At 38.1% G+C, this 72089-nt stretch overlaps 1 long non-coding RNA gene across 1 annotated transcript; it reads left to right on the forward strand.

Annotated features, from left to right (window-relative positions):
• The first annotated feature begins 4391 nt into the window (after positions 1 to 4391).
• Positions 4392 to 24506, forward strand: LOC308608708. Its single transcript, XR_014014216.1, has 2 exons — positions 4392 to 4558; positions 21373 to 24506. It is a non-coding gene; the product is annotated as an uncharacterized lncRNA (long non-coding RNA).
• Positions 24507 to 72089: the final 47583 nt, after the last annotated feature.

Consider the following 72089-nt stretch of genomic DNA (forward strand, 5'->3'; position numbering starts at 1 on the left):
ATAGGAAAAAGAGAAGGGAAAGGGAGAAACTAACGTTTATTAAATTTATTTGGGGAGATAAGGCACATATATGAAAAGTTGATTGACAAAACACAATACAGGATATGATGTTGACAAAATGAGTAGAACTATAAAGTTTGTGCTATAGGACCTTAAAGGAAAGTGATTTCTGTAGGCTGGGCTCATCAGGAAAGGCTTTACAGAGAGGGTAGAATTTGAGTGTTAAAGATTAGACAGCATTTGGATTGGTGGCAAGCAATGAAGAGACAGAAGGTACAAGGAAAGTCACAAATAATCAGGAGACCTCAAGCTAAGTGATGAAGAAAGTAACCTGGCTCCATAAAAGAGTTTGAATTGTAAGGGACTGGATAGGAACTCCTTGAAGTTAGGGACTTCATAACCTTTATTTCATTGTTTTCTGCATCCCTAGCAAAGTAAAGTTACATATAGATGATTGTTTGAATCCAAGGGTACAACTAACATTTGTTGAATGACTATTATTATATTCCAGGTGATTTACAAGCACTGTCATATTTAAGAGTCATAATCACTTTGTAAGTTGTAAATATTAAATTACCCCCATTTTACAGGTGAGTAAACTCAAGCACAGAGAATCCCAAAGTCACACAGCCAGTCAGTGACAGAATCTGGCTCCAAAATCCAAACCCTTAACCACTGTACCACCCAGTGTCTCTCCTATGATCCTACTTACTTTTCAATTTGTAGACTTTTTTAAGGTCCATTTAAAAGAAAACTTCTCAGTTCCTGTGCCTCTTTCATCAGAAATAGAATGATGGAAAAACATGGATAATACTCTGGCATGGGGATCATTTCCCAGCTCTGCCACTGGGCTCAATGTACGACTTTTGGAAAGTCCCTTCTCTTCTCTGGAGCTCAGTTTCAATTCCATGATCTCTAAGCTATCTTCAGCTCTAAGGTGTGATGATCACACTTGATACTGAGGAGTCAGAAATCAAGCTGAATAATCACAGCTTTATATCTTTCACCAAATGGCTCGTTTCCTTTTTTGGAAGATATTGATATATTTTAGCATCCACTGTAAGCTTACATTTATTAATACACTTTCCGTATCCTGGAACCAAATTTCTTTCTTCAAGTATCCTCTCTAGGTACACCAGTTGCTCCCTCTTATAACCTCCACCTAGCATTTTGACCACCAAGCTATAAACAACCTATTCTCACACTTGTCATTTGCCTTTACTCAAGAATAAGAATCCTAGGTCTCATCACTGAAAGCATAAAACATAATATACTGAGTCAGGGAGGGGCTACTCTTTTGAGCACCTAAGCATTTTTCAAGAGACTTGTTCCTCCTGTTTCTAGATAAGAAGGGAATGGCCATGCCCTCAGCTCCTGGAAAACTTAACTTATGCAGTAATATCATGGATATTCATTTTACTACTTTACCTGCATTGTACAACCCTGAGCCCTGAATTGGTTCATGTCCCTGAAATATTCCAGGTCTCCAATCAATCAGTTCAATTCAGAAAGTATTTCCTGAAGGTATGCCTCAGGCAAGGTATTGTGGAGGGATATAAAGATAAATAAAACATGGCCTCTGCCCTCAAGGAATTTGCAGTTGTACGGAAGGATAGGAAAAGCACACAAGTCTAACACAAGATTTAGTGTGCTCATTGCTATAAAAGTTATGTTAGCAATTACATACCTAGGTAAGCTTAGCCCTGTGCTAAGTACTGTGTGGTACACATGTTAGTGTGTGATTGTCAGTGATGCTTAAACAATATTGATATCAATATCAGTATATCAATAAAGGAGGTAAGTGTATGGGCTATAGTGGTGAAAGTTTTGAGGAAGAAATAGGACTTCAGCTAGATGTTATTAGGATGGGTAACATCTGGGTAGATGCTAGGAAGAAAGAAATGGCATTCTATGTAAGAAGTGTGACTTGAATGTGGTAAGAACACTAAGGAGGCCATCCATTCCTATGTACTGGGTGGGCATTGTGGGTTGTGAGCAGTAATATTAGAGAAGTAAGATGGCCACATGGTAGAGGGTTTTGTAGTTTTGCTACAGGAGGGAATAGATATTAATTTTATGATCTTCAGTGATATTAATATAATGAAAGATAAATTTTAGAAAAGTTACTCAGGTAGTAGCATGCAGGATATATTGAAATGTGCAGAGACAGGAACGAGAAAAAGCAATAAGTAGTTGAGCATGTGTCACAGTGGCTTCCAGGGGGGTGTGACACTAGAAATGGAGAAGAAGGATTAAAGCCAGGAGACATTTTAAATAACTGGAAACAGTCCCAGTGACTAGAGAGATCTGGGAGTCATTCATATAGAGATGGTGTTTAAACCCATGAATGGTGTAGGAGATAATCAAGAGAGAGAATAAAGCTAGGGAAAGGAGATAAGATATAAAAGTTGGCATCACCTAAGCAACGTTGACATGCATTCATGTGGACAAGGAAATCAATGGAAAAGAGAAATTCAGAGGGTAAAAGATAAAACCTAAAGGACACTCATAATTCAGGAAAGAGCATTACAAAAATACTGTGAGAGAGTATTGCCCTATTTTACAGATGAAAAAGTTGAAGCTGGGGAGGTAAAGTCACTTATGTAAGGCAATAAAGCAGTCACAACTCAACCTAAGTTCTTCAAGATTCCACATTATGTCCATTTCCCTATTCTTTCCAATCTCTGAGAACCAATGGCTACAAAGAAGTGTACATATACTGTTATGGTCACTTCCCATAGTATCAAAGGTTTATGTAGGAATATAGGATTTTAAAGGAAGGGAGGAGAGCTAGGAGGATGAGACAGGAAGAGAAACAGAGCTTAGCCAGCATACACTAAGACTAACATGACATCATTCTTGGTTCAAGTAAACATTTATTGAATAATGGTGAAAATCACTACAGCATAGGCAATAAGAGCAGGTGGGGGTAGTGAAAGCAGTATAGGTGCAGATGGTAGAATGAGAAAGTAAATTGTTTTCCTAAATTCTGCATTTGCCTTCTGTTATGCAGAACCTGATGTTTTTGAAGTACCTGCATTCTTTCAATTTAGTCCTCACCTGACAATGGCTCTACCTTTGCCATCTTAGCTTAATCTCATCTGGGAGTGAAACTATGAAGGAAGTTGATAATCGAGTTTCTCAGCTCAAGTTTCAATGTCTGCAAGACTGATTTTAATTTAAATAATTGCTAAGGGGAAGTGTTCTGTGCCAAATAGAAGTGTGGATTGCAATGGTAAAGAGTAAAAGAAACCCATTCAGCAGAATACTAAAAGCCAATTTCTGAAAAGGTGCACTACCAAACCATACCTACAAAGTTCTGAAACAGCCAACCGTCAGGAGGAAACAAGGCAAATAGTGCATTGAAGTTCCAGAATTGTCTTTTACACTTATCAATTGCTTTCTTGGTAGAAATGTATAGGTAAGATGAGATGTATGCTCAAGCACTTTCTCCCTCTTTTTCTCTTTTGGGGTGTTTGACAAACATAAGTAATTCTCTGTATATCCTTCACTGAAGAGCTGGGCCAATACAACTGCTTTTTGTTCAGACTTAAGGGCAAGAATACCCTAGGCCCAGGATTCCAAAGAAGACAGAATGTTGTGCCCACTATGATTCCAAAGACAGACATTCTAAGAGCCAGTTTTTACTTTTCCACTCTTCCTGGAAGAAAGCAGACTTGTCTCTGGAGTGTGCCTGGTTAACTCAGTGGCATGAGAAGTTGCCAGCCTGCTGTGGCAAGGGTAACCCACCCTGGCTGGCCTCTTTCTTCTGGGATCCAGACCTCACACTTATGGGAGCACTCCGAACAGCACATCAATTTCATAAAGGAGAATGTACTAAGCAGAAGCTATAAGGGACTACCACTGTCAACTTTTTTTTATCTCAAAGTGCTAAGTATATTATAATGCAAGGAATATAAAGAAAGTGATTATCTGTACATTAGGCAAGCTGATTCAGAGTGTACTTTGCTCCTCAAAAGGCTGGGTGTTGAAAACAAGAACATTTGTACCATAAATGATGTTGCTTGTTGATTCCAAAGCCTCTTATTTTCTGGATACTTCATTCCTTTTTAAAAACACAACAACACCTAAAGTACTATAACAGCTATCTCAATTATGTCCAGTGGAATAACAAGACAGGGTAATTCTGTGAGTAGCAAGACCCAAAACATTCTATTAAAGACAAATGATGTTGAACTGTCATCACAGGTACTTAAGTCAAATACCAGCCACTATTATAGATCAGATAATGCTGACAAATAAAATGATCTTAGTTCATAGTACAGCAGGCTGGCAACTCTTGAAATGTAAATGCTTGGACTGGTTACAAATGCTTCAGTATATAGCACATCAGTCTTTAGATATTTGTGGATGTCCGCTGCCTCCAGGAATTGACTGAGAAAGAAACATGCCAATAAATGAATACCCACCCATACAAGAGAAAGGGACATTTGTTTACTTCACTTTTCAACCTTACAGATTATCCAGAAGGATCATCATCTCTTGCTGTGGAAACGGAAACGTAGCAGTTTTCACATTTCCTGCATCTGTCAAACAGGTCAGTATTCTGAGGGAGGCACATAGAGTACCACCTGGACTGCTAAGAGGCAGTCTGGGGAGCAGAACTGGAAAAGGAGTAAGTTATCACCCTGGCAAACAAGATGTTGAATTCTTCCCTCTTGTATTATTCACGTAAGCAGAAGTTCTATACATAATTTCCCTGTGTATTGTACTGAAAAAGACTCCCTTACTCCCTGTAAACTCACAATGTTCACTTTGGCTAAAAGACCCCAGAGTATCCAGGAACAGCCATATTATGTCAGTTAATAACCTACTCTTACCCACTAACAGGCAAAAAGCACCATCCCTACACTCCAACTTTCCCCAAATGCTACTAATTTGTCCATCAGTGGCAGGCAGCCTTACACATGGGATTCTCTTTGGCCTGGTAAAAAGCTATAAACCCTTCTCTTTGAAACATTGACAGGTAAATAAACCCAATGTAATTCAGTATTAAAAGGAAAACTTTAGTAGTAAAAATACCATGGAGCTTGAAGCTCTGATCTGATAAGCCTTCCAATTCTGTTCCCATGAAAAAGCTGCCAATTATTCAGAAGCCTATCAATTTGTGGGCTCTCAGGTCTTCACTTCTTTACCTTACAGAACCCTGCTGTGCACCAGTATAGGTACTATATAAGACCTATACTGGTGCACAGTATATATATGACAGTCACTTTGCTATGTACTTTACATATGTTATCTAATTTAATCCTCACAACAACTCTGTCAGGTGAATGTTACTATTCCCATTTTACTTATGAGAATACTGAAATCCAGAGAAGTTAAACCACATATCTAGCTAGTCAGTGGATAACCTAAGATTGCAACACAGGTCTGTCTGACCTCAGATCATGCCCTGTCCACTATGGCACTACATTTAAAAACCTGACTTGGGATATTTACTTCACCTTCACTTATAATCAAAGGTTTAAAAGAGGGAAGAATTGGGCTTCCGTGGTGGCGTAGTGGTTGAGAGTCCGCCTGCCGATGCAGGGGACACGGGTTCATGCCCCGGTCCGGGAAGATCCCACATGCCGTGGAGCGGCTGGGCCCATGAGCCATGGCCATGGAGCCTGCGCGTCCGGAGCCTGTGGTTCGCAACGGGAGAGGCCACAACAGTGAGAGGCCCGTGTACCGCAAAAAAAAAAAAAAAAAAAAGAGGGAAGAATTAAATCTGTCTTCTTATCCAAAGCCCTGATGAAATGTGTGACACTTGTATGGTATTAGAACCTAGATTTCAGATATCCATGGTGCTTATCTCTCTCATTTTCTTATTTTAGCATTTTACTATGGGTATTCTTTGACATGTCAACAGACGTTAAAGGGGAAAAAGTTACCTGGTGAAATAAATTTAGGAAACCCTGTATCAAAATTAGAGAGTTATCTTTAGCATAGGAATTAAGCAAATAAGTTTTGTGACTCTCCAAGAAGGATGTATAGTAGCCCTCTGAACTTATTTGACTGAACTTATTTTCTTGTGTGCAGATCATGGAACTTTGTCTTTAGTGCAGTACTTCTCAAGACTTAAAATATGCTAAGGAATTTTGTGAATCCCCTAAAGTGGAATAAGTTTTTTCCAAACTTATATGACCATGTAAGCCCTTTTTTTTCAGAATATCTTGGGTAAATATTAAGTCATAAAATATATATATATATATATTTTTTAGATTTCATTTTATTTTTTTAACATCTTTATCGGAGGATAATTGTTTTACCTTGTTGTGTTAGTTTCTGCTGTATAACAAAGTGAATCAGCTATACGTATACATATATCCCCATATCCCCTCCCACTGGCATCTCCCTCCCACCCTCCCTATCCCACCCCTCTAGATGGTCACAAAGCACCGAGCTGATCTCCCTCTGTTATGGGGCTGCTTCCCACTAGCTATCTATTTTACGTTTGATAGTGTATATATGTCCATGCCACTCTCTCACTTCGTCCCAGCTTACCCCTCCCCATCCCCATGTTCTCAAGTCCATTCTCTATGTCTGTATCTTTATTCCTGTCCTGCTGCTAGGTTCTTCAGAACCTTTTTTTTTTTTTTAGATTCCATATATATGTGTTAGCACATGGTATTTGTTTTTTTCTTTCTGACTTACTTCACTCTGTATGACAGACTCTAGGTCCATCCACCCCACTACAAATAACTCAATTTCGTTTCTTTTAATGGCTGAGTAATATTCCATTTTATATATGTGCCACATCTACTTCATCCATTCATCTGTTGATGGACACTTAGGTTGCTTCCATGTCCTGGCTATTGTAAATAGAGCTGCAGTGAACATTGTGGTACATGACTCTTTTTGAATTATGGTTTTCTCAGGGTATATGCCCAATCCAAAAATGGGCAGAAGACCTAAATAGACATTTCTCCAAAGAAGATACACAGATTGCCAACAAACACATGAAAGGATGCTCAACATCACTAATCATTAGAGAAACACAAATCAAAATTACAATGAGGTATCAGCTCCCACCAATTAGAATGGGAATCATCAGAAAATCTACAAACAACAAATGCTGCAGAGGGTGTGGAGAGAAGGGCACCCTCTTGCACTGTTGGGGGGAATGAAAATTGATACAACCACTATGGAGAATAGTATGGAGATTCCATAAAAAACTAAAAATAAAGCTATCATATGACCCAGCATAAAATATATTTTTGATATGATTCCCTAGGTAAGCAAAATTGCCTTTAAGCAATGCTTTTCCCAGGGCACTCTGTTCAAATAAATTAACTGATTAATTTTGTGGGAATAACAGAGTCATGTTCTAATAATAATAGAAAAGTATTTGGGAACACAGGAGGGAAGAATGGGGCAAACATTTCAACGTTTAACAAGATATGAAGAATTTTTTAATGTACATAATTACTACAGTATTGTTTGAAAAGGCCCCAAACAGAAAACAACTTAAATGTCTATCAATATGAGAATGGTTGAATAAGTTATGTATGTCTATAGACAGGCTGAATGGATACAAAAACAAGACCCGTATATATGCCGTATGTGTCTCTAGTTCTGGAGGGACCCACTTCAGACCTAGGGACACGTACAGACTGAAAGTGAGGGGCTTGAAAAGGATATTCCATGCAAATGCAAATCAAAAGAAAGCTGGGGTAGGGCTTCCCTGGTGGCGCAGTGGTTGAGAGTCCACCTGCCAATGCAGGGGACACGGGTTCGTGCCCCGGTCCAGGAAGATCCCACATGTCGCGGAGTGGGTAGGCACATGAGCCATGGCCGCTGAGCCTGCGCTTCCGGAGCCTGTGCTCCACAATGGGTGAGGCCACAACAGTGAGAGGCCCGCGTACCGCAAAAAAAAAAAAAGAAAAAGAAAGCTGGGGTAGCAATTCTCACATCAGACAAAATAGACTTTAAAATAAAGACTATTACAAGAGAAAAAGAAGGACACTACATAATGATCAAGGGATCAATCCAAGAAGAAGATATAAGAATTGTAAATATTTATGCACCCAGCATAGCAGCACCTCAATACATAAGGCAAATGCTAACAACTATAAGATCGGATCATTGCAACAAAAAGAATAAAATACCTAGGAATAAACCTACCTAAGGAGACAAAAGTCCTGCATGCAGAAAACTATAAGACACTGATGAAAGAAATTAAAGGTGATACAAACAGATGGAGAAATATACCATGTACTTGAATTGGCAGAATTAACAGTGTGAAAATGACTCTACTACCCAAAACAATCTACAGATTCAGTGCAATCCCTATCAAACTACCAATGGCATTTTTCACAGAACTAGAACACACAATTTCACAGTTTGTATGGAAACACAAAAGACCCCAAATAGCCAAAGCAATCTTGAAAAAGAAAAACAGAGCTGGAGGAATCAGGCTCCCTGACTTCAGACTATACTACAAAGCTACAAATAATCAATACAGTATGCTACTGGCACAAAAAACAGAAATATAGATCCATGGAACAGGATAGAAAGCCAAGAGATAAACCCACGCACATATGGTCACCTTATTTTGATAAAGGAGGCAAAAATATACAATGTAGAAAAGACAGCCTCTTCAATAAGTGGTGCTGGGAAAACTGGAAATCTACATATAAAAGAATGAAATTAGAACACTCCTTAACACCATACACAAAAATAAACTCAAAATGGATTAAAGACCTAAATATAAGGCCAGACACTATAAAACTCTTAGAGGAAAACATAGGCAGAACACTCTATGACATCCATCACAGCAAGATCCTTTTTGACCCACCTCCTAGAGAAATGGAAATAAAAACAAAAATAAACAAATGGGACCTAATGAAACTTAAAAGCTTTTGCCCTGCAAAGGAAACCATAAACAAGATGAAAAGACAAGCCTCAGAATGGTAGAAAATATTTGCAAACGAAGCAACTGACAAAGGATTAATCTCTAAAATATACAGGCAGCTCATGCAGCTCAATTACAAAAATCAAACAACTGAATCCAAAAATGGGCAGAAGACCTAAATAGACATTTCACCAAAGAAGATATACAGATTTCCAACAAACACATGAAAGGATGCTCAACATCAATAATCATTAGAGAAATGCAAATCAAAACTCCAATGAGGTATTACCTCACACCAGTCAGAATGGCCATCATCAAAAAATCTACAAGCAATAAATGCCAGAGAGGGTGTGGAGAAAAGGGAACTCTCCTATATTGTTGGTGGGAATGTAAGTTGATACAGCCACTATGGAGAACAATATGGAGGTTCCTCAAAAAACTAAAAATACAACTACCATATGATCTAGCAATCCCACTACTGGGCATATACCCTGAGAAAACCATAATTCAAGAGGAGTCATGTACCACAATGTTCGTTGCAGCACTATTTACAATAGCCAGGACATGGAAGCAACCTAAGTGTCCATCAACAGATGAATGGATAAGGAAGATATGACACATATATACAATGGAATATTACTCAGCCATTAAAAGAAACAAAATTGAGTTATTTGTAGTGAGGTGGATGGACCTAGAATCTGTCATGCAGAGTAAAGCAAGTCAGAAAGAGAAAAACAAATACCATATGCTAACACATATATATATGGAATCTTTAAAAAAAATGGTTCTGAAGAACCTAGCAGCAGGACAGGAATAAAGGCGCAGATGTAGATAATGGACTTAAGGACATGGGGAGGGGGAAATGGTAAGCTGGGACAAAGTGAGAGAGTGGCACGGTCATATATACACTACCAAATGTAAAATAGATAGCTAGTGGGAAGCAGCTGCATCACGCGGGGAGATCAGCTCGGTGTTTTGTGACCACCTAGAGAGGTGAGATAGGGAGGATGGGAGGGAGACACAAAAAGGAGGGAATATGGGGATATAAGTATACGTATAGCTGATTCACTTTGTTATACAGCAGAAACTAACACAGCAGTGCAAAACAATTATACTCCAATAAAGATGTTTTAAATAGATAAAAGAAAAAAAGAAGTATGTATGTCTAAATTATTAGATATTTTATACATTTTTGTTCTCTTCTGAAAAGTTTTTAAACTTATTCAACTGCACTAGAAAGAAATGCAAATTAAAATAACCCAAAATATCCATTTTTTACACTAAAGCAGCCAGTTTTTACAATGTTGGCAAGAACACGTTGAAACACATGCTTTTATATGCTGCTGATATAAGGTTAAAATCTCAGATAAATTTTTGAGGGCAAAATATATAACATATATCAAAACCTTAAATGGCCCATGCAATTTTATCTGATAACTCCATTTTAGGAATGTATTTTAATGAAATAATCAGAGAACTGTATGACTATTCACCATTAATTTATTATAATACCAGAAAATTGGAAACAAAACTAAATATCTAACAATAGAGGAATAGTGAAATAAATTATTAAATATTATGATGAACTATTATGTAGTGTTAAAAGTAATTATTTTGAAGAATAATTGATAAGATTATGTGGAAAAGCTGTATGAATGCATTTAATTCTAAAATTTTATTAAGATATAATTCACATACCATGTAATTTGATCACTTACAGTATACAATTCAGTTGTTTTTAGGATATTCACAGTCATACAACCATCACCACAATCAATTTTAGAACATTTTTATTGTCCCCAAAAGAATCCCCATACTCATTAACAGTCACTCCCCATTCGTCCACTCCCACCCCTAGGAAACCACTAATCTACTTTCTGTCTCTATAGATTTGCCTATTCTGGACATTGAATAAAATCCATGATTCCATGGAAACATATGATATGTGATCTTTTGAGAGAAAACATTTGTAAATAAAATATTTGATAGGAGGCTTGTATGCAGAATATATAAAGAACTCTTACAATTCTATAAATGAAAAGATAATACAACCATTTTAATGAGCAAATGATTTGAATAGACATTTCTCCATATACAAATGATCAATTAGCACATGAAAAATGCTTAACATCATTAGCTATTAGGGAATACAAATAAAAACCATGAGATACCATTTAATTTCCACTAGGATGGCTATAATCCAGAAGACAGATAACAAGTGTTAGTGAGGATGTAAAGAAATCGGAATCCTCATACATTTCTGGTGGCAGTGTAGAATGATGCAATCACTTTGGAAACAGTTTGGAAGTCCTTCAATATGTTAAGCATAAAATTACCATATGCCCCAGCAATTCCACTCCTTCGAATATAACCAAGAGAAATGAAAACATATGTCCAAACAAAAACTACTGCATCAATGTTCACAGCAGCATTATTCATAATAGCCAAAAAGTGGAAAGATCACTAATACCCATCTACTGATGAGTAGATAAATAAAATGTGTCATATCCATACAATGGAATGTCATTTGGCAACCAAAAGAATACATGCTACAACATGGGATGGACCTTGAAAACATTATTAAATTATATTTTTAATTTAATTAAAAACATTTAAGTATTAAAGTATTTCTACATATGTAGAAAAACACTGAAAGGAATTATACCAAAAATATAAGTAAATACAAATTTTTTACATGGGTTACTTCCTTCACTATCAAGCCTTAATACTTCAGCCTCTCTCTTGCCAATATTTTTTTCTCCCTAACTCCATTGCTTTAGCCAGCAAAAATCGAAATTCCAGATTTAATCCAGCTGTCTGCCTTCTCCATTTCTATACTCAGGCTGCTGAGAACCACTACAAAAATAACACAACTGATTATAAATACTGTTTGCAGCTGATTAGAAATAACACAACTGAGACTACACATTTGTGGCCTCCAACCTTAACTGGCCTGTTAAGTCTTCACTATTTACCAGTAGTTTTTTCCTTTATTAACCACAACTTCATATAGTCTCTCATATCCCTCCTATCCCATATCATAATGAAAGTCCTAACACATGAAATAGGGCTAAAAAAGGAGATTAAAGTCACTCTAATTGTAAAAGAAGAAGTAAAATTATCTCTGTTTGCAGATGTCATGATTGTCCACATAGATCATCCAAAGAATCTACAAAAACTCCTAGAACTAATGAGTGAGTTTATCAAGTTAACAGCATACAAGATCAATGCACAAACATCTATTATGTTTCTATACACTAGCAATGCACAACTGGGAAACCAAAATCAAAAACCCAATACAATTTACAGTAACTTCAAAAAATTAAATAACTAGATATAAATGTAACAGACCATACACAATATCTGTATGCTGAAACTTGTAAAACACTGATGAAGAAAAGCATGGAAGACCTAAATAAACAGAGATACATACTATGCTTATGGGTCAGAAGACTCACTATAAGTAAGATGTCAATACTCCCTAAATTGTAGACAACTTTAATATAATCCTAATTAAATTTTTTTTATTTTAATCAAATATTTTGTAGAGATAGACAAGCTTACACTAAAATTTAAATGGAAAAATAAAGGAACTAGAATAGCCAAAACAATTCTGAAAAAAATACATAACTGAAGGACTCAAACTGTCCAATTTTAAGACATACTATAATGCTACAGTAGTCAAGACAGTGTGTAGTATTAGCCAAAGGACAGACCCATAAGCCAATGGAACAGAATAAAAAATAAAATACAGAAATAGACCCATCTAAAGATTCTCAACTGATTTTTACACAAAGATACAATGGTAATTCAATGGAGAAAATAGTCTTCAACAAATAGTGATAGACTATTTGGACATACCTATACTATTACACCTCACAACATATGCAAAACTTAACTCAAAATGGATCATAGACCTAAATGTAAAATGTAAAACTATAAAAATATCAGAAGAAAATGTAGGAGAAAATCTTTATCACTTTGAGTTAGGCAAATAGTTCTTAGATATGACATCAAAAGTAATATACATAAAAGAAAAAATTTACAAATTGGACTTCAACAAAATTAAAAATGTATTCTCTGAGAAGAACATTGTTAAGAGAATAAAAAGACAAGCCACTGACTGGGAGAAAATATTTGCAAAACACATATCTGATAAAGGACTTGTATCCAGAATATGTAAAGTGCTCTAAAATCTCCAAAGTAAGGAAACCAACACAATAAAGTAATGGGCAAAAGTTTTCAATGGACACTTCACCAAAGAAGTGGAAATAAACGTAAGAAAACATGCTTGATGGCGTTGCCAAGATAGCAGAGTAGGAAGACCCTGAACTTATCTCCTCTGATAGACACACCAAAATTACAACTACTTACAGAGCAGCTATCTATGAGAAAGATCTGAAGCCTAGCAGAAAAGATTTCCTACAACTAAAGACATAAAGAAGGAACCACAACGAGATGGGTAGGAGGGGCAGAGATGCAGTATAGTCAGAATCCACACCCCCAGGTCAGCGACCACAAATGGGAGGAATATCACAGTCATAGAGATTCTCCCCAAGGAGCAAGGGGTCTGACTCCCATGTCAGGCTCCCCAGCCTGGGCATCCTGCACTGGGAAGACAGGCTCCCAGAACATCTGACATTGAAAACTATCAGGGCTTAGGTTGAGAGAGCTGGAAGGCTGTAAGAAACAGACTCTGCTCTTAAAGGGTACATGCAAAATCCCACATATTCCAAGTCCCAGGGCAGAGGCAGTAGTTTGAAAGGAGCCTGGGTCAGACCCACTTGTTGATCTTGGAGAGACTCCTGGAGAGACAGGGGACAACTGCTACTCACCTGGGGAATGGAGACAGTGGCAGCAGCCATTGGAGACCTCATTTTATCATGATAATACCAACACTGGCAAGCACCATTTTGGAATCCTCCTACCAGCCTGTTAGCACTGGGGACTCAGCCCCACCTACCAGCAGCTCCAAACCCCTCTGGGCCATACAGCCAGTCATGTAGGAAGCCTAGCCCACACTTCAGTGGGCCCACAGCTACTGCACAAGGCATGGCCTCACAGCCAACCAGACTGGGATCAAGACCTACCCACCACCACACCCCCAGTAGTTAGCCCTGACACAACAGAATGGCACATGCAGCCCACATGGGGGCACCCCTAGAGCATATAACACTGGTGACCTGTGGGGAGCATGCTGCTGGGCCCCATAGGACATCTCCTACATAAGGTCACTTCTCCAAGATTGGGAAACATAACCAACCTACCAAATACATAGAAATAAAAACAGCAAATTAGGCAAAATGAAGTGACAGAGGAATATATTCCAAACAAAGGAACAAGATAAAACCCCAGAAGGAGAACTAAATGAAATGAAATGGAGATAAGCAATCTACATGATAAAGAGTTCAAGGTAATCATAATAAAGATGTTTAACAAACTCAAGAGAAGAATGGATGAACACAGTGAAAATTTCAACAAAGGGTTAGAAAATGTAAAGAAGAATCAAATACAGTTGAAGAATACAATAACTGAAATAAAAAACACTAGAAGGAGTCAACAATAGATTAGATGACACAGAGGAATGGATCAGAGATCTTGATGACACAGCATAGTGGAAATCACCCAAGCTGAACAAGAAAAAGAAAAAAATGAGCTTTTAAAAAAATGAGGATCGTTTAAGAGACCTCTGAGACAACGTCAGCATACTACATTCTCATTATAGGGATCACAGAAAGAGAAGAGATACAGATAAAGGGTTAGAGAACTTATTTGAAGAAATAATAGCTGAAAACTTCCCTAACCTGGGAAAGGAAAAAACATCCAGATTCAGGAAGCACAGAGGGTCCCAAACAAGATGAACACAAAGAGGTGCACACCAAGACACATTATATCTAAATGGCAAAATTAAAATAAAATGAGAATCTTAAAAGCAGCAACAGAAAAGCAACATGTTATGTACAAGGGCACTCCCATAAAGCTATCATCTGACTTTTCAGCAGAAACTCTGCAGGCCAAAAGGGATTGGCACAATATACACAATGGCACAATATATGATGAAAGGAAAAAAGTTACAACCAAGACTACTCTACCCTTCAAAGTTCTCATTCAGATTTGAAGAAGTGATAAAAAGTTTTACAAAGCAAAAGCAAGAAGAGTTCAGCACCATTAAACCAGCTTAACAAGAAATGTTAAAGGCACTTCTCTAAGCAAAAAAGGCCATAACTAGAAATATGAAAATTATGAAAAGAAAAATCTCACTGGTAAAGGCAAACATGCAGTAAAGGTAGTAGAATAACCACTTATAAATCTAGTAGGAAGGTTAAAAGACAAAAGCAGTAAAATCATCTATATCCACAATAAGTAGTTATGGGATACACAAAACAAAAAGATGTAAAATATGATGCAAAAAACAATAAACACTGGGGGTGTGGAGGAGTAGAAATGTAAGATGGTTAGAATGCACTTGAACTTAAGAGATCATCAACTTAAAATAATCACATATATAGAGGTTGTTATATATGTACCTCATGACAACTACAAACCAAAACCATATAATAGATACGTACACAAAAAAGAGAAACACTAAAGGTAGTCATTAAATTATAAGGGAAGACAGCAAAAGAACAACGGAACAACAACAAAAATAACTACAAAACCAACCCAAAACAGTTAACAAAATGGCAATAAGTAATACCTATCAATAATTACTTTAAATGTAGATGGAGTAAATGCTCCAATCTAAAGACATAGAGTGACTGAATGGATTAAAAAGCAAGACCCGGGGCTTCCCTGGTGGCTCAGTGGTTGAGAGTCTGCCTGTCCATGCAGGGGACACGGGTTTGTGCCCTGGTCTGGGAAGATCCCACGTACAGTGGAGCAGCTAGGCCCATGAGCCGTGGGCACTGAGCCTGCACGTCCGGAGCCTGCTGCTCCGTGATGGGAGAGGCCACAACAGTGAGGCCACAACAGCATACAGCAAAAAAAAAAAAAAGCAAGACCCATACATGTTCTCCCTACAAGAGACTCAACTTCAGATCTAAAGCCACACACAGACTGAAAGTAAGGAGATGGAAAAATGTATTCCATACAAATGGAAGCTAAAAGAAAGCTGGGGTAGCAGTACCTGCATCAGAGAAAATAGATTTTAAAACAGAAGTGTAAGAGTGTTACAAGAGACAACAAAGGACATCAACATAGTAGCACCTAAATACATAAAGCAAATATTAACAAACATAAAGGAGAACTTGACAGTAATGCAATAATTGTAGGGAAATTTACCACCCCACTTACATCAATAGACAGATCATCCACACAAAATAAACGCTGGCCTTAAATATGAATATGTTCAATAATATTGTAATAACTTTGTATGGAGACAGATGGTTACTAGACTTATCAGGGTGATAATTTCATAATGTATGCAAATGTCAGATCACCATGTAGTACACTTGAAGCTAACATAATGTTGTACATCAACTATATTTCAATTAAAATAAATTAAAATTGATTGTGAATATTCTATGAAATTAGTGCCAATAGTCATTAACATTTGAAAACTGGTAGTATGGCAGTGGAGTTACTTTTAAAAAACAGATATCCATGGGACTTCCCTGGTGGTGCAATGGTTAAGAATCTACCTGCCAATGAAGGGGACATGGGTTTGAGTGCTGGTCCGGGAAGATCCCACATGCTGTGGAGCAACAAAGCCCTTGCACCACAACTACTGAGCCTGCGCTCTAGAGCCCGCAAGCCACAACTACTGAAAGCCCACACACCTGCGTGCCACAACCACTGAAGTTCGTACGTCATAACTACTGAAGCCCACGTGCCTAGAGCCCGTGCTCCACAACAAGAAAAACCACCACAATAAGAAGGTCGTGCACTGCAAAAAACAGTAGCCCCTGCTCGCCACAACTAGAGAAAGCCCACACACAGCAACGAAGACCCAACGCAGCCAAAAAATAAATAATTTCTTTTAAAAAAAAAATAAAAATTGTAATAAATAAATAAAATATAGATATCCATTGAGGAGGCAGGGGGAAGGAAAGCTGCTCAGTATCACTAGCCATTAGGGAAATGCAAATTAAAACCACAAGGAGATTCCTTTATACCCATACTGGAATGGGTAATATTTTTTTTTACATAGGGATAATTCCAAGTGCTGATAAGGATGCAGAACAATTGGAGTTCTCGTACATTTCTTGTGGGAATGCAAAATAGCTCAGGTACTCTGAAAAACAGTTTGACAGTTTCTTATAAAGTTTCTTATAACGTTAAACATACACTTAGCATATGACCCAGTAATCCTACTCCTGCATATTTCCCCTAGAAAATGAAAACCTGTGTTCACACAAAAATTTGTATATGAATGGTTATAGCAGCTTTATTTATACTAGCCCAAACCTGGAAAACAAAAGAAATGTCCTTCAATGGGTAAAAAGTAAACAAAGTATACTACTCAGCAATCAAAAGTAATGAACAATTGATACTCATAGCAACATAGATGAACCTAAAATGCATTATTGTAAGTGAAAAAATCCCAGTTCATAGCACAGGGAATGTAGTCAATAATATTGTAATAACCTTTGTATGGTGCATAATTTATAAAAATATCAAATCACTATATTGTATACCTGAAACTAGTATAATATTGCAAGTCAACTATACTTCAATTAAAAAAACAAAAATAGGGCTTCCCTGGTGGCGCAGTGGTTGAGAGTCTGCCTGCTGATGAAGGGGACACGGGTTCATGCCCCGGACCAGGAAGATCCCACATGCCACGAAGCGGCTGGGCCCGTGAGCCATGGCTGCTGGGCCTGTGCATCTGGAGCCTGTGCTCCGCAACGGGAGAGGCCACAACAGTGAGAGGACTGCGTACTGCAAAAAAAAAAAAAAAAAAAAAAAAAAAAATTTAAGGCTATGTGCTATATGATTCCATTTGTATGAAATTTTGGAAAAGGCAAAAATACATAGAAAACTGATCGGTAGTTGCCTGGCTTAGGGGGCTGAGGAAGTTCTACATTGTATCTGAGATGGTTGTTACAAGATTCTATCCATGTGTAAAAGCTCACAGAACTGTAGACCAAACAAAAGTTAATTTTACTACATTTAAATTTAAAAATTTTTAAAAATCCTTCTCTCATGCTTCTCTGGAACTTCCTACACACTTCTTCGTCCCACCCCTACCATCAGACATCTCCTTCTTAAGACAGTGTCTTCCCAAACTTTGCTAGGTTTTCTCCTGACCATCACATAAATCTACTCATTCCTTAAGGAATCTACCCATTTCTTGGCTAAAGAGCATATGTATGCTGATAACTACTGGATATGTATCTCCAGCCCAGAACTCCTTCCTGAGTTTCAGACCTGAATAACCAAGTGCCTTTCAATCTCACCCACCCCAAAATCCATTTCCTGTTTTGTTCCTTCTCCTTCATCTCCCACTCACATCTAATTATTCACTGAGGTGTGTTGATTGTACTTCCTAAATATCTCTGGAAGCTGTGTACTTTTTCGAGCCTGATTACCATGACCCCAGACCATGTGTCTGTCATCTGTGTTACTGCAATAGCTTTTTAACTGATTTTCCTGATTCCTGTCTTGCCCCTCTTCCAGTCCATCCTCCATATTGCAACTAGAATGATGAAAAACTTAAATCTGTGTAATGGCTCTTTTGTTGGTTTCAGCAGAGTCAGAACTCCTTAACATGGCTTACAAGCCCTTTTATTATCCAGCCCCTGCTCATCTCTCCAGATTCTTAACTCTGAAGCTTCCTCTCCACCAGTTCTATCCCCACATTCTATACTTGAGCCACACCTCAACTTCTTTCAGCCCCTCAAACATGCCACTGATGCTTCCCATGATTGGGATGCTTCCTCAGCAAACTCCCGCCTCCTCCATTCCAGTCTGCTTCAGCTGGCTATATAGTATTTTTTACCCTTTTATTTATTTATTTTTTACATCTTTATTGGAGTACAATTGCTTTACAATGGTGTGTTGGTTTCTGCTTTATAACAAACTGAATCAGTTATACATATATATATGTTCCCGTATCTCTTCCCTCTTGCGTCTCCCTCCCTCCCACCCTCCCTATCCCACCCCTCCAGGCGGTCACAAAGCACCGAGCTGATCTCCCTGTGCTATGCGGCTGCTTCCCACTAGCTATCTACCTTACGTTTGGTAGTGTATATATGTCCATGCCTCTCTCTCGCTTTGTCACAGCTTACCCTTCCCCCTCCCCATATCCTCAAGTCCATTCTCAAGTAGGTCTGTGTCTTTATTCCTGTCTTACCCCTAGGTTCTTCATGACATTTTTTTCTTAAATTCCATATATATATGTGTGTTAGCATACAGTATTTGTCTTTCTCTTTCTGACTTACTTCACTCTGTATGACAGACTCTAGATCTATCCACCTCATTACAAATAGCTCAATTTCGTTTCTTTTTATGGCTGAGTAATATGCCATTGTACATATGTGCCACAAACCCTCAGAATGGGAGAAAATATTTGCAAATGAAGCAACTGACAAAGGATTAATCTCCAAAATTTATAAGCAGCTCATGCAGCTCAATAACAAAAAAACAAACAACCCAATCCAAAAATGGGCAGAAGACATAAGTAGACATTTCTCCAGAGAAGATATACAGACTGCCAACAAACATATGAAAAAATGCTCAACATCATGAATCATTAGAGAAATGCAACTCAAAACTACAATGAGATATCATCTCACACCAGTCAGAATGGCCATCATCAAAAAATCTAGAAACAATAAATGCTGGAGAGGGTGTGGAGAAAAGGGAACAACACTCTTGCACTGCTGGTGGGAATGTGAATTGGTACAGCCACTATGGAGAACAGTATGGAGGTTCCTTAAAAGTCTATAAATAGAACTACCACATGACCCAGCAATCCCACTACTGGGCATATACCCTGAGAAAACGATAATTCAAAAAGAGTCATGTACCACAATGTTCATTGCAGCTCTATTTACAATAGCCTAGAGATGGAAACAACATAAGTGTCCATCATCAGATGAATGGATAAAGAAGATGTGGCACATATATACAATGGAATATTACTCAGCCATAAAAAGAAACGAAATTGAGCTATTTGTAATGAGGTGGATAGACCTAGAGTCTGTCATACAGAGTGAAGTAAGTCAGAAAGGGAAAGACAAATACTGTATGCTAACATATATATGGAATTTAAGAAAAAAAATGTCATGAAGAACCTAGGGGTAAAACAGGAATAAAGACACAGACCTACTTGAGAATGGACTTGAGGATATGGGGAGAGGGAAGGGTAAGCTGTGACGGGGCAAGAGAGTGGCATGGACATGTATGCACTACCAAACCTAGAATAGATAGCTAGTGGGAAACAGCCACATAGCACAGGGAGATCAGCTCGGTGCTTTGTGACCAGCTGGAAGGGTGGGATAGGGAGGGTGGGAGGGAGGGAGACGCAAGAGGGATGGGATATGGGAACAGATATATATGTATAACTGATTCACTTTGTTATAAAGCAGAAACTAATAAAAAAATGTATATTAAACATAAAAGAAAAGAGAAAAAACTATGAAGAAAATTTAAATCACCTGTAATCCCACCACCTGAAGATAACTCATGTTAACATTTTGTTATATTCCATCGATATTTTATATGAATATATTTGTTAAACATTGAGAGCATATTGTGTTCAGTTTTGAATTCTGCTTCTGTCACTAATGCTGAAAATAAATTCCCCTTACATCAAGGTGCTATTGTTTACTTAACCAATTCTCTGCTGTCCAACATTAAGATTTTATTCAGTTTTTCACTATTATGAGTAAGGCTGCCAATAATATCATTGAACTTAAACATTTTTCCTCATTTATAATCATTTTCCTATGATAGGCTCCTAGAAGCAAAACTACTAATATGAACTTTTTAAAAGACCATTAATATATATGGCCAAATTGTTTTCCAGAAAGCTTATACTAATAATAGCTGCTTGAGTACCTACTATATGCCAGATATTGTTTTAGTTAGGTTTTGTTATGCCTGTTTTACAGATGAAGAAACTAATTTTTCCAGAATCACAGAGATAGCAAATAGCAAAGTTAGAATTCAAATTCAGAATTGCCCAATTTCAAAGCTTGTGTTATTTCTTGTGAATTTCAGAAATAAATATTTTTGCATTATCAAATTATTATGTATGTGTACTAGAGTAAATGTGGAAAATACAAGTAGAAAGTAGAGAAAATGAAAATAAATTACCCATGAATCCACCACTTCCAACAACTTAGTGTATTTCATTGGTCTTTGTTCCAGATAATTATTCTGGGTTAAAAATAAGTATAACTTTGTATATATAATTTTGCATCCTGCATTTTTCACTTAATATTTTTCAATGCTGACCCATACTCTTCAAAAATATATAACAGTTGCATATTATTGTCAATGAATGTTACCATGTGGATATTTACAGTAGTTTAGCTCACTTGTGAATTTCTTTTTTTCATTCCCAGGACCCTCTATCTCCAATGAAGCTTACAGAGTTCAGTGTTGGGAACCATTCTAATCGTCAGAATAAGTCACCATGGCAGATTGGAAGCTTCACAATTTGAATGCATCCCATCAAATACTTGCTGTGCAGATAGATGTTTCAGGACTTTACAGGTTATTTAATTTACTAGCTGAACTCATCTATCTGGTAGCAATTAATTCAAGCCAGTCTTCCTCTGCTTCTTTCTTCATTTCCCCTCTCCCCATCTGTGAAAGCCTAAATGTAACATATTTATCTTTCCAGAGGCTCTTTTCATTCCTCTTGTCAGGTAAAGGGGAACTCAAAAGACTTCCGTGGTATCTTTAACTCCCCTAGAAAGACTGTTAATCATAGAGTCTTTGTTTTATTGAGGGGAATCAGACTAGCTTGCTGCTTGTACACATGTGCATTTATAAGCACGCATATGTGCAGCATATTTACACAAAATTCTTCTGTGGTGTTGTGAAAATTGAGGCTTAAAAAAATCTGAAGTTTTTATTCAATCATATTTTTTTAAATAGCAATTTAAATATTTGCTGAGCTGTGAACACCTTCCCTATATCAGGTACCTAAAATTCAAGAGGGAGATTCAACACTGTGATCAAGGTCCTCAAATTGGGAATTGAACAACTATGTAAAACCTGTTCTCTGTCATAGATGTGTGGTATTCCTGAAAACACCACAGCTAAGAGAGAAGATCAGATCAGATTTCCATTTTATTTAGCATAATGATTGGTGTTTTAAAGACTTTTAATGCCACACTGTGGTAAAATTCTCCAATAACGTTTATTCTTTTTTCTGCTACCTAGCTTTATTTTAGCCTTTATGAATTACTCTTATGATGAAAGAAAAACTATAAGCCTAAGTTATGGACCATTGGCTTTAAGGGGTTTAAGGATGATGTTCAGGTTAAATTACAATACTGTTAATAAGGGTGAAGTTTCACAGTTGAAATTAGCCTAAGGATTAGCACTAAAGATAATTTTTTCACAACAGGGATTAGTGTACAGATAGTGAAAAACCTAACAGTAATATGCCAATTCTTTCTCCTTTTTCTTTTCTTTTTTTTCTTTTAGTTCCAGTAGTAGTGCAGCCATTAAGATAGTTTACATCCATTTCCCAATTTATTTATAATAAGCCTTTATTTTAGTCCTAGTGCCTGAATCAATGAGTATGGACATTAATGCTGCTTCTCTATAATAATAATACCTAAGAGTATTGATGGTTTTCATTTCTCAGTCAGTCATAGTGCCCAGCTGCTAACAATAGAAGTCCCAACTCTTACAGAGATCAGTGAGTTAGAGGCATCGTACTGATATCAAGTTGTTGAGCTCCTAGAGGGATGTTAGTTTTGCTAAATTATTCCCCCTAAAACCTTTTTGAGTAAAAAAGAATTGCCTGCCACAAACAATTCAGTGTTCAGATTCCAGTAGAGCTGTGAATGTGAGCAATTCAGCTACTTAAAGCAACAAAAGACATGTTCATTTGAATCCTCTAGGTAATTTTGGTCACGGTAAGACTTTCAGCATAAATTAAATGGATTGTGATTGTGGCCAGCATTTCATTTAAAAGGATACTAGACATGACTAAATCTATTAGGGCCAGGGACTGTTTCTCAAACTCAGATGCCAAGAACCAGCCTAGAGGACTATGCACACTGGGTTTCATGAAGAAATCGTGTATGTTCAGATGGGAAGATACTTTTTCCCCTTCCTCTTTCCCTTTAAAACTCTCTTGTTTGGGTTAATCTTGAAAGCATATTTGATCATCCACATGGTCTTATGTTTGACAAGCCTTGCCTTATATTCATATAGAAATGCACCTTTCCTAAAGGTAGGGCTGTTGCTTACTCCACAGCCAGTAGGCCTCAAAGCAATCTTTCCCATCCATCATCTTCTGCCAAGAGTTTAGGCAGAATAGCCGCTAACTATGATTCAAAGTCAGGAAGGAATCAAGAACTTATTTAATGAATAGAGTGTATCAGCACTCAGCACTCATAGAAATCAGGTCATAAAAGACAGTGTCAGGGAACTACGAAAAGGCACTGGAAGGGTAAAGCTCAGGAAAGCTATAATGCAAAGTTGATTGTTTAATGTCTTACAGACTTACACTGTCTTCAAAAGGCCAAATAAATCAGGGTTTTACCTGGGGGCTTAAGGAAATAAAGAAACCCTATTCCTATCTCTGAACCTTTATTCCAATAGCTTATAGATTCTGATAATTCTCTATAATAATAATACCTAAGAGTATTGATGGTTTTCATTTCTCAGTCAGTCATACTGCCCAGCTGCTAACAATAGAAGTCCCAACTCTTACAGAGGTCAGTGAGTTAGAGGCATCGTACTGATATCAAGTTGTTGAGCCCCTAGAGGGATGTTAGTTTTGCTAAATTATAGGTCATTGAGTATTGACTTCTGTACCTAGACACCACCACCCCCCAATTGGTTGACTATTTATAAGGAAGACAGACAGGTTTGTTTGATAATTAGCATACCCTGATCTGGCTCCTTTGCTTGCTTTTCCTTGGGGCCGCATCCAATAACCTCTATGGGATCTCATTCCCCAATCTTTGGTACCCAGCTTCCCCATTTGCAAAACAAAGACACTCGTTAGGATCATACAGGTGAAAGGTGCTATGTAACTCCCCAGTGCTCTTATATGTCCTTCATTGCAGGAATGGAATGCAAAGTTTAACCAGAACAGTATTTCTAAACAAATCAGTGTGCTCCATTCTTTCTTCCACACTCTCATTGATGATTTGTTCTTGCAGAACTTAGAGTACCTTATTAATGTTATTCCATTCATTCCAACAATGTCCTTGGAAAGAGGTGGAATAGAAGTGATTTTCCCCATGGTACAACCTTAAAAATTAAGGACAAGGGCTTCCCTGGTGGCGCAGTGGTTGGGAGTCTGCCTGCCGATGCAGGGGACGTGGGTTCGTGCCCCAGTCCGGGAAGATCCCATGTGCCACGGAGCGGCTGGGCCTGTGAGCCATGGCCTCTGAGCCTGCGCGTCCGGAGCCTGTGCTCCACAGCAGGAGAGGCCACAATAGTGAGAGGCCGGCGTACCGCAAAAAATATATAAAAAATTTAAAAAGATAAATAAATAAATAAAATTAAGGACAAAAGAAATGAAGCACCCTCCAAAAGCACATAGCTGTCTGGGACAGAACTCACAGTTGCCATGTCCAGTGCACCGTTAGAGTGACTTGGCTTCCCAGTACTCTGGGATAACCATGAAGCAGCTTAGAACACTGAGAGCAATTGGGGCAGGACCACATTTCAGAAGAGTCTCACTTTGTCCAAAATCTGAAAGTATGCAATTTATACAATTCTTATTTTCTATGTGATAGAAATGTAATATGTGCCTCTTTCCCCCTCTGGCCCCATGTGACACATATATTTCACACTGTGTGGCATCATCCAGTGCCATTATGTCCTCTGGCACCCATAGAGCCCACTCTCAGGATTGTCTTTGCCAGAGAAAAGAATGTGCTTCCTCATGTTTATGCCAAGTTGCACAAAGTGTAGACATTGAGATTAATGAAGATTTAAGCACAATCCTAGCAGGTGTAAGAATATTGAATATACATTATTGTAACGTGCATCTGAAATTTAATATGGCCCAAATTCATAGGAATGTAACCGTCATGCAAAGCCTATCCCTTTCACCTATCATCACACATATATATCTATACATGTGTGCACACACACAGTGCTCCCAAAGCAGGCTGCCTCGTCATCAGGAGCAAATACTTTAAAGGAATGAGTCTCTGTCCTCTTAGAAAAACGTCCAACAACAGTCACTGCAAGTTAAGAATATTCCATTCATACATTCTAAAACTTCTGCTCCTAGAGTAGCTAAGGTACTCAGTTGGTGCCAAAGACATGTTCTGTGCCTCTATCAGAGTCACAGAAGGCAAGTGACAAGATTGTTAGACCTTTCCACAAGCCTCATGTTCTTTGAAAATTCATGAGTTCCATCCAATCAGTAGTAAATAGTTTATGAGGTATGGTACATCTGCATTTCTTTAACCAGAGCTATAATGTACCATATTAAATTGTAGTCTTTTGCATGCAGGTATTGTGTAATATAATAATGAATGGATGGCACCTAATAGCATGCAACCCATGACCGTTTACTTTCCCAAAAGGGCTAGGGCTGTGTCCCACACAGTGTTCAAAACTATTAAATGTATTATTTGAAGCAGTCTAGTATATGGCCATCAGCAGATTGAGTTAGACATGAATGTAATATAACAGGAAATAGATTCTTAGTAGGGAATGGTGTTAAAGGGGAAAAAAACAGTAACATAAGATGCATTTAAGGAATAATGGCTGTCATCCTGCTGGCTAAATCAGCAAAGGGATGCAGCAGGAAAGCTTGTACTGGGTCTTGGTAATATATGAAATGCATTGGAGACACAGAAAAAGAAAAGCACTGGAGACCTCAGCAGTTAAGCTCAAGTTGCCAATTTGCTACAAATCCTTTTTTCTACCAATCTGCCCAAAGTAATTGTATATAATATTCTTAAAACCATGTGTCTTGCTACAAAAATACCCACAAATACTGACCAGCTTTATCTTCCTAAGTTCTTAATTAAAAGCATATGCATAAAATTGTCATTTCTTTTCTATATTATGGAGTCGTTAAACAATGTTGGCAAAGGCTAAAATTTCAGACCACCTTGATGGAAGCTTCTATACTTCTCATTTCATGGGTATAATAGTGGAGTTTGTTCACTCCCAGGTTGATTTGTATGGGGTATGTAGACTCCTCTTTAACATCTCATCTTCCAAACACCCCCCATCCCTGTGCTCAGTGTTTCTTATGTTCCTACATGGATATTAGTTGGGAAATTATCATCAATGGCTTTTAGATAGAATGCTGACTAGTCTAATGTCACTTAATCAAGTTCAGTCTGCTCAGCCTCACACATCTTTTGCCTTTCCCTCTGTTATTGTGATAACTAAAAAGAAAAAGAAAACGTATATGTCTAAGGGTGATATGAACTCTGGTTTCCTTTTTCTTACAGTGAAGACTATGTTTATTATTCTCCAGATGCATGTTAACTGAAAAAAAATACAGTGATGCTGAGAAAAGATTACAGTGGTCCACTTGCTCCTAAGTTATATCTTACCCTCAGAGAAACATTTGGAGAGACCCTTATTCATTAAGCCTCAGATAAGCTTCCCCTCAATAGATGCTTCATTTGCACAAAAAAATCATTTTCAGACAGAATTAGCCAACAAGAAGGCAGAAGTCATTGAAAATGCAGAGCACTGAAAGCTGAAGTTTGGAACAAAATTGCTGACCATGACTAAATAATAATGGAGAATCACTTTGGAAAGGCCCAACCTGTAGAGGTCAGACTTAACACAAACCAGAAAGAAGTATTTTATTCCACTTCAGCTTATTTTAAAAGTACTTACTTTGACTAGGTAGACCTCAGAACATCTCAGTTGAAAAATCCCATTTCATTTATTCCAATGCATCAGCTACAAACAGCTTTAATTTGCATAACAAACACAATGTAAAAAATTCAAATACCAGAAACAAAGGTAGCTGATGATTCTAGATTTTTAAAATGCATAAAAGGGCGGAAGAGTAAGGCGCGGAGATCACCTTCCTCCCCACAGATACACCAGAAATTCATCTACACATGGAACAACTCCTACAGAACACCTACTGAACGCTGACAGAAGACCTCAGACCCCCCAAAAGGCAAGAAACTCCCCACGTACCTGGGTAGGGCAAAAGAAAAAAGAATAAACAGAGACAAAAGGATAGGGACGGGACCTGCACCAGTGGGAGGGAGCCGTGAAGGAGGAAAGGTTTCCACACACTAGGAAGCCGCTTCACGGGCGGAGACTGCGGGTGGCGGAGGGGGAAGCTTCGGAGTAGCAGAGGAGAGCGCAGCCACAGGGGTGCGGAGGGCAAAGTGGAGAGATTCCCACACAGAGGATCAGTGCCAACCAGCACTCACCAGCCCGAAAGGCTTGTCTGCTCGGCCGCTGGGGCAGGCGGGGCTGGGGGCTGAGGCTCGGGTTTCGGGTTTCAGTCAGAGCGCAGGGAGAGGACTGAGGTTGGTGGCGTGAACACAGCCTGAAGGGGTTAGTGCACCACGGCTGGCCGGGAGGGAGTCCGGGAAAAAGTCTGGAGCTGCCAGAGGCAAGAGACTTTTTCTTCCCTCTTGGTTTCCTGGTGCATGAGGAGAGGGGATTAAGAGCGCTGCTTAAAGGAGCTCCAGAGACGGGCGCGAGCCGCGGCTAAAAGTGCGGACCCCAGAGACGGGCGTGGGACACTGGGGCTGCTGCTGCCGCTGCCCAGAGGCCTGTGGGTGAGCGCAGGTCACTGTCCACGCCCCCTTTCCGGGGAGCCTGTGCAGCCCGCCACTGCTGGGGTCCCGGGATCCAGGGATGGCTTCCCCGGGAGACCGCACGGCGCACCGCCGGCTGGTGCAACATCCCACCGGCATCTCCTGCCACAGGCTCACCCCACACTCCGTAACCCTCCCTCCCCCCGGGCTGAGTAAGCCAGAGCCCCGAAGCAGCTTCTCCTTTAACCCTGTCCTGTCAGAGCGAAGAACAGACGCCCTCTGGCGACCTACATGCAGAGGTGGGGCCAGATCAAAAGCTGAGACCGAGAGCTGTGAGAATAAAGGAGAGAAAGGGAAATCTCTCCCAGCAGCCTCAGAAGCAGCGGATTAAATCTCCACAATCAACTTGATGTACCCTGCATCTGTGGAATACATGAATAGACAACGAATCATCCCAAATTGAAGAGGTGGACTTTGAGAGCAAGATTTACGATTTTTCCCCCTTGTTCTCTTTTTGTGAATGTGTATGTGTATGCTTCTGTGTGAGACTTTGTCTGTATAGCTTTGCTTCCACCATTTGTCCCAGGGTTCAAACCATCTGTTATTTTTTTTAATTTTTTTTAATAATTACTTTTTTATTTTAATAAAGCTATTATATTTTATCATACTTTATTCTATTTTACTTTATTTTCTCTCTTTCTCTTTTTCCTACCTTCCCTGATTCCTCCCTCCCTCCCTCCTTTCTTTCTTTCTTTCCTCCCTCCCTCCCTCCCTTCTTTCTTTCTTTTTTCTTTCTTTCTTTCTTTCTTTCTTGCTTGCTTGCTTGCTTGCTTGCTTGCTTGCTTTCTTCTACTAATTCTTTCTTTCTACTTTTTCTCCCTTTTATGCTGAGCCGGGTGGATGAAAGGCTCTTGGTGCTGCAGCCAGGAGTCAGTGCTGTGCCTCTGAGGTGGGAGAGCCAAATTCAGGACACTGGTCCACAAGAGAACTCCCAACTCCACATAATATCAAACGGCGAAAATCTCCCAGAGATCTCCATCTCAACACCAGCACCCAGCTTCACTCAACGATGAGCAAGCTATAGTGCTGATCACCCTATGCCAGGCAACTAGCAAGAGAGGAACATAACCCCACCCATTAGCAGAGAGGCTGCCTAAAAACATAATAAGGCCATAGACACCCAAAAACATACCACCAGATGTGGACCCGTCCACCACAAAAACAAGATCGAGCCTCATCCAACAGAACACAGGCACTAGTCCCCTCAAACAGGAAGCCTACAAAACCTACTGAAACAACCTTAGCCACTGGGGACAGACACCAAAAACAACGGGAACTATGAACCTGCAACCTGCAAAAAGGAGACCCCAAACACAGTAAGATAAGCAAAATGAGAAGATAGAAAAACACACAGCAGGTGAAGGAGCAAGATAAAAACCAACCAGACCTAACAAATAAAGAGGAAATAGGCAGTCTACCTGAAAAAGAATTCAGAATAATTATAGTAAAGATGATGCAAAATCTTGGAAATAGAAAGGACAAAATGAAAGAAACAGTTAACAAGGACCTAGAAGAACTAAAGATGAATCAAGCAACGATTACAAACACAACAAATGAAAGTAAAAATACTCTAGATAGGATCAATAGCAGAATAACTGAGGCAGAAGAACGGATAAGTGAGGTGGAAGATAAAATAGTGGAAATGACTGCTGCAGAGCAGAATAAAGAAAAAAGAATGAAAAGAACTGAGGACAGTCTCAGAGACCTCTGGGACAACATTAAATGCACCAACATTCAAATTATAGGGTTTCCAGAAGAAGAAGACGAAAAGGAAGGGACTGAGAAATTATTTGAAGAGATTATAGTTGAAAACTTCCCTAATATGGGGAAGGAAATAGTTAATCCAGTCCAGGAGGCACAGAGATTCTCATACAGGATAAATCCAGGGAGAAACACGCCAAGACACATATTAATCAAACTGTCAAAAATTAAACACAAAGAAAACATATTAAAAGCCACAAGGGAAAAACAACAAATAACACACAAGGGAATCCCCATCAGGATAACAGCTGATCTCTCAGCAGAAACTCTACAAGCCAGAAGGGAGTGGCAGGACATAATTAAAGTGATGAAGGAGAAAAACCAGCAACCAAGATTACTCTACCCAGCAAGGATTTCATTCAGATTTGATGGAGAAATTAAAACATTTACAGACAAGCAAAAGCTGAGAGAGTTCAGCACCACCAAACCAGCTTTACAACAAATGCTAAAGGAACTTCTCTAGGCAAGAAACACAACAGAAGGAAAAGACCTAGAGCTACAATAACAAACCAAAAACAATTAAGGAAATGGGAATAGGAACATACATCTCGAAAATTACCTTAAATGTAAATGGACTAAATGCTCCCAACAAAAGACACAGATTGGCTGAATGGATACAAAAACAAGACCCATATATATGCTGTCTATAAGAGACCCACTTCAGACCTAGAGACACATACAGACTGAAAGTAAGGGGATGGAAAAAGATATTCCATGCAAATGGAAACCAAAAGAAAGCTGGAGTAGCAATTCTCATATCAGAAAAAATAGACTTTAAAATAAAGAATATTAGAAGAGACAAAGAAGGACACTACATAATGATCAAGGGATCGATCCAGGAAGAAGATATAACAATTATAAATATTTACGCACCCAACATAGGAGCACCTCAATACATAAGGCAAATACTAACAGCCATAAAAGGGGAAATCTACAGTAACACACTCATAGTAGGGGATTTCAACAGCCCACTTTCACCAATGGACAGATCATCCAAAATGAAAATAAATAAGGAAACATAAGCTTTAAATGATACATTAAACAAGATGAACTTAATTGATATTTATAGGACATTCCATCCAAAAATAACAAAATACACATTTTTCTCAAGTGCTCATGGAACATTCTCCAGGATAGATCATATCTTGGGTCACAAATCAAGCCTTGGTAAATTAAAGAAAATTAAAATTGTATCAAGTATCTTTTCTAACCACAATGCTATGAGACTAGATATCAATTACAGGAAATGATCATGAAAAATACGAACACATGGAGGGTAAACAATAAACTACTTAATGACGAAGTGATCACTGAAGAAATCAAAGAGGAAATTAAAAAATACCTAGAAAAAAAAGACAATGGAGACACCACAACACAAAACCTATGGGACGCAGCAAAACCAGTTCTAAGGGGGAATTTTATAGCAATACAATCCCACCTTAAGAAACAGGAAACACCTCAAGTAAACAACCTGAACCTGCACGTAAAGCAATTAGAGAAAGAAGAACAAAACATCCCCAAAGTTAGCAGAAAGAAAGATCATAAAGATCTTTCATAATAAAAGATCATAATCATAAAGATCAGGTCAGAAATAAATGAAAAAGAAATGAAGGAAATAATAGCAAAGATCAATAAAATTAAAAGCTTGTTCTTTGAGAAGATAAAAAAAATTGATCAACCATTAGCCAGACTCATGCAGAAAAAAAAGGGAGAAGACTCAAATCAATAGAATTAGAAAAGAAAAAAGAGAAGTATCAACTGACACTGCAGAAATACAAAAGATCATGAGAGATTACTACAAGCAAGTCTATGCCAATAAAATGGAAAACATGGAAGAAATGGACAAATTCTTAGAAATGCAAAACCTGCCAAGACTGAATCAGGAAGAAATAGAAAATATGAATAGGCCAATCGCAAGCACTGAAATTGAAACTGTGATTAAAAATCTTCCAACATACAAAAGCCCAGGACCACATGGCTTCACAGGTGAATTCTATCAAGCATTTAGAGAAGAGCTAACACCTATCCTTCTCAAACTCTTCCAAAATATAGCAGAGGGAGGAACACTCCCAAACTCATTCTACGAGGCCACCATCACCTTGATACCAAAACCAGGCAAGGATGTCACAAAGAAAGAGAACTACAGGCCAATATCACTGATGAACATAGATGCAAAAATCCTCAACAAGATACTACCAAACAGAATCCAACAGCACATTAAAAGGATCATACACCATGATCAAGTGGGGTTTATTCCAGGAATGCAAGGATTCTGCAATATATGCAAATCAATCAACGTGATACACCATATTAACAAATTGAAGGAGAAAAACCATATGATCATCTCAATCGATGCAGAGAAAGCTTTCGACAAAACTCAACACGCATTTATGATAAAAAGCCTGCAGAGAGTAGGAATAGAGCGAACTTTCCTCAACATAATAAAGGCCATATATGACAAACCCACAGCCAACATCGTCCTCAATGGTGAAAAACTGAAACCATTTCCACTAAGATCAGGAGCAAGACAAGGCTGCCCACTCTCACCAATATTATTCAACATAGTTTTGGAAGTTTTAGCCACAGCAATCAGAGAAGAAAAGGAAATAAAAGGAATCCAAATTGTAAAAGAGGAAGTAAAGCTGTCACTCTCTGCAGATTACATGATACTCTAAATAGAGAATCCTAAAGATGCTACCAGAAAACTACTAGAGCTAATCAATGAATTTGGTAAAGTGGCAGGATACAAAATTAATGAACAGAAATCTCTGGCATTCCTGTACACTAATGATGAAAACTCAGAAAGTGAAATCAAGAAAACACTCCCATTTACCATTGCAACAGAAAGAATAAAATATCTAGGAATAAACCTACCTAAGGAGACAAAAGACCTGTATGCAGAAAATTATAAGACACTGATGATAGAAATTAAAGATGATACAAATAGATGGAGAGATATACCATGCTCCTGGATTGGAAGAATCAATATTGTGAAAATGACTCTACTACCCAAAGCAATCTACAGATTCAATGCAATCCCTATCAAACTCCCACTGGCATTTTTCACAGAACTAGAACAAAAAATTTCAAAATTTGTTTGGAAAAACAAAAGACCCAGAATAGCCAAAGCAATCTTGAGAACGAAAAACAGAGCTGGAGGGGTCAGGCTCCCTGACTTCAGACTATACTACAAAGCTACAGTAATCAAGACAGTGTGGTACTGGCACAAAAACAGAAAGATAGATCAATGGAACAGGATAGAAAGCCCAGAGATAAACCCACCCACATATGGTCACCTTATCTTTGATAAAGGAGGCAGGAATATACAGTGGAGAAAGGACAGCCTCTTCAATAAGTGGTGCTGGGAAAACTGGACAGGGACATGTAAAAGTATGAGATTAGATCACTCCCTAACACCATACACAAAAATAAGCTCAATATGGATTAAAGACCTAAATGTAAAGCCAGAAACTATCAAACTCTTAGAGGAAAATATAGGCGGAACACTCTATGACATAAATCATAGCAAGATCCTTTTAGACCCACCTCCTAGAGAAATGGAAATAGAAACAAAAATAAACAAATGGGACCTAATGAAACTTCAAATCTTTTGCACAACAAAGGAAACCATAAACAAGACCAAAAGACAACCCTCAAAATCGGAGAAAATATTTACAAATGAAGCCACTGACAAAGGATTAATCTCCAAAATTTATAAGCAGCTCATGCAGCTCAATAGCAAAAAAACAAACAACCCAATCCAAAAATGGGCAGAAGACCTAAATAGACATTTCTCAAAAGAAGATATACAGACTACCAACAAACACATGAAAGAATGCTCAACATCTTTACTCATTAGAGAAATGCAAATCAAAACTACAATGAGATATCATCTCACACCAGTCAGAATGGCCATCATCAAAAAATCTAGAAACAATAAATACTGGAGAGGGTGTGGAGAAAAGGGAACGCTCTTGCACTGCTGGTGGGTATGTGTATTGGTACAGCCACTATGGAGAACAGTATGGAGGTTCCTTAAAAAACTACAAATAGAACTACCATATGACCCAGCAATCCCACTACTAGGCATATACCCTGAGAAAACCATAATTCAAAAAGAGACATGTACCAAAATGTTCATTGCACCTCTATTCACAATAGCCCAGAGGTGGAAACAACCTAAGTGTCCATCATCGGATGAATGGATAAAGAAGATGTGGCACATATATACAATGGAATATTACTCAGACATAAAAAGAAACAAAACTGAGCTATTTGTAATGAGGTGGATAGACCTAGAGTGTGTCATACAGAGTGAAGTAAGTCAGAAAGAGAAAGACAAATACCATATGCTAATACATATATATATGGAATTTAAGAAGAAAAAAATGTCTTGGAGAACCTAGGTGTAAAACAGGAATAAAGACACAGACCTCCTTGAGAATGGACTTGAGGATATGGGGATGGGGAAGGGTAAGCTCTGACAAAGCGAGAGAGAGGTATGGAAATATATACACTACCAAACGTAAGGTTGATAGATAGTGGGAAGCAGCCGCATAGCACAGGGAGATCAGCTCGGTGCTTTGTGACCGCCTGGAGTGGTGGGATAGGGAGGGTGGGAGGGAGGGAGACGCAAGAAGTATAAGATATGGGAACATATGTATATATATAACTGATTAACTTTGTTATAAAGCAGAAACTAATTTTAAAAATGCATAAAAGAGGAGACCTTTATACAGGAATCTTATTTGTGTAGAGGTTACTAAAGAAATTCAAGGCATAGGTTTTTAAAAGGAAGCTTTAATTTATTGATATACATAAAATGGTTCATACAGGAATGTGTAAATATATAGACATGTATTTTCTTCATGTTATGAACAACAAAAGTTACAAATTAATTTTCTCACCAAATGTAGGGACATTGAAAAATTAGTTTCTTTTTGAATATTAAAATACTCATTCTCACACAGTAACATGTTTCATTGTTTAGACTTTCACAGGGTGGAAAATTTATGATAGTAAAAAGTACATTTTAAGCAAACTTTTATTAAAAGTATTTGAATATGTTTATGGTTTTAAAAGAAATTTTCCTCATAAACCTTAACTGAAATATTTTTATCAACTTTGCAAATTAGCACAATATTAGACCCAGATCCTGACAATGTTGGTGTTGACAAAAAAAAAAAAAAACCCACAGTGTGAGAGCTGTGAGTTCAGTTTTATTTGGGGCTAAGGACTATAGCCCATGAGACAGCCTCTCAGATAGCTCTGAGGAACTACTCTGAAGAGGTTTGGGGGGTTGGGGGAGGTCAGTATATGTGTGATTTTGGTGAAGGGGGTATGTGCAATTAAGCGCACATCTCAGTAGAAGGTTGCTGCTAGTCACGTGGAGTAGTTCTCCATTAATGATTTTAGTGCTTTTCTAGGTATGAGAAGATGCAAGATCTGGGTTCGTAAAACTTCCTACTGAAAATATCTATCTGAAGGCCTGTTCTACCAGCTTTTTCCAGAGTGCATCATTCCTGATCTCCACCCTAAGCTCATTTCAGTATGTGTTAAATGTCAGTCCCTACAGTGTCCAGTGACTTAAGCCTTGTAGAGCCAGATGGCAAGCAACATTCTTTAGTTGGCATTGGCAAACTCTAAAATAAATATGGCTGTAGTATATAAGAATTTCAAGAAAAATAAAATTCAATTCATTGTACAATGAAAGCAAAAGTTTTGCTATTGGAACATTAAAGAATGTGGGCTACCAATTAGTCAGAAATTGTTATTAAGTTATATTTACTAATCCACTGTCATGCCATACATAAATTTCCCTGGACAATTAGAAGGCACTTATTAGAGTAATGTAGTTCAGAGGAAACGAGTACAGATGCAAATCTGAAGCGGCTTCTGAATCAAGTGTGTGTACTGGGTACTGAGGGTTGAGGGTTCTGTGAGTTGTAAAAAATTAAGGGGGAATACTGGGGGAAACAAGCCAAGATGGGAAGCATTAACATTTTAACCTATTTTCCACTTGATTATGATTTCCCCTAAACTTTGAAGCCTTCTATTTTCTACCTACATATTATCAATCTATTAAAACTGTAATTTTGTTGTGGGTAAAATTAACTTACCTCTTCTATGCCTATACTGATCCAGAGACCTTCAGATTTGCATTTCTATCACTGCGTCTGTCTGATTATTGTAACAAAACCACCTGGAGCTCTATATATAAACATTACTTTTAAATACTTTCACTTATCATGAACTTGGGAAGTTTTCTACTTTTTACTCACCTGGTAGTTTTAGACAAGTTCAGTTCACCCAAAGTCGTCAGAAACAACTTTGCCCTTATATGACTGTTTTCAAAGGGTGTAGACACTACAATCCTAGTTGATAAATAAAACAATGTATTTTTATAGAGTCTTTCTAGTGCTACCCAATCCAGCTTTAAATCTACTTCTTTATAATAATTCTCACTGCTATGATCTATTACCTTTGTGAATACTATTGTCAAGAAAGAAAAGAAGGGTAGTAGGAAGAGAGGGAGAGAGGGAAATTGAACTCATTTGAGGTTGCCTTAAACTAGGGTCCCTAAATCTTATTTTGGTCATGCACTCCTTTGAGAATCTAAAGAAAGCTATGGACACGCTCCACAGAAAAGTACATGCACACACAAACACACAGAGAATTTTATAATTTCAGAGGGTTTCCAGATACTCTGAAATATGTTTATATATCCTAGTTAAGAATTCCTACTTTAAATTGTGTCCCATCTTTATAGAATCATCAAATCAAATAAGTGAACCTGTATGTGATACTGTGTTGCATTATCAAACTGGGATACAGGTTACCAATTAATGCAAAGTCTATGGCTGAGTTTATTATATTTTCAGAATTTGCTATTTCCATAATCCTCCTCCCTATTACCCAAGGCTTTGGAGCAGTTGGATGAGCAGCAGAATGGCTGTTGCTAAGGATATCAGAGAGATCGGCTATGTACACAGCAGGTACTATATAAAGTCTTCTCTTCAGACAACAGGGGACCAAATGTTTCTCATCAAATTCAAGGAGTTTTAAGATGACAGCTGTTGGAATATTTAGTTCATGTCAGTGTTATTTTTAGTGACACTGACACTGGTTTTTAAATGTCAGAAATGGGCTTTTAAGGATAATTTTCTATTATAAGCATTATGCCATTTTTTTTTTACTCTCAAACCCCCTGTCATTTATTGGATCTTGAAAATTGCATGCCTAAAGTTTAAATATCTCTTTTAATGTTGTGTGAATTTATGCTACATGGCAGTGGTTCTCAAAGTGGAGACCCTCAAGAACTATCCAAAAGGAACACAGGAAACAATCTCTGAATCTCTGGGCCAGAAACAGTTCATTTTGCCTCCAGCCAGAGTGGAAAAAACTGGTAACTCACGTACCAAGAGCTATAAGTGTTCACAAGAGTATTATGTAGTGAGTAATTGGGAAAATTATGCCTTGACTAAAGGGTGCTCTGGACCTACTGAGCAAAGCTTAAGAACAAGACTTATGAAGATCAAATTGTTCGTAAGTACCTTCACTGTGTCTCAGAACAAAACTCAAGAATTACGGGACTTCCCTGGTGGTGCAGTGGTTAAGACTCTGGGCCCAGGTTCAATCACTGGTCTGGGAACTAGATCCCACATGCATGCCACAACTAAGGAGATGGCAAGCCAAAACTAAGGAGCCCACGTGCTGCAACTAAGGAGCTGGTGAGCCACAACTAGGGAGACCTCGAGCTGCAACTAAGGAGCCTGCCTGCCACAACTAAGACCCGATGCAATGAAATAAATTAAATTAATTAATTAGTTTTTAAAAAGAATTAATAGTAATGAAAATATCTAATGGACTTCCCTGGTGGTCCAGTGGTTAAGACTCCATGCTTCCAATGCAGGGGGCGCGGGTTCGGTCCCTGGTCAAGAAACTAAGATCCCACATGCTTCATGGCCAAAAGATTAAAAAAAGAAACAGAAAAGAACATATCTGGCACCCAACATGAAAAAATTCACAGTATCTGGCAGTGAATAAATAATTACCAGCCATTCAAATGAGCAGTAAAATAAAACAAATAAAGGAAAGAAAAAATAATGGTAAAAACAGACCCAGAAGTGAGATAATAGAAATTGTAGAAAACAAATGTTAAAACAGTTATTATAGTTATATTCCATATGTTCAGAAAGGTAAAAGAAAACATAAGCATGTTAAGAAACATGAAAAAAATATAAAAATTGAACTTCTATAGTTAAAAAAAGACAGAGATTAAAAATATGCTGTATGCTATTAACAGATCATTAGAAACAGAAGAAAAATGATTAGTGAACTTGATTGCATAACAAGTTATTTAGAAATTATCTAAAATTAAACAGAAGAAAAAAGACTGAAATAAAAAGAACATACAATCATTGAGCTGTGGGACAACTCCAAGCTGCTTAATATAAAAGTAATTGTTTGTTCTAAGGGGAAGATGCAGAGAAACACTTTGAAGAAATAATGGCCAAAGGAGAAAAATTCCAGGATAGTGGTGTGAAAACCTCCACAGACACTTTCCCATCAAAAATTATTTTTAAAACAGGCATTTTAAGGGCTTCCCTGGTGGTGCAGTGGTTGAGGGTCCGCCTGCCAATGCAGGGGACATGGGTTCATGCCCCAGTCCGGGAAGATCCCACATGCTGTGGAGCGGCTGGGCCCGTGAGCCATGGCCGCTGGGCCTGCGTGTCTGGAGCCTGTGCTCCACAACAGGAGAGGCCGCAATGGTGAGAGGCCCGTGAACCGCAAAAAAAAAAAAAAAAAAAAGGCATTTTAAGTCTCTGGCAATTCTCCTAAGAGCATATAGCAAATGAAGAAACAGTGATGTAAGAAAAACTACTACATTTCACTACTAACAGCAAGTTTATGTCATTTGAAACACAACTTGCTCCCTGCATTTGCCCCCCTCACTGGCTCAGCATGTTGCAAGCTCTACCCCAAGCAGGTGCAGCCTACCTCTCCCCGCAAGTTATCAGTGAAGGCTACGGAATTTGCCCTGGAGTGGCAGACCATCCTCATCCCACCCTCCAGTTCCATGTGGCAGAAGCTCTATCCTAGGCAAGAGTGGTTGATAACTTTGGGACTCTTCATCCACCAACCCACAATTGTGGGACAGAAGTTTCACCCCAGGCAAGGCAGACTGAGAATACCAGTGTCTGATCATCCTCACACAGGCTTGCTCATGCAGCAAGGAGAGGCAGCCAAGGAGAGAGCTCCAGGAAAGGTAAGCCAAGAAGACCAGAGGTTACTACCCCCAACCAGTGTCCTGCTCATAAATCAGAAGTTTCACTCTGAGAGAAGTGGGCCACTTTTCCTGCCAGCAGTTCTGGGGCAGCAGTGTAGAGATTTTGCCCAAGGATGAGAGGCAGGAAATAAGAACAGATAGCTCAGTGCTCTCCCCAAGAGAACAGAATTTATTTGGAATACAATGTGGGGTAATTCAAGGTTAATGGTGCTCTTAAAAGCAATGGAGATTTTAGTAGTAAGCAATGAAGAGGATGTTATAGCTCCATTAGAGAAATAAGATAAGCCATAGACCAGCTAGATGTTTAACAGGGAGAAGCATGGAAAGAGACAACTGAAGGGGAGCAGATTTTGCCACCCCAAAATATGACTCTGGCATATTGACTATCTTAAGCTGGTTATTAAAAAAAAACAGACATGAGAGAAGCTCTGAAAACTGAGTAGATGTATCCTTTTGTAAGAAACATTTACATTTATAAGAGAAATCTCTATTTGTAAGCATGTCTCCCTTTCTGTACCAGGAAGAGAAGGATGACTCTAAATCTCTAAAAACTCTTATCAGTGGAGAGGCAATGACTTCAATTTGTATAACTACTATGCTTTTCCTGTAAACTTCCCATAAGTGATTCCCCACCCCCAACATCTTTTGTCTTCAGCTGAAGATAGTACTTAAGGTGACAACTTAACCCATTTCAGAGAGTTACTCAGTTTTCCTGGGTATCTCCGATGTATGCAGGAAGTATACATGTTATTAAACTTTTGTTGTTTTTCTCATTAACCTGTCATATCAATTTAATTATTAGACCAGCCAAATAACCTAGAAGGGGGAAAAGAAAAATTTTCCACCCCTACACAGCAAACAAGAGCCCTCCTGTAGTAGGAACAAACTTCAAAAACTGGTTTCAAAGACCTGCTGCAAAAATGCCCAAATTCAATTGTATCAGACTGTACAGCAATTTATGACCCAGGCCACTGTTTTAATAAATAGAGCAATCACCCAGAAATTAGTAGATGCAAATGGCTGAATATTATATTAACAGAGGCAAACAGCTTAACAGATATAAGGGAAAGACACAGTAATAAAGAGGCCTGCTAAAATTGTGTCATCCCATGGGGACTGTATGCATGTCCAAGGCTGCATGATCTGAAGAGTGACATCAGATACTTCACATTGCAGCAGAAATCGACTTCATTTAAATAGTACAGCTAAGTCTCTAAACTAGATAACAAGCCAAAAAAAGCCCCAAAGGCAGAGTGATCACTACCCCTGAGTTACTACAATGTGTTATCAGAAATGTCCAATTTGCAATAACAAATTATGGAACGTGCAAAGGAAAATGAAAGTATGATCAATACATGGGGAAAAAATCAGGTAACACAAACTGCCTTTGAGAGAGACTACATGTTGGACTTAGCAGGCAAAGACTTTGAAGCAGCTATAATAAATATGCTCAAAGAACTAAAGGAAACCATGATCAAAGCAATAAAAGTACAATGATACTTTTTTTCAAATAGAATCAATAGACAAAAATTTACCAAAAAAAACCCAACAATAGGAAATTCTGGAGTTCAAAACTAAAATAATTTAAATGAAAAATTTACTGAGGTGCTCAACAGTAGATTTAAGCTGGAAGATGAAAGAATCAGCAAACTTAAAGACTCATGATGGAAATTATGTAATCCAAAGAATAGAGAGGGAAAAGGATGAAGAAAAGTTAGTAGAGTCAAATAAATGTAGGGCATCTTTAAATAAACCAACATATATGTAATGGAAGTACCACAAGGAGAAAAGAGAGGGAAAGGAGCGCAAAAAGTATCCAAAGAAATAATGGCTGAAAACTTCCCAAATTTAATGAAAAACATTAAGCTATATATCCAAGAGCTCAACAAACTCCAATAGGATAAATACAAAGAGAGCCACACCCAGACACTTTAAAGTAAAAAAAAAAAAGTTGAGTGGGCTTCCCTGGTGGCGCAGTGGTTGAGAGTCTGCCTGCCAATGTAGGGGACACGGGTTCGTACCCTGGTCTGGGAAGATCCCACATGCCGCAGAGCGGCTGGGCCCGTGAGCCATGGCCGCTGAGCCTGCACGTCCGGAGCCTGTGCTCCACAATGGGAGAGGCCACAACAGTGAGAGGCCCGCATACCACAAAAAAAAAAAAAAAAAAAAAAAAAAAAAGTTGAAATCCAAAGACAAATAGAAAATCTAGAAAACAGCAAGAGAAAAATGACTCATCATGTACAAGACAATCTCAATAAGAGTAAAAGTTTATTTCTCACTAGAAACCATGTAGGCCAGAAGATATAAAAGTGATATAAGCAAAAGGCTGAAAGAAAAGAAAACTATCAATGAAGAATTTTACAACCAGCAAAACTATCTTTCAAAATTAAAAGAGTTACATCAACAAAATGGCTGAGCAGGCAACTCTAAGCTCCTGTCCTCTCACAGAAATATTTTCTTTTTTGGCCACACTGCATGACATGTGGAATCCTAGTCCCCCAACCAGGGATCGAACCTGCACCCCCTGCAGTGGAAGCATGGAGTCTTAACCACTGGACCTCCAGGAAGCCCCTCACAGAAATATTAAAAAATAAAAAATAGCAGAAATGAACCAACTTTGTCAGAAATCTGGAAAACAGTCAACTGTTTACAGCAACCAAGTGAACACTGAATCAGGAAAAAGAAAATTTGAAAACGATAGGAAAACTTTCTGGCATTTTTACTTGCCCTTGCCATACCCACTCCTTGATGCAGTGGCAGTCTTCAAGTGGTGGCAGACCATGTTCCCCCCTGTGAGATTTTGCTCTCTAGTTCCAGTTGGAGCATAGCAGAACTTACTCTGATGGGACCTGTGTATGTCTGTGCTAATCTGTCTGGGAGCAACTTGAAGGACTGATGCAAGACACCAATCTTTAGTTTCCAAACTTGGAACTCAGGATGGAATAGTTGTGGGTATTGCTGGAAAATACTGCAAGGAGCAATAAAACACTACAGATGCCTGGGGCAAAAGATATGGCTAAGATAATACACTACATAAAGTTTGAGAGCAAAAGCTGAGGGATATTGTTTGGAAAATTAGGAAGCACCCTAAAGCACCCATGGATGCAGGTGAATTTAGATACCCACGTCCATGTCCAGGGCAAGAGAGAAATTCTCAGCTTTCACCTTGGACTTATCCTTAGGTTCAGTGCAAGCCTGTTAAAGGAGTGCCCCAGCACACAGCTGATCTGTAAAAACTGGAAAAGGTGTTTGGTTGGAGAGGTGGATTTTATTTCTCTTTTATGTTTCTTTTGTTATCCCTTGTTTTGTCTTTATCTCCTGGCATTCAAGAAAATCTCTGTCAAAACATTAGCTGAACATGAGCAAAAGAAACAGTGACTTCAGTGACTACAACCAAAAGGAACATGGTGTACACAAAATAGTTTGTAAAAGTCACTAAACATATAGTGAAAGTTATTTAAAAATTAAAATATTACAGTGTAAAATATCCACTTAAAAATAATCAGGGAATTCCCTGGTAGTCCAGTGGTTAGAACTCCACACTTCCACTGCAGGGGGCATGAGCTTGATCCCTGGTCAGGGAACTAAGATCCTGCAAGCCACGTGGCATGGCCAAAAAAAAAACAAGAATCAGCAAAGGAGGAATAAAGGAAGGAGAAAGAATGAGAAACATAGAAAATAAAAAGTAAAATGGCATCATAAATGCCACTATATCAGGACTTCCCTGGTGGTCCAGTGGTTGAGACTTCACCTTCCAATGCAGGGGTGCAGGTTCAGTCCCTGGTCAGGGAGTTGAGATCCCACATGCCTTGGGGCCAAAACACCAAAACATAAAGCAAAAGCAATATTGTAACAAATTCAATAAAGACTTTAAAAAGGGTCTACATCAAAAAAAAACGAAAGAAAACTTTAAAAAAATGCAACTATATCAATATTTTTAAAAAGTCACTAAACAAACAGACTACAACAGTCTTCCAAAACAAAAAATAAAACCAGCAAACCCTGATGTTATGGATTGAATTATGTCCCCTCAAAATCCATAAGTTCAACCCCTAAATCCCATTGTAATGGTGTTTGGAGATATGGCCTTTAATGAGGTTATTAACATTAAATAAGGACATAATAGTGGGGTCCTAATCTAATAGGACTGCTGTCCTTATTGAGAGGAAAAGACACCAGGCTTGCATGTACATAGAAGAAATGTCATGTGAGACCACAGTAAGGAGTTTGAAAGCCAGGAAGAGAGGTCTCATCAGAAACCAACCCTGCCATCACCCTAATCTTGGAATTCCAGCTTCCAGAGCTATGAGAAAACAAATTTGTTTTTGTTTTGTTTTGTTAATTTATTTATTTTTGGCTGTGTTGGGTCTTTATTGCTGCATGCAGTCTTTCTCTAGTTGCAGCAAGCGGGGGCTACTCTTCATTGCAGTGCACAGGCTTCTCATTGCGGTGGCTTCTCTTGTGGAGCACAGGCTCTAGGTGTGCAGGCTTCAGTAGTTGTGGCACAAGGGTTCAGTAGTTGTGGCTCATGGGCTCTAGAGAGGAGGCTCAGTAGTTGTGGCACACAGGTTTAGTTGCTCCACGGCATGTGGGATCTTCCCGGACCAGGGCTCAAATCCATGTCCCCTGCATTGACAGGCAGATTCTTAATCACTGCACCACCAGGGAAGACCCAAATTTGTTGTTTAAACCACTCAGTCTGTGGTATTTTATTATGGTACCCTAAGCAGATTAATATACATGAGAAAGGGAAGAATCCTATTTTCAGACTTGCCACATGATAATATTGAAATGCCCATTTTTTAAAAGGTATTTTTTAAAAAACAGGACAGTATGGCACAAAGGAAGACATATATTGATAGGAACAGACCCTGAAGAAGCCCAGACATTGAACTTACTAGGTAAAGACTTTAAATCAACTGTCATTAAATATGATAAAAGAGTTAAGGAAGCCATGGACAGATAAGAAAAGGAAACCAAAAAATTAGGTATAAAAAATGAGAATATCAATAAAAATATAGAAATTATTTTAAAAAAAAGAAATTTTGAACCTGAATATTAAAATAACTGAAATTAAAATTCAACAGAGGGATTTAACAGGCAATTTAGCAGGCAGAAGAAAGAAATCAGTGAACTTGAAGACAGAGCAATTTAAATTAAGTCTGAAGAGCAGAAAAGAATGAAGGAAAGTGAACATAGCTTAATGTATTATGGGAGAGAAGAAGAAGAAGAAGAAGAAGAGGAGAAGGAGAAGAAGAAGAAGAAGAGGAAGAAGAAGAAGCAGGAGGAGGAGGGGGAGGGGGAGGGGAGGGAGGAGAAAGAGCAAGAGGGGGAGGAGAAGGAGGGAGAGGGGGAGGAGAAGGAGAAGAAGAAGAAGGGAAAGAGGAAGAGGAGGGGAAAGAGAAGGAGGAAGAGAGAGAAGAGAGAAAGGGACATAAAAATATTTGAAGAAATAATGTCTGAAAACTAACCAAATTTGATGAAAGACATGAACTTACAAATGATTGACAAAAGGTCAATCAACTCCAAGCAGGATAAACTCAAAGAGACACGTGCTGAGACACAGTATAAAGAAACTGTCAAAAGCCAAAGAAAATGAAAGAATCTTGAAATCAGCAAGAGAGAAGTAATTTGTCACATACATGTGATCCTTGATAAGATTAACAACTGTTCTCATCAAAAGCAATGGAGACAAGAAGGCAGTTGGATGACATATTTAAAGTGCTGAAAGAAAAAACTGTCAACCAAGAATTTTATATCCAGCAAAACAGTCGTTCAAAAATGAGGGAGAATAAAGACATTCCCAGATAAACAAAGCTGAGGGAGTTTGTTACCACTGGGACTGCCCTACAAAATATGCTTAAAGGAGTCCTTAGATTTTAAATGAAATGAAGAGCTAGACAATAATTAAAAGCTATTTGAAGAAATTTGGGCTTCCCTGGTGGCGCAGTGGTTGAGAGTCCGCCTGCCAACGCAGGGGACACGGGTTCATGCCCCGGTCCGGTAAGATCCCACACGCTGCAGAGCAGATGGGCCCGTGAACCATGGTCACTGAGCCTGTGCATCCGGAGCCTGTGCTCCACAATGGGAGAGGCCACAGCAGTGAGAGGCCCACGTACCACCAAAAAAACAATTGCTATTTGAAGAAATAAAAATCTGTGGTAAAGGTAAATACATGGGAAAACATAAAAGGCAGTACTATTGTATTTTTATTTATGTATATAATTTTAATTTCCTACATGATTTAACAGATGAGTGCATAAAAATAATTATAAATCTATGTTATTGGGAACACAATGTATAAAGATGTAATTTGTGACAACAGTGATGTAGAGAGGGAATGGAGCTATGGATCTATATAGGAGCATAGTTTTTGTATGCTATTGAAGTTAGGTTGGTATCAATACAAACTAGATGGTTATAAATATCAGATACTAAATAATAGCCCCATTTTAAGCACAATAAAAATAACTAAAGCATATACACAAAAAGAAATGAGAAGGGAATCAAAACGGTTCACTACAAAAAATCATCTAACTACAAAAGAGGGCAGAAATGGAGGAAATGAGGGATTAAAAACGCTATAAGATAGAAAACAAATGGCAGAAGAAAGTCCCTCCTTATCATGAATGTAAATAGATTAAACACTCCAGTCAATATCAGGGATTTGCAGAATGGATAAAAAAAGCATAATCCAAGAATATGCTGTCTACAAGAGACTCATTTTAGAACCAAAGATACAAATAGGTTCAAAGTGAATGAATGGAAAAATATATTCCATTCAAATAGTAACCAAAAGAGAGTTAACATCACTACACTAATATTAGACAAAATAAATTTTAAGTCAAAAATTATTACAAGAGAGGACATTATATATTGATGTGTCTATTCATCAAATATATATTTAGCAATTATAAACATATGTGACCCAAACAACAGAAGCACCAAATACATAAAGCATATATATATATATTCAGTATTATATATTCAGTATTATATATATATATATATATATATATATATATAAGAGAGAGAGAAGCACTTCATCCAACAACAGAAGGATCTGCATTCTTCTTGAGAACACATGGAACATTCTCCAGGATAAACCATATATTAGGCCACAAAAAAGTCTCACTAATTTAAAAGATTGAAATCAACAAAACATCTTCTCAGACCATGATATGGACTGAATTTTGTCTCCCCTGAAATTCATATGTTGAAACCACAATCCCCAATGTAATGATGTTTGGAGATTGGGCCTTTGAGGAGGTAATTAAAGTTAAATTAGGTCATAAGGGTGAGGCCTTAATCTAATAGGACTGGTGTCCTTGTTAGAATAGTGAGTGACACCAGAGATCTATTTCTATTGCAAACAGAGGAAAGGTCATGTGAGGACACAGCAAAAAAGCAGCTATCTGCAAGCCAGAAAAAGAGGACTCACATAAACTGGTCCTGTTGGCCCCTTGATCTTGGACATCCAGCCTCCAGAAATATGAGAAAATAAATATCCATTGTTTAAGCTACCCAGTCTGTGGTATTCTGTTATGGTGGCCCAAGCAGACTAATATAGACCATAAGGGAATGAAGCTAGAAATCTAAAACAGGAGGAAAATGGAAAATTCACAAATATGTAAAAATTAAACAGCATATTCTTAAACAACCAAAGAAGAAATAATGAGAGAAATTAGATAATACTTAGAGATAAAAGAAAAGTAAAACACAGACCAAAATTTACAGGATGCAGCAAAGGCAGTGGTTAGAGGGAAAGTTATAGCTATACATGCTTACATTAAGAAAGAAAGATCTCGAAGCAATAACCTAATTTTATACCTGGAGGAACTAAAAAAAATAGAGCAAACTAAACACAGAACAGAAGAAAATCATAAAGACTGGAGAAGAGAAAGTCAATAGAATCACAGATATCTAAAACTGAGACTTTGAAGACAACAATATTGATAAAACTAGCTAGAATGAGGGAGAAAAAAAGAGAATACACCAACAACTAAAATAAAAAATGAGGAGTGATGTCACCAAGATGGTGATATAGATTATTCGTCACTTCACTCTCTCTCACAAAAAGAACAATTACCATCTATTCATGAATAAGGCACCACTGAGATAATCCTAGAACACACGGGTGAGGCCAAAACAGCTCCCTGCACTACAGAGACCAAGACAGACTGCATTAGAAGGGTAAGGGAAGCAGCTACACACAAAACCACATTGCCCATACCCCAAGCCAGTGCAGCACCACATGGAGGGGTCTCTGCTGAACCTCCAGTTCTTCCAGTGGGAAAAGAGCCCAGGGAGGACAACCAACACCCCCAGCATTGTGGGTCACTTCATGGAAGCCCCTATTCTAGTCTTGCCTCATGGGGACTGCAGGGGAGCCTGCAGGGCTCAACCACTGGGAATCTGACTGTTACAAAGAAGGGGGGAGGGGCTTACAATAACCAGCACACAGGCATTGGCAAACCGAGTTCATACCAGCAGTGCTCGAATGGTAATCTCAACCAGTGGCTTTGCTTATCTGCAGAACCAAGTCAATGGTGCACTCAAGGAACTCGCTGTGGTGCAGATCTGTCTGATTCAGGTTTTCAAATGAGGAATTTCGCCAGCACTAGAGGCTGGTTTGCCCACACCCATACAAGGAGCTGAGTCAGCCCCACCCACTGGGGATTGTGTCTTCCAGCCCTGTCTGGCCAGAGGGGCTGGTGAGAGTACCTGGAAGCTGGGTACCGAGAGGTGGGTAGGCAGAGCTGATTGTCCTCAGAAGAAAGCCAGTACTGGGAGTGGTGGGTTCCTCTGCTATGCCCAGGCAAGGGGATTGATTCATTTATTAGCCAAGGTTGAAGGTAGCTCTCAGACCCTCTTGACAAGAAAACCTGTTTGGGAAAAATTGGGAGAGGTCTGGAGTAGCTCCTCCCCATCCTGCCCAGGCAGGAGAACTGAGACATGGCGCCACCCACTCTAGGGAGTGTCTCCTAGCTCCATCTGATGAGAAGGAATGGTGAGAATATCTGTAATCTGTTTAAGCCAGCAACACTCAAGCCAGGATATCGGCAGGCACAGCCAATAATTTCCAGGGCAAAGCCAGTGGACTTGTTCAGCCAGTGAACTTGGGTCATGGGTTAGCTTAAGGCAAAAAAATAAGTTTACCAAATTTAGAGCTGCTTCTTCCACTGCACCTGGACAGAGAAACTAATTCATAGCCCTAATCAGTGCTGAATGCAGCTTTCAGTCTGCCTGAACAGGGAACCTAGCCAGAGCGCATGCAAGGCTGCATAACCCAACCAATAGCCCTGCTTACAGTGGCACTTGAACAGAGAGCACATCCCTGGTTTTCCCTGTATGCAGAGCAAAACTGGTGACCATACTTAACCAGGGAATTCAGTGTACACTATTGCCTGATTTGGGTTCCTAGTGAGCCATACAGGCCCTGGATCCCATAATGCTGCCCTGCCAAGAGAGAGAACGTAATTCATAGCCCCATCTACTACTGAATATAGTACCCAGTCCTGACCACCTAGTAAGCCTGATCAGAGAATCTAGGCAACTGAGGAGCTTATCCTCACTGGGGTAGGGAAACAAGCCAGAAGTCCTATCCAGCTGTTCTCAGCCAGTAGCACACATCCTCCCCCTCTCTGACAGGAAAATAAGGAAAAATAAGCTTAACTATAATAACCTGTTATTAGTTACACAATATAAAAATATGGAAATTATAACAGTAATAAACTAAAATGTGAATGGGAGGAGAAGTAGAAATGCAAAGTTTGGGAATTCTATTGAAGTAAAGTTGTTATCAGCTTAAAATAAGATGTTGTAATTTTAAGATATTTTTCATAAGCCTCATGGTAACCACAAGGGAAAAACCTGAAGCACTTGCACATAAAAAATATAATAAAGAAGTCAAAGCACACTCATACCAAAAGACATGAAAACAAGAAAAAAGACAGCAGGATAAGAAACAAGGGACAATGGATCTACAAAAGAGCCAGAAAACAATTAGCAAAATGACAGTACTAAGTCCTTATGAATAATTACTTTAAATGTAAATGAATTAAATTCTCCAGTCAAATGACACAGAATGGATGAATGGATAAAATATAAGATCTAACAACAGGCTACCTACAAGAGACTCATTTTGCCCTTAAAAACACAAATAGACTGAGAGTAGAGAAATGGAGAAAGATATGTTCAAGCAAATAGTAACAACAACAAGAGAAACTTGGGGTAGCTATAATACATCAGACAAAATACTTTAAATTAAAACTAGTAATTAAAAAAGACAAAGAAAGTCATTATATAAACATAAAAGTGTCAATACATTAAAATGATATAACAAGTGTAATATCTATGTGCCCAGCATCAGAGCACCTAAATATATTAAGTAAAAACTAACAGAGCTAAAAGGAGAAATAAACAACAATATGAGGAGTTGAGGACTTTGATATCCCACTCTCAACAATGGGTAGATAATCCAGAATGAGAATCAATAAAGAAACAGCAGATCTGAATGACACTGTAGATCAAGTGAACCTAACAGATATATATATATATATATATATATATATATATATATATACACATTCTATCCAACAACAACAGAATACATGTTGTTCTCAAGCACACATGGAACATTTTCTAGGATAGACCACACATTAGGCCACAAAATAAATCTTAGCAAATTCAAGAAGATTGAAATCATACTAAATACATTCTCTGACCACAATAGTATGAAACTAGAAATTAATAACAAGAGGAAAACTGGAAAATTCATAACACCTGGAATTTAAGCAAACTCTCCTTAACAACCAATGAATTGAAGAAAACATTAAAGGGGAAATTTAAAAGTTTCTTGGGAAAAAGGAAAATGGAAACACAACATAGCAAAACCTATTGAATGCAGGAAAAACAGTTCTAAGAGGTAAGTTTATACTGATTAACAACTAAATTAAGAAGTAAGAAAAATCTCAAATAAACAACCAGACCCTACCCCTAGAAAAAGAACAAACTGAGCTCAAAGCTAGTAGAAGGAAGGAAATAACAAAGATTAGAGCATAAATAATAAAATAGAGACTAAAAAGACAATATAAAATATCAGTAAAACTAAGAGTTCATTATTTGAAAAGATAAAGAAAATTGGCAAAACTTTAGTGAGGCTCACCAAGAAAAAAATCAGAGGACTCAAATAAATAAAATAAAAATGAAAGAGAATGTTACAACTGATATCAGAGAAATCAAAGAATCATTACTACGAACAATTATATGTCAACAAATTAGACAATACCGAGGAAATTAATAGATTCCTAGAAACATACAACCTACCAATACTGAATCATAAAGAAACAGAAAATCTGGACTTCCCTGGTGGCACAGTAGTTAAGAATCCATCTGCCAATGCAGGGTACATGGGTTAAATCCCGGGTCCGGGATGATCCCACATGCCATGAAGCAACTAAGCCCATGCACCACAACTACTGAGCCTGTGCTCTAGAGCCTGCAAGCCACAACTACTGAGCCCGCATGCCACAACTACTAAAGCCCACATGCCTAGAGCCCATGCTCCACAACAAGAGAAGCCACCACAATGAAAAGCCTGTGAGCCACAACAAAGAGTAGCCCCTGTTCTCCACAGCTAGAGAAAGCCCAGGTGCAGCAACGAAGACCCAATGCAGCCATAAATAAGTAAGTAAGTAAATTAATTAATTAATTTATTTATTTATTTATTTATTTATTTATTTAAAAAATAAGCAGAAAATCAGAACAGATTGATTACTACTAAGGAGACTGAATCAGTAATCAAAAACATTCCAAGAGTGGCTTCTCTGGTGGCACAGTGGTTGAGAATCTGCCTGCCAATGCAGCTGGCACAGGTTTGATCCTTGCTCTGGGAAGATCCCACATGCCGTGGAGCAACAAAGCCTGCACACCACAACTACTGAGCCTGCACTCTAGAGCCTGCGAGCCACAACTACTGAAGTCCGTGTGTCTACAGCCTGTGCTCTGCAACAATAGAAGCCACCGCAGTGAGAAACCCGCATACAGCAAAGAAGATCCAATGCAGCCAAAAATAAATAAATAAAACAAATAAATTTATTTAAAAATTCCAAGAAACAAAAGTCCAGGACCAGACAGCTTCACTGCTAAATTCTACCAAACATTAAAAAAAAGAATTAATACCAATCTTTCTCAAACACTTGGAAAAACTGAAGACAAGGGACCTCTTCCAAATTCATTTTATAAGTCCAGGACTACTGTAATAAAACCAAGTGACAAAGATACCACAAGAAAAGAAAATTACAAGCCAATATCCCTGATGAACTTAGATGCAAAAATCCTCAATAAAATAGCAGCAAATTGCATTCAACAATACATTAAAAGGATCATACACCATGATCAAGTGGGATTTATTCCAAGGATGCAAGAATGGTTCAACATTCACAAATCAGTCAATGTGATATACTACATTAACAAAATCAAGGATAAATTCATATGATCATCAAGATAGTTGAAAGACGTCAGAGTAGGAAGACTCTGAGCTCACCTCCTCTCATGGGCACACCAAAATTACAACTGCTTATAAAGCAACTATTGAACAGAAAAACAAGAATCTACCAGAAAAGATCTTCTACAATTAAAGGTATAAAAAAGAACCACAAGACAGGTAGGAGGGACAAAGATGCAGTATAGTCAAGACCCACACCTCTGGGTGGGTGAACCACAAATGGGAGGATAATTATAATTGCAGAGGTTCTCCCCACTGAGTGAGGGGAAAAAGCTCCACATTAGGCTTCCCAGCTCAGTGGTCCTGTGCTGGGAAGATGAGCCCCCAGAACATTTGGATTTGAAGGCCAGCACGGCTTTCTTCCAGGAGACTGGGAGGGTTGTGGGAAATAGACTCCACTCTTAAAGGGCACACAAAAATCTCACACACTTGGACCCAGGGCAGAAGCAGTAATTTGAAAGTAATCTGTGTCAGACCCACCTGCTTATCTTGGAGAGTCTCCCAGAGAGGCAAGAAGCAACTGCAGCTAACCCTGGGGACACAGACACTGGTGGCAGCCATTTTGAAGAGCTCATCCTACCACATGGACACAGGTGCTGGCAAGTGCCATTTTGAAAACTTCCTCCCAGTTATGTGTACAGGGACCCAACCCCACCCTCCAGCTTGTTGGCAGCAGTACTGAGATGCCTCAGGTCAAGCAAATATCTGTGCAGGGACACAGCTCCACCTACCAGCAAGCAGGGTGCTTTAATACCCCCTGAGGATACAGACGCCCTGGATACAGTCCTATCTACCAGAGGGCCCAGGACATAACACCATACACCAGTGCACAGATTCTAGAACCAGGACCCCTAGAGACCAGCAGCCAGAGACCACAGGACAAGCTCTACCAACCAGTGGGCAGACACCAGCCACAGGATCTCCTAGGACTTGACCCCATCCACTGGTGAGGCAGTTCTAACCTCAGGACCAGCCTCACCCAGCAGTGGACAGGCACCAGCCCAGCAGCAGATGGACAAAAACCCCATGACAACTGCAGCACCACAGCCTGCCATGGCAGGACCCAGCCCAACTACCAGATCCTACCAACCTAAAAACCAGCCTCACCCACAATGATCTCTTAGACACTGGCCATGCACACCAGCCTGGACATAGGCCCCAGGACGACTGCAGCCCTGCAGCCTGCCTTGTCAGAACACAACTAGCACATAACCAGGCTGGAACCAGCCCTGGGAACCTCTGGACCCTGGCCCCACTCACCAGCAGGCCAGCACCACATATGGGACACCAAAGAACATGCAGCCAGCCATGTCAAGAAATAGTTCCATACACCAGCAGGCCACAATAGGTCCAGGAATGCTGGCCCCATAACCACACATCCTAGAACCCAGCTCTGCCCACCAGTGAGCCAGCACTAGACCCAGGACTCACTGGGATTCTGCAGCCAGCTGCCTTGTGACTCAGCCTCACCAACCAGCAACCAACAGCCTCTGCACAAATCAGGGTCTGGCAAACAACAAGACTAGGGGCCAACCATGCTACCAGACCATGCACAGTAGTCAGCCAGCCACAACAGAAAGACCCACACAGCCCAACGAGGGGGTAAACTAGAGCTTATAGCTTTCGTGACAAGAGGGGAATGAACTATTGGAACACATAGAATGTCTCCTACAAAAGGCAACTTCTCAAGGTCAAGAAATGTAACCAACCTATCATATACATAAAACTAAATGCAGCAAATTAAGAAAAAGGAGATGACAGAGAAACATGTTCCAGTTGAAGAAACAAAATAAAACTCTAGAAGAACTAAGTGAAATGGAGCTAGGCAATCAACAAGATAAAGAATTCAAGGTAATGACTGTAAAGATGATCAAAGAACTGTGGAGAACAGAGGAGAAGTATAACAAAGAGCTAGAATATATAAAGAAGATCCAAACAGAGGTGAAGAACACAATAACTGAAATGAAAAATACAATAGAAGGAATGAACAGTAGATTCAGTGATACAAAAGAACAGATCAGCAAGCCAGAAGACAGAGTAGTGGAAATCACTGAAGCTGAACAAAAAAAAGAAAAAAGAGTAAAAAGAAATGAGGAGAGTTTGAGACCTCAGATACAACATCAAACCTACTAATTTTGGCATTCTGGTGTCCCAGAAGAAGACAGAGAGGAAGAGGCAGAGAACATAATTTAAAACATAATAGTGAAAATTTCCCTAGGCTGAAAATGGAAACAGACATCAAGGCCCAAAAAACACATAAAGTTCCAAACAGGATCAATCCAATGACGACCACACCAAGACCCATTGTAATTAAAATGGCAAAAATTAAAAATAAAGAGAAAATATTAAAAACATCAAGGGAAAAGCAACAAGATGCATACAAGGGAATTCCCATAAAGCTATCAGTTGACTTTTCAGCAGAAACTCTGCAGGCTGGAAAGGAATGGCATGATATATTTAAAGTGATGAAAGAGGAAAACCTACAGCCAAGAATACTCTAGCTGGCAAGGCTTCCATTCAAATTTAATGAAGAGATCAAAAGTTTTACAGACAAGCAAAAGCTAAGAGTTTAGTACCACAAAACCAGCTTTACAAAAAATGTTAATGGGACTTCTCTAAGTGAAAAAGAAAAGGCCACAACAACAAACATGGAGACTATGAGAGAAAAAACATATTAGTAAAGGCACATATGTAATAAGGCAGTAAATCACACTACTAAAATGGACAACCTAGAAGAAATGGACAAATTACTAGAAATATACAATCTCCCAAGACTGAACCAGGAAGAAATTGAAAATATGATAAGATCAATCACCAGAAATAAAATAGAATCAATAATAATAATTTTAAAAACATCCCAACAGACAAATGTCCAGGACTTAATGGGTTAACAGGTGAATTCTACCGAACATTTAGAGAAGAGTTAACACTTATCTTTTTCAAACTATTCCAAAAAATTTCAGAGGAAGAAACCATTGTGAACTCATCGTGTAAGGCTAGCATCACTCTTATACCAAAACCAGACAAAGATATCACAAAAAAATAAAAGTACAGGCCAATATCATTGATGAACATACATGCAAAAATCCTCAACAAAATATTAGGAAACTGAATCCAAAAATAAAACAAAAGGATCGTATACCATGATCAAGTGGGACTTATTGCACACATGCAAGCATGGATCAATATCTACAAATCAATCAATGTTATACAACGCATTAAAAACTTGAAGAATAAAGATCACGTGATCGGGCTTCCCTGGTGGTGCAGTGGTTGAGAGTCCACCTGCCGATGCAGGGGACAGGGGTTCGTGCCCGAGTCCATGAAGATCCCACATACCGTGGAGCGGCTAGGCCCGTGAGCCATGGCCACTGAGCCTGCACATCCGGAGTCTGTGCTCTGCAATGGGAGAGGCCACAACAGTGAGAGGCCCATGTACCAAAAAAAAAAAAAAAATCATGTAAACATCTCAATAGATGAAGAAAAAGCTTTTGACAATTCTCAAATTCCATTTATGATAAAAAAAACCTCTCCACAAAGTAGGTATAGAGGGAACATATCTCAAATTAATACACGTCATATATGATAAACCCAGAGTTAAAATCATACTCAGTGATGAACAAGTGATAGCATTTCCTCTAAGATGAGAAACAAAACAATGATGCCCACTCTCACCATTTTTATTCAATACAGTATTGGAAGTCCTAGCCACAGCAATCAGACAAGAAAAAGAAATAAAATGAATCCAAATTGTAAAGAAAGAAGTAAAACTGTCACTGTTTTCAGATGACACAATACTATACATAGAAAATCTTAAAGAAACCACCAAAAACTACTGGAACTCATAAACGAATTTGGTACAGTTTCAAGATACTTAGTATATAGAAATCTGTTGAATTTCTATAAATTAACAACTAACTATCAGAAAAAGAAATTAAGGAAACAATCCCATTTACCATTGCATCAAAAAGAATAAAATACCTAAGAATAAATCTAACTAAGGCAGTAAAAGGGCTGTACTCAGAAAGCTAAAAGACACAGATGAAAGTAACTGAAGACGAAATGAACAGATGGAAAGGTAAACTGTGTTCATGGCTTAGAAGTATTAATATTGTTAAAATGACCGTAATACCCAAGGCAACCTACAGATTCAATGTAATCCCTATCAAAACACAAATGGCAAAAACTGTGGACCCCAGAGATGGCCGTGGGACACTGGGGCTGCTGCTGCCACCACCAAGAGGCCTGTGTGCGAGCGCAGGTCACTGTCCACAGCCCCCTTCCGGGGAGCCTGTGCAACCGGCCACTGCCGGGGTCCCGGGATCCAGGGATGGCTTCCCCAGAAGACAGCACGGCGTGCCTTGGGCTGGTAAAACATCATTCCAGCCTCTGCCACCGCAGGCTCACCCCAGACTCCGTGCCCCTCCTTCCCCCCGGCCTGAGTGAGCCAGAGTTCCTGAAGCAGCTGCTCCTTTAACCCCATCCTGTTTGACTGAAGAACAGATGCCCTCCGGCGATCTACATGCAGTGGCAGGGCCAAATCAAAAGCTGAGCCCCGGGAGCTGTGAAAACAAAGAAGAGAAAGGGAAATCTCTCCCAGCAGCCTCAAAAGCAGCAGATTAAAGCTCCACAATCAACTTGATGTACCCTGCATCTGTGGAATATATGAATAGACAACGAATCATCCCACACTAAGGAGGTGGATTTTGAGAACAAGATTTATGAATTTTTTCCCCTTTTTCTCTTTTTGTGAGTGTGCATGTGTATGCTTCTGTGAGAGATTTTGTTTGTACACCTTTGCTTCTGCCATTTGTCCTAGGGTTATATCCATCCTTTTTGTTTTAATTTTTTCCTTAATAATAATTTTTTATTTTAATAACTTTATTTTATCTTACTTTATTTTATTTTGCTTTATCTTCCTTCTTTCTTTCTTTCTTTCTTTCTTTCTTTCTTTCTTTCTTTCTTTCTTTCTTTCTTTCTTTCTTTCTTTCTTTCTTTCTTTCTTTCTTTCTTTCCTTCCTTCCTTCCCTCCTTTAGACAATGAATAATCCCAAACAGGAGATGGACACTGAGAGCAAGCTTTATGATTTTTTCCCCTTTTCCTATTTTTGTGAATGTGTATGTGTATGCTTCTGTGTGAGATGTTGTCTGTATAGCTTTGCTTCCACCATTTGTCCCAGGGTTCTATCCGTCCGGTTTTCTTTTTTCTTTAATTTTTATTAATAAATATTTTTATTTTAAGAACTTTATTACATTTTATCATACTTTATTTTACTTTATCTTCTCTCTTTCTTTTTTCCTACCTTGCCTCCATCCTTCCCTCCATCCCTCTTTTCTTTCTTTCTTTCCGTCTTTCTTTCTTTCTTTCTTTCTTTCAAATTCTACTAACATATTCTTTCTACTTTTTCTCCCTTTTATTCTGAGCCGTGTGGATGAAAGTTTCCTGGTGCTGCAGCCAGGAGTCAGTGCTGTGCCTCTAAGGAGGGAGAGCCAACTTGAGGACACTGGTCCACAAGAGACCTCACAGCTCAACATAATATCAAATGGCGAAAATCTCCCAGAGATCTCCATCTAAACACCAGCACTCAGCTTCACTCAACGACCAGCAAGCTACAGTGCTGGACACCCTATGCCAAACAACTAGCAAGACAGGAACACAACCCCAAACATTAGCAGAGAGGATGATTAAAATCATAATAAGTCCACAGAAACCTGAAAACACACAACAAGACATGGACATGGCCACCAGAAAGACAAGATCCAACCTCATCTACCAGAACACAGGCACTAGTGCCCTACACCAGGAAGCCTACACAACCCACTGAACCAAACTTAGCCACTGGGGACACACTCGAAAAACAACAGGAACTACGAAACTGCAGCCTGCAAAAAGGAGACCAAAAACACAGTAAGATAAGCAAAATGAGAAAACAGAAAAACACACAGCAGGAGAAAGAGCAAGATAAAAACCCACCAGGCCTAAAAATGAAGAGGAAATAGGCAGTCTACCTGAAAAAGAATTAAGAATAATGATAGTAAAGATGACACAAAATCTTGGAAATAGAATAGACAAAATGCAAGAAACATTTAACAAGGACATAGAACTAAAGATGAATCAAGCAATGGTGAGCAACAAAATAAATGAAATTAAAAATACTCTAGATGGGATCAATAGCAGAATAACTGAGGAAGAAGAACGGATAAGTGACCTGGAAGATAAAACAGTGGAAATAACAGCTGCAGAGCAGAATAAAGAAAAAAGAATGAAAAGAACTGAGGACAGTCTCAGAGACCTCTGGGACAACATTAAACACACCAACATTCGAATTGTAGGGGTTCCAGAAGAAGAAGAGGAAAAGAAAGGGACTGAGTAAACATTTGAAGAGATTATACTTGAAAACTTCCCTAATATGGGAAAGGAAATAGTTAATCAAGTCCAGGAGGCAGAGAGAGTCCCAAACAGAATAAATCCAAAGAGAAATATGCCAAGACACATAATAATCAAATTGTCAAAAATTAAACACAAAGAAAACATACTAAAAGCAGCAAGAGAAAAACAACAAATAACACACAAGGGAATCCCCATCAGGTTAACAGCTGAACTTTCAGCAGAAATTCTGCAAGCCAGAAGGGACTGGCAGAACATATTTAAAGTGATGAAGGAGAAAAGCCTGCAACCAAGATTACTCCACCCAGCAAGAATCTCATTCAGATTTGATGGAGAAAATAAAATATTTACAGACAAGCAAAAGCTGAGAGAGTTCAGCACCACCAAACCAGCTTTACAACAAATGCTAAAGGAACTTCTCTAGGCAAGAAACACAACAGAAGGAAAATATGTACAATAACGAACCTTAAACAATTAAGAAAATTGGAATAGGAACATACATATCGATAATTACCTTAACTGAAAATGGAATAAACGCTCCTACCAAAAGACACAGACTGGCTGAATGGATACAAAAACAAGACCCATATATATGCTGTCTACAAGAGACCCACTTCAGACCTAGAGACACATACAGACTGAAAGTAAGGGGATGGAAAAAGATAGTCCATGCAAATGGAAATCAAAAGAAAGCTGGAGTAGCAATTCTCATATGAGATAAAATAGAATTTAAAAGAAAGACTACTAGAAGAGACAAAAAAGGACACTACATAATGATCAAGGGATTGATCCAAGAAGAAGATATAACAATTGTAAATATTTATGCACCCAACATAGGAGCACCTCAATACATAAGGCAAATAGTAACAGCCACAAAAGGGGAAATCGACAGTAAAAAAATATTAGTAGGGGACTGTAACACCCCACTTTCACCAATGGACAGATCTTCCAAAATGAAAATAAATAGGGAAACACAAGCTTTAAATGATACATTAAACAAGATGGACTTAATTGATATTTATAGGGCATTCCATCCAAAAACAACAGAATACACATTTTTCTCAAGTGCTCATGAAACATTCTCCAGGATACATCATATCTTGGGTCACAAATCAAGTCTTGGTAAATTTAAGAAAATTGAAATTGTATCAAGTATCTTTCCGACCACAATGCTATGAGACTAGATATCAATTACAGGAAAAGATCTGTAAAAAAATACAAACACATGGAGGGTAAACAATCCACTACTTAATAACGAATTGATCACTGAAGAAATCAAAGAGGAAATGAAAAAATACCTAGAAATAAATGACAATGGATTCACGACGACCCAGAACCTATGGGATGCAGCAAAAGCAGTTCTAAGAGGGAAGTTTATAGCAATACAGTAGCACCTTAAGAAACAGGAAATATCTCGAGTAAACAACCTGACCTTGCACCTACAGCAATTAGAGAAAGAAAAACAAAAAGCGCCCAAAGTTGGCAGAAGGAAAGAAATCATAAAAATCAGATCAGAAATAAATGAAAAAGAAATGAAGGAAACGATAGCAAAGCTCAATAAAACTAAAAGCTGGTTCTTTGAGAAGATAAACAAAATTGATAAACCCTTAGACAGACTCATCAAGAAAAAAAGGGAGAAGACGCAAATCAATAGAATTAGAAATGAAAAATGAGAAGTAACAATTGACACTGCAGAAATACAAAAGATCATGAGAGATTACTACAAGAAACTCTATGCCAATAAACTGGACAACATGGAAGAAATGGACAAATTCTTAGAAATGCACAACCTGCCAATCGTGAATCAGGAAGAAATAGAAAATATGAACAGACCAATCACAAGCACTGAAATTGAAACTGTGATAAAAAATCTTCCAACAAACAAAAGCCCAGGACCAGATGGCTTCACAGGCAAATTCTATCTAACAGATAGAGAAAAGCTAACATCTATCCTTCTCAAATTCTTCCAAAATATAGCAGAGGGAGGAACACTCCCAAACTTATTCTATGAGGCCACCATCACCTTGATACCAAAACCAGACGAGGATGTCACAAAGAAAGAAAACTACAGGCCAATATCACTGATGAACATAGATGCAAAAATTGTCAACAAAATACTAGCAAACAGAATCCAACAGCACATTAAAAGGATCATACACCATGATCAAGGGGGTTTATTCCAGGAATGCAAGGATTCTTCAATATATGCAAATCAATCAACGTGATACACGATATTAACAAATCGAAGGAGAAAAACTATATGATGATCTCAATAGATGCAGAGAAAGCTTTCGACAAAATTCAACACCCATTTATGATAAAAACCCTGCAGAATGTAGGCATAGAGGGAACTTTCCTCAACATAATAAAGGCCATATGTGACAAACCCACAGCCAACATTATCCTCAATGGTGAAAAACTGAAACCATTTCCACTAAGATCAGGAATAAGACAAGGTTGCCCACTCTAACCACTCTTATTCAACACAGTTTTGGAAGTTTTAGCCACAGCAATCAGAGAAGAAAAGGAAATAAAAGGAATACAAATCAGAAAAGAAGAAGTAAGGCTGTCACTGTTTGCAGATGTCAGATACTATACATAGAGTATCTTAAAGATGCTACCAGAAATCTACTAGAGCTAATCAATGAATTTGGTAAAGCAGCAGGATACAAAATTAATGGAAAGAAATCTCTGGCATTACTATACACTAATGATGAAAAATCTGAAAGTGAAATCAAGAAAACATTCCCATTTACCATTGCAACAAAAAGAATAAAATATCTAGGAATAAACCTACCTAAGGAGACAAAAGACCTGTATGCAGAGACCTATAAGATACTGATGAAAGAAATTAAAGATGATACAAACAGATGGAGAGACATACCATGTTCTTGGATTGGAAGAATCAACATTGTGAAAATGACTGTACTACTCAAAGAAATCTACAGACGCAGTGCCATCCCAATCAAAATACCAATGGCATTTTTCACAGAACTAGAACAAAAAATTTCACAATTTGTATGGAAACACAAAAGATCCTGAAAAGCCAAAGCAATCATGAGAACTAAAAACGGAGATGGAGGAATCGGGCTCCCTGACTTCAGACTATACTACAAAGCTACAGTAATCAAGACAGTATGGTACTGGCACAAAAACAGAAAGATAGATAAATGGAACAGGATAGAAAGCCCAGAGATAAACCCAGGCACATATGGTCACCTTATCTTTGATAAATGAGGCAGGAATGTACAGTGGAGAAAGGACAGCCTCTTCAATAAGTGGTGCTGGGACAACTGGACAGGCACATGTAAAAGTATGAGATTAGATCACTCCCTAGTGCCATACACAAAAATAAGCTCAAAATGGATTAAAGACCTAAATGTAAAGCCAGAAACTATCAAATTCTTAGAGGAAAACACAGGCAGAACACTCTATGACATAAATCACAGCAAGATCCTTTTTGACCCACCTCCTAGGGAAATGGAAGTAAAAACAAAAATAAACAAATGGGACCCAATGAAACTTCAAAGCTTTTGCACAGCAAAGGAAACCATAAACAAGACCAAAAGACAACCCTCAGAATGGGAGAAAATATTTGCAAATGAAGCCACTGACAAAGGATTAATCTCCAAAATTAACAAGCAGCTCATGCAGCTCAACAGCAAAAAAACAAACAACCCAATGCAAAAATGGGCAGAAGACCTAAATAGACATTTCTCCAAAGAAGATATACAGACTGCCAACAAACACATGAAAGAATGCTTAACATCATTAATCATTAGAGAAATGCAAATCAAAACTACAATGTGATATCATCTCACACCTTTCAGAAGGGCCATCATCAAAAAATCTAGAAATGATAAATTCTGGAGATGGTGTGGAGAAAACGGAACACTCTTGCACTGCTGGTGGGAATGTGAATTGTCACAGCCACTATGGAGAACTCTATGGAGGTTCCTTAAAAAACTACAAATAGAACTACCATATAACCCAGCAATCCCACTACTAGGCATATACCTTGAGAAAACCATAATTCAAAAAGGGTCATGTACCATAATATTCATTGCAGCTCTATTTACAATAGCCCAGATATGGAAGCAACCTACGTGTCCATCATCAGATGAATGGATAAACAAGATGTGACACATATATACAATGGAATAGTACTCAGCCATACAGGAAATGAAATTGAGCTATTTGTAATGAGGTGGATAGACCTAGAGTCTGTCATACAGAATGAAGTAAGTCAGAAAGAAAAAGACAAATACTGTATGCTAACGCATATATATGGAATTTAAGAAAAAAAATGTCATGAAGAACCTAGGGGTAAAACAGGAATAAAGACAAAGAACTACTTGAGAATGGACTTGAGGATATGGGGAGGGGGATTGGTAAGCTGTGACAAAGTGAGAGAGAGGCATGGACATATATACACTACCAAATGTAAGGTAGATAGCTAGTGGTAAGCAGCCGCATAGCACAAGGAGATCAGCTCAGTGCTTTATGACCCACTGGAGGGGTGGGATAGAGAGGGTGGGAGGGAGGGAGACACAAGATGGAAGGGGTATGGGAATAGATTTATATGTGCAACTGAATCACTTTGTTATAAAGCAGAAACTAATAAAAAACAGAACAAAACAAAAAAAACAAAATGTAAGATATGGCAATAAATTTTAATATAACAGGTTAAAAAAATACAGATGACATTTTCCCCAGAACTAAAACAAATAATGTAAACATTTGTATAAAACACAAAAGACCCTGAATAGTCAAAACAATCTTGAGAAGGAATAACATTGCTGGAGTTATAACCCTCCCAGACTTGAGACTATACTACACATCTACAGTAATCACAACCATATGGTACCTACATGAAAAGAGACATATATGTCAATGAAACACAATAGACAGCCCAGAAATAAATGAAACTTTTATGGTTAATTAATCTAACAAAAGAGGCAAGAATATGTAACAGAGAAAAGACAGTCTCTTCAATAATTGGCACTAGAAAAACTGGAAACCTACATGTAAAAAAATTGAATTAGAATACTCCATCACAACATATACAAAAATAAACTCAAAATGGGATAAAGACCTAAATGTAATCCTGGAAACAATAAAACTCGTAGAAAAAAACATATACAAGGGAATCCTCTTAAGTCTACCTGCTGATTTTTCTACAAAATCTTTGCAGACCAAAAGGGAGTGGCGTGATATATTCAAAGTGCTGAAAGGAAAAACTTGCAACCTAGAATACTAGCTAACAAGATTACCATTTAGAGTAGAAGGAGAGATAAAGAACTTCTCAGACAAGCAAAAACTAAAGAATTAGTCAATAATAAACCTACCCTAAAATAAATGTGGAAGGGTCTTCTCCAAATGGAAAAGAAGAATCTATGGAAAATGGAAAATCCCAATAGGAAAGGCAAATGTATATTAAAGATTAAAGATGACTTAAATAAGCCAGCACATAGACTAAAAGACAAAAAAAAATTGTACAAGCAACTATAACTACAATAAACTATAAAGGTATAAGCATGAAAATATAAAATATGATACCAAAAATACAAAAAGTGGGAGAGGAGAGTAAAAAATGTAGATATTTTAGTATGTGTTTGAACTTAAATGACTATCAGTTTAAGCTAATTAGGTATAATTATGGGTCAACATAGATGAACCCCATGGTAACCACAAGTCAAAAACCTACAACAGAGACACAGAAATCAAAGAGAAATGAATGCATGCACAGTATTTAAAAAGTCATCAAACTACAATAGGAGAAACAAAAAGAAGAAGAAATGAACAGAGGACTACAAAAACAACTGGAAAAAATAATAAAATGGCAATATGTTGAAGTATGTTCACTCTACACCCACTTTCTGGAGAGTTTTCATCATAAGTGGATTTGGAATTTTACCAAAAGCTTTTTCTTCATCCATTGAGATGATCATATGGTTTTTATTCTTCAATTTGTTAATGTAGTATATCACTTTGATTGATTGGCATATATTGAAAAATCCTTGCATTGCTGGCATACATCGCACTTGATCATGGTGTATGATTCTTTTAATGTATTATTGGATTTGGTTTGCTAGTATTTTGTTTCAGGTTGTCAACATCTATTACAAACCCACAGCTAACATCATCAACACTGAAAAGCTGAAAACATTCCCTCTAAGATCAGGAACAAAACAAGGATGCACACTCTCATCACTTTTATTCAACATACTTTTGGAAGTCCTAGTGATAGCAATCAGAGAAGAGAAAGAAAGAAAAGGAATCCAAATTGGAAGAGAAGAAGTAAAGATAACATGATACTACCTTACATGGAAAATCCTAAAGATTCCACAAGAAAACTAGAGCTCATCAATGAATTTGGTTATGTTGCAGGATACAAAATTAATATAAAGAAATCTGCCTCATTTCTACACACTAGCAATGCAATATAAGAGAAATTAAGGGGGAAAATCCTATTTACTGTTGCAACAAAAAGAATAAAATACCTAGGAATAAACCTACCTAAGGAAGCAAAAGACCTGTACGCCAAAAACTATAAGATGCTGATGAAACAAATTGAACATGGCACAAACAGATGAAAAGATCTACCATGTTCTTGGATTGGAAGAATCAGTGTTGTTAAAATGGCCATAATACCTAAGGAAATCTACAGATTCAGTGCAATCTCTATCAAATTACCAATGGCATTTTTCACAGAACTAGAACAAATAATTTTAAAATTTGTATGGAAAAACAAAAGGCCCTGAATAGCAGAACCAATCTTGAGAAAGAAAAACAGCGCTGGAGGAATCATGCTGTCTGACCTCAGACTACACTACAAAGCTACAGTAATCAAAACAGTATGGTACTGGCACAAAAACAGACACATCGATCAATGGAATAGGATAGAAAGTCCAGAAAAAAACCCATGCACTTATGAACAATTAATCTATAAGAAAGGGGGCAAGAATATACAATGGAGAAAAGACATTCTCTTCAATACGTGGTGCTAAGAAAACTGGACACTTACATATAAAAGAATGAAGTTAGAACATTCTCTAATACCATACACAAAAATAAGCTCAAAATGGATTAAAGACCTAAATGTAAGATCAGATACTATAAAACTCCTAGAGGAAAACAAAAGCAGAACACTCTTTGACATAAATCACAGCAATAATTATTTTGGGTCCATCTCCTAGAGTATTAAAATTTTAAGAAATAAACAAATGAGAACTAATTAAACTTAAAAGCTTTTGCACAGCAAAGGAAATCATAAACAAAATGAAAAGACAACCCATAGAATGGGTGAAAATATTTGTGAATGAAGTGACTGACAAGGGATTAATCTATAAAATATAAAAACAGCTCATGGAGCTCAATATCAAAAAAACCCCAAACAACCATATTACTTTTATGGTCAAAAAAACACAAACAACTGAATCAAAAAATGGGCAGAAGATCTAAATAGACATTTCTCCAAAGAAGACATACAGATGGCCAAAAAACACAGGAAAGGATGCTCAACATCACAAATTATTAGAGAAATGCTAATCAAAACTACAATGAGGTATCACCTCACACTGGTCAGAATGGACATCATCAAAAAGTCTACAAGCAGGGAATTCCCTGGTGGTCCAGTGGTTAGGATGCTGCACTTCCAATGCATGGGGCAGGGGTTCAATCCCTGGTCAAGGAACTAAGATTCCACAAGCTGCACAACGTGCCCCCCCCAAAATGTCTACAGACAATGAATGCTGGAGAGGGAACCCTCCTACACTGTTGATGGGAATGTAAATTGGTACAACCACTATGAAGAACAGTATGGAGGTTCCTTAAAAAACAAAATAGAACTACCATATGATCCAGCAAGCCTACTCCTGGGCATGTATCTGGAGAAAATCATAATTTGAAAGGATACATGCACCCCAATGTTCATTGCAGCACTATTTACAATAGCCAAGACATGGAAGCAACCTAAATGTCCATTGACAGATGAATGGATAAAGAAGATGTGGCACATACATACAATGGAATATTACTCAGCCATAAAAAAGAATGAAATAATGCCATTTGCAGCAACATGAATGGACCTAGAGACAATCGTACTCAGTGAAGTAAGTCAGATATAGAAAGACAAATATCATTTGATATCACTTATATGTGGAATCTTAAAAAATTATACAAATTAACTTATTTACAAAACAGAAACAGACTCACAGACTTTGAAAACAAATTTATGGATACCAAAGGGGAAAGGTGGGGGGTGAATGTAAATTAGGAGTTTGGAATTAACATATACACACTACTCTCCATAAAATAATCAACAAGGACCTACTGTATAGCACAGGGAACTCTACTCAATATTCTATAATAACCTATATGGGAAAAGAACCTGAAAAAGAATGGATATATGTATATTTATAACTGATTTACTTTGCTGTACACCCGAAACTAACACAATATTGTAAATCAACTATACTCCAATATAAAATAAAAGTTAAATTAAAAAAACCCACAGGGGAAGAAACTTAAAAAAATACAAAAGAACAAAGAAGTACACACACACAAAAAAACAGAACACAGGTAACAAAATGGCAGTAAGTACATACCTATCAACAATCAATTTGAATGTCAATGGAGTAAATTCTCCAATTGAAAGATATAGGGTAGTTCTATTTTTAGATTTCTGAGAAACCTCCATACTGTTTTCCACAGTGGATGCACCAATTTACATTCCCACCAACAATGTACAAGGGTTCCCTTTTCTCCACACCCTTGCCAACATTTCTTATTTGTGTTGTTTTTGATGATAGCCATTCTGACAGGTGTGAAGTGATATCTCATTGTTTTTTTTTTTTTTTGCGGTATGTGGGCCTCTCACTGTTGTGGCCTCTCCCGTTGCAGAGCACAGGCTCCAGATGCGCAGGCTCAGTGGCCATGGCTCACGGGCCCAGCTGCTCCGCAGCATGTGGGATCTTCCCAGACTGGGGCACCAACCCGTGTCCCCTGCATCGGCAGGCAGACTCTCAACCACTGCGCCACCAGGGAAGCCCTCATTGTAGTTTTGATTAGTATTTCCCTGATGATTAGCCATGTTAAACATCTTTTCATGTGCCTGTTGAACATCTGTATGTCTTCTTTGGAAAAATGTCTATTCGGGTCTTCTGTTCATTTTTGCTAGGGTTATTTGTTTTTTTGATATTGAATTGTATGAGCTGTTTATTTATTTTGGATATTAACCTCTCATCTGACATATCACTTGCAGATATTTTCTCCCATTTAGTAGGTTGTCTTTTTGATTTGCTTTATCCAGCCAGAAACAGAAAGATCACCCTGGAACCTCTGGACTGGAATATGTGTGTCCATAGGTCAAGGTTCTTGGAAGGGAGATGAGGTCAAATACTCTGCACTTTCCTTCCCTTTGTTATTACTTTTATGGTCAAAGCGGGGAGATAAGCATCTTTTTGGTACAGCCAGCTGCTACTTGTTTTTACATGGTAGGTTAGACTTTAGGCTTTACAGTGTTGGGTGTTTTTATTTGGAAAGGCCCCCTTTGCGCAGCCTGGCATTCTAGTCTTGGTCAGGTACACTGTCCCCGTGATCTTTCACAGAGCCCTCAGGAAGCCCGGGGATGTTTTGCAAGTTCCCAGAATTTAGGGATTGATTTCCTGACTGTAGTAGAGGCAAAAATTGCTAAGGAACCATGCTTGTTGTGAACCTTCACTGATAGGCAGAGGCTGGGGAAAATGAGATGGGGCTTATGTATACTGTTATTCTTTGGGTGTTTCTAGGAATAAGCTGTGGAGGGTGAACACGAAGGAGGAGAGAGGTTTTTTTTGTTTTTTGTGTTTAAGAGAAAACAAATGATTTTCTCTTAGATGCATCTCGAGTTGGGGTTTCTGAGCCAGCACAGACTGCCAATGCTGTTTTTTCATTTGGGGAGCAGGGGTTGGACTGAAATCACTTTGGGATTTTTTTTCTGCAACACTGGTGAATTTTGCCTTTTTTAAAAAAACACTTATGCGGGCTACCCTGGTGGCACAGTGGTTGAGAGTCCGCCTGCCGATGCAGGGGACGCAGGTTTGTGCCCCGGTATGGGAAGATCCCACATGCCACGGCACGGATAGTCCCGTGAGCCATGGCCACTGAGCCTGTGCTCCACAACGAGAGAGGCCACAACATTGAGAGGCCCGCATATCGCAAAAAAAAAAAACCACATATGGAGATATGTATATATATATATTTTTAATCCTTTTTATAAGAGACTCTCTTCATTAGGTGTGCACCTCCATCCTAGATCCTGTTAGAGACATTGTTTTGCTGTCAGCTGGGTTAAAGGGCTAACCCTGCATGAGTTTGGTTATAAGAGAGTTTTGAAGTTCAAAAAAAAAAATGGGCAGAAGGTCTGCATAGGCATTTTTCCCAAGAAGACATGCAAATTGGCAACAGGTACATGAAAATATGCTCTACATTATTATTCATCAGTGAAACGCAAATCAAAACCACAATGCAATATCACCTCATTCTATTAGAATGGCTATATCAAAAATATTAACTAAAAACAACAAGTGTTGAAGATGATGTGGAGAAAAGAGAATTCTGCTTATTGATGGGAATGTAAATTTGTGCAGTTACTATGGAAAACTGTATAGATTTTCCTCGAAAAATTAAAAATAGAACTACCATATGATCTAGCGATTTCATTTTATTTCATATGCAAAGAAAACGAAAACACTACCTTGAAAAGATATATGCACACATGTTCATTACAGCATTATTTACAGTAGTCAATATATGGAAACAACCTAAGTGTCCATCGAGGGATGAATGCATAAAAAAAGTTGTGTGATATATATATACACACACATATGTATATGTTTATATTTATATTATTCAGCCATAAAAATGAGGAAATCCTACCATATGCAACAACATGAATGGAACTTGAACACATTATGCTGTGTGAAATAAGTCAGGCCAAGAAAGACAAATACTGTATGATTTCACTTATAGGTGGAATCTAAAAAAACAAAAACAAAACTCCCCCAAACCCCACCCAACTCATAGAAAAAGAGATCAGATTTGTAGTCACCAGAGGCGGGGTTGGGGTGAGGGATAGGGAACTGGAGGAAAGCGGTCAAAATGTACAAACTTCCTGTTTAAGACAAGTAAGTACTAGAGATGTAATGTACAACATGATGACTCTAGTTAACACTGCTGTATGAGACATAGGAAAGTTAAGAGAATAGATTCTAAGAGTTTCATCACAAGGAGAATTTTTTTGTTTTCTTTTGTTGTATCTATATGAGATGACATATGTTCACTAAACCTATTGTGGTAATCATTTCACAATATATGTAAATCAAACCATCATGCTGTACACCTTAAACTTACAGAGTGATGCATGTCAATTATTTATCAATAGGATTGGAATAAAATAAGAAATGAAAGGGAGCCATTACCATCAACCTTACAGATATTAAAAGGATTATGAGACTACTATGAAGAAATGTACACCGACTAGATAACCTTGATAAATGGACATATTCCTAGAAACACACAAATTACTTACACTGACTCAGAAAGAAACAGAAAACCTGAGCACCTATGACAAGTAAGGAGACTGAATCAAAACCTCCTAACAAAGAAAAGCCCTAGAACAGGTGGTTTTATGGTGAATTCTACCAAGCATTGAAAGAAGAATTAACACCAATCCTTCTCAAACCCTTCCCAATAATTGAAAAGGAAGGGACTATTCCTATCTCATTCTATGAGGCCAGTATTATTCTGATACCAAAGCCAAATAAAAATATCATAAAGAAAGAAAATTACATACCATTATCCTTTATGATTATAGATGGAAACACCCTTGACAAAATACTGGTAAACTGAATCAAATAGCATATTAAAAGGATTATACACTCTGACCAAGTGGGATTTATTCCAGAAATGCAAGGGTGGTTTAACATGAGAAAACCAATCAATACCTTATATTGATAGAATGAAGGAAAAAAAACCACATGATTCTCTCAATTAATGCAGAAAGGCATTTGACAAAATCTAACACTTTCATGAAAGAACACTCAGAACATTAGAACAGAAAGGAAATTCCTCAATATTATAAAGGGCATTAATGAAAACCCCCAAAGTAACCTCATATTCAATGGAAAAAGACTGAAAGCCTTTTCCCTAAGATCAGGGAGAAGTATTCCCACTTTTGCCACTGTTATTCAACATTGTATTGTAAATTCTAGCCAGAGCAATTAGACAAGAGAAAGAAATAAAAGGCATACAAATTGGAAAGTAAAAAGTAAAACTACCCCTATTTACAGATGATATGATCCTATATAGGGAAAACCACAAGGAATCCACAAGAAAGCTACTAGAGCTAATAAATGATTTTAACAAAGTTGTAGGGTACAAGAACAATACACACAAATCAGTTTTGTTTCTATAAATCAGCAATTAACAATCTGAGAAAAGAAATTCCATTTATAAGAGCATCTGAAAGAATAAAATAACTAGGACTAAATTTAACCAAGGAGATGAAAGACCTGTACACTGAAAAACTACAAAACACTGCTGATAGAAATTAAAGAAAACCTAAATAAATGAAGAGACATCAAGTGTTTATTGACAGAAATACTTAACATTGTCAAGACGTCCATACTACTCAAAACAATCTACAGGTTTAATATAATTTCTATTAATATTCCAACAGCCTATTTAGCAGATATGGAAAAGTTGATCCTCAAATTCATATGGAATTGCAAAGGGCTCCAAATAACCAAACAATCTTGAAAAAGAAGAACAAATTAAGAAGACTCACACTTCTTGACATCAAACCTTACTACTAAGCTGTAGTAATGAAAACAGTGACAGTGTGCTGCTAGGATAAGGATTGACATATAGACAGTGCAATAGAAATGAGAGGCCAGAAACAAGCTCATATGTCTATGGCCGGTTGATTTTTCATAAGTGTGCTAAGTACATTCAGTGAGGAAAGAATAGCCTCTCAACAGATGGTACTGGGATGACTGGATATCCACATGCAAAAGAATGAAATTGGACACTTACCTCAAACCATATAAAAATATTAACTCAAAATGGATCAAAGACCTAAACATAAAGCTACAACCACAAAATTCTTAAAAGAAAACATAGAGGGAAATATTCATGACCTTAGATTTGGCAATGGATTCTTAGATATGACACCCAAAGTACAAGCAACAATAACCAAAAATACATAAGTTGCATGTCATCAAATTGAAAAGTTTTTGTGCATCAACATATATTAGCAATAAAAGCAAAAATATTATCTACAGAATAGGAGAAAATATTTGCAAATCATATAACTGGCAAGGGTTTAATATTGTTTATATAAGTACTCCCACAACTGAATAGCAAACAAACAACCCAATTTAAAAATGGACAAAGAACTAGAATAGACATTTCTGCAAAGAAGATATACAAATGGGCAATAAGCACAAGAGAAGATGATCAAAATCCAGTCATCAGGAAAATTCAAATCAAAACTACAATGAGATATCACTTCACACCCATTAGGATGGCTATTATATATATAATTACAAGTGTTAGTGAGGATGTAGAGAAATTGGAACCCTTGTACATTGCTGTTTAAAATGTAAAATAGTACAGCTGCTGTGAAAATGTTTACCAACTCCACAAAAAGCTAAACATAGAATTACCATATGATCCAGCAATTCCACTCCTACATGTATGTCCAAAAAATTGAAAACAGGGACTCAAACAGATACTTGTATGTTAATGCCCACTGCAGCCTTATCACAATAGCCAAAAGGTAGAAGTAAGCCAAGTGTCCATCATCAGATAAATGAATAAACAAATACTGTTATTTACATACCATGGAATATCATTCAGCCTTAGAGGAATGAAGTTCTGACACATGCTAAAATGTGGATGAACTTTGAAAAATTATGCCAGACACAAAAGGATATACATTGTATGATTCCACTTACATGAAATATCTAGATTAGGCAAATTCATAGAGAGAGAAAGAAGATATAAGGTTACCAGGGTCTGGAGGGAGAGAATGGGGAATTATTGCTTAATGGTTAGGGTTTCTGTTTGGATAACAAAAGATGAAATAGTGGTTTGGTTGTATAACACTGTAAATATAATTAATGCCAGCGAAATGTGCACTTAAAATGATTAAAATGGCAAGTTTTATGTTATATATATTTTACCATGATAAAAAAACAGAGAAATAAATACATTCCTAGACAAACAAGAAAGAGAGAATATGTTTCTAGCAGCCCTGCTTAATAAGAAATGTGAAGGGAAGTTCTTTGGTATGAAAACAAGTGACCTCAGACAGTAATTCAAATCCCCAC

The sequence above is a fragment of the Mesoplodon bidens genome (assembly GCF_964165515.1).
Source record: "Mesoplodon bidens genome assembly, chromosome: X".
In the NCBI taxonomy this organism is placed as follows: Eukaryota; Metazoa; Chordata; class Mammalia; order Artiodactyla; family Ziphiidae; genus Mesoplodon; species Mesoplodon bidens.